We start from the raw sequence: 72089 nt of genomic DNA on the forward strand, positions 1-72089 counted from the left end.
CCAAAGTCAGTCTTTTATTCCTCTATTGTCTCAAGTCATTCTGCCTCTAACCTGCCCTCATCAGGCTATTCCTACTTCATATAAGATAAATTTGAAGTTTTACCCACCAAACCATGTGATTTATCAAGCAACACATAGTAGTCTCCCTCAGAGAAGGTCTAGTAAAACCTACTTTTCTCTCTCTCTTGCTTTAAGAAAAAAAAAAGGCATCGTTAAAGGAATCTGATGCCTGTACAACACAGGGACACCCAGTCCCAAGGGCCCCCCCAAGTGAAGGGCTGTGGCACACCTATTTGTGAGTCATTGCTGGAGTGTAGGCTGATGCAGATGTGGACAAGCCTACCCACAGAGGTAGGCTTCAAGTGACCAAAGATAAGCAGATATAATTTCCCAAAAGCCAGATTAAATTCTTCAAGAAAGAAGAAATGCAGCAAACCTAGTATCATTATAGTCATCTGCTCCTAATCATCGGGGAGAAACAGGCACTCTCTTGACAGCCTGTTGGGACAGTTGGGCTCATGGAATATAGTGCAGCTCCCCCTGAAGGAATTCTCTCTGCTGTTCATAAAAATGGCTAATTTAACACAGCATCAAATTAATAATGGAACGTAACTTTGCCACAGCACTGAATGCCTCACATTCGTCTGCTGCACTGTTGGGACGTGCCCTCCCTATGCCCTTCCCTCATCTCATTACACAAGCGCCTCTTTCTGGAACTCACGGAGAATCATTCCCTGTGGAACTCTAATACTTGGGTGCCTGAAAAATGTTGCAGCAATTCAGTCTGGAGAGGCAACACAGTATAACAGGGAGAGTCTGGGGATAATGTGTATGAATGCGCTTTGCTAATGGTTAAGGTAACACGTAAATGTAAATTTTTCTATTATGAGTCAGGAGCCAAGGGTACTAGTATCCATTCTACTAATGACCTTCAGCAAGTCCGTCTCCCTCTTGAGAATTATTTCCTTATTTGCAAAACTGTAGTATTTAACCAGAGGCTCTCTAAGAGCCATTCTGGACCAATAGTGACCGTTGTCCTATGATGACTTGATATTTACTGCATGCCCAGGATGCTCTTCTATTTCTTTGACATGTGCTGTCTCATTTGGTCATCAAAACAATCCTATCGAAACAAGAGCATCATCATCATGCCCATTTTTCACATTAAAAAAACTGAGGCACAATGACATGAAGTAGCTGGTCCGAAGTCATGCAGTGAAAAGAGGAGAGCTATGATTTTAGCCTGGACAATGTGTCTCTAGCACCTACGCTCAGCCACTATGTGGTACTGCTACCGTGAGTCTATTTTAATGATATGTTCTATAAAAACAAGCAAACAAAAAACAGACCCCCCCCCCAAAAAAAACCCTTTGAAATTGCCAACACAACATCAGCAGGCACAGCAAGTAATAAACTGGATTTTTTTTTAAATGGTGGTGGCAGATTTATCATAATCCATTTATGTTCTTGTCCAGGCTTCTTATGACTAACATGGAACAGTTGGCCCAGGGTTAACAGCACAAACCCATGTAGTGAAACAGGCAAAGCTAACTGGCCTACCCGGGACTGAACCCTTGACACTTGATCATTTGCAAATGTTTCACTTCCCAAATTTTGGACAGATATTTACTCATGCTATGCCTAGAGAAGCAGGCTTTAAGATCACCAGCACTGTCCGCTTGGATTGCCTGTGCACGGGCAGATGGCACCTCGCCATACCTTCACCTTGGGAGAGACTTCCGAAGGGGTAGAACAAAATTCAAAAGAGGGGGATGGCTAAGAGCACCAGATGAAGGTTAGCTCTGATTGCTACTACCACTGAGCACATTTTCCATACCCTGAATGGCCTTCTTCATCTGCCTGCTCACCCCAACCCTGCTCAACCCTCCAGACCAGCCATCCACATTGGTTTAGCCTTCCTTGACCTCATGTGTTATTGTTAGCTCTGCAGCAGGGTGCAGGGCCTGAGGATGAGCGCGAGCCTGCTGCTTTGCCTCTGTTTCATGCGTAGGCAAGTCTCATTTGCAGCAACAGGTAGGTACCTCCAAAAAAATGAGGCTTACTTCTTTACTTCTTCCATAGTAGTCAGGTCAGCGATATACGAGCACATGGTTCTCTTACCACTAGCAAAACATTTGCTGAATTGGACTGAAAGGAGCAATTGCACACAGGGTCCATCTTCTGAAAAAAAAAATCCTTAGAATCCAGGAGTCATTGTAGAAATGAGAAGGGGAAGGGAGGGAAGAATGAAACAAGAGGACACCAGAGAGGGAGAAAAGTCATAAGAGACTCTTAATCTCAGGAAACAAACTGAGGGTTACTGGAGTGGTGGAGGGGTGGGAGGGATGGGGTGGCTAGGTGATGGACACTGGGGAGGGTATGTGCTATGGTGAGTGCTGTGAAGTGTGTAAGACTGATGAATCACAGACCTGTACCCCTGAAACAAATAATACATATGTTAATAAATAAATAGATAAACAAATAAAATAAAAAATAAAAATAAAAAAGAGAGGGGCGGAGCAAGATGGCGGAGGAGTAGGAGACCTGGATTTCATCTGGTCTCAGGAATTCAGCTGGATAGGGATCAAACCATTCTGAACACCTACAAACTCAACAGGAGATCGAAGACAAGAATAGCAACAACTCTCTGAACAGAAAAGTGACCACTTTCTGGAAGGTAGGACGTGAGAAGTGCATCCAAGGCGAGATTTGGGAGGATAGACGGCGGGGGAGGGGCCTCCATCGGCCGCTTCTGGCAAGTGATAGAGCCACGGAGCACAAAATCAGAACTTTAGAAGTCAGCTCCGCTGAGGGACGTCGCTCCAGTGGCTAAGCGGGGGGTGGAACCCTCGTGGGACAGTGTGGTCTCAGGACCCTCGGGGTCACAGAAAGACCGGGGGTGCCTGAGTGTGGCAGAGCTCCCAGGTATTGGAGTGGGGAAGCCAGCTGCAGAGACGGAGCCGAGGCTCAGGCTCTCAGCTCGGGGTTGCCATAAACCGTGATCCGCAGCACAGTCAGGCCACTGCTCCTCCAGCAGGGACCCAACAAGCGGCAGATCCGGGGAGACTCCCCTTCCTTCCCCGGGAGGAGCGGCACAGGAGCGCACCGCAGGGATCTGCTGGGTTTGGAGACTCCACACCGAGTCGGGTGCCAGAGATAGAAACGCTCAGTCACGGGCCGGGTGAGCACAGAGTGCAGCCAGAGACCAGGGAGACGGGAGTGACTGACTGCTTTTCTCTGGGGGCGCACTGAGGAGTGGGGCCCCGAGTTCTCAGCTCCTCCGGGGCAGAGATTGGGAGGCCGCCATTTTCACTCTCGGCCTCCAAAGCTGCACGGAAAGCTTGCAGGGAACAAAAGCTCCCGAAAGCAAACCCGAGCTGATTACTTAGCCCGGACTGGCAAGGGCGGGGCAATTCCAACTCCAGCAAAGACATTTGGGAACCACGGCAACAGGCCCCTCCCCCAGAAGATCAGCGAGAACAGCCAGCCAAGACCAAGTTTACTGATCAATGAGAACGGCAGAACTCCAGCACTAGGGGAATAATGCACATAGAATCCATGGCTTTTTTCCCATGATTCTTTAGTCTTTCAAAGTTAATTTTTTTAACTGTCTTTTTTTTTTTTGATTTTTTCTTTTTCCCTTTTTCAACCAACATCTTATCAATCCCTTTTTTAAAAAACATTTTTATTTTTCATTTTTAGAGTCATATTCTATCCCTTCATAGTAGTTACCCGTATTTTTGGCATATATATATAAGTGGTTCTCTCTTTAAAATTTTGAGATAGTTTCTTCTAACAGATCAAAATATACCCTAAATCTCTAGTGTATGGTTTTGTTCTACTCTCCTGCCTGATCACATTCTCTCCCTTTTTTTTTTTAATCCTCTTTTCTTTTTTCAAACAACTTCTTATCAATTCCTTTTATAAAATTTTTTATAATTTTCATCTTTATAGTCATATTCCATCCCTTCATCATATCAACCCTTATTTTTGTACATATATAAGTTTTTCTTTCTTTAAAATTTTGGGAGGCACTTTCTTCTAACAGACCAAAATACACCCAAAATACTAGTGTGTGGCACTGATCTATGCACCAGCCTTATCATATTTGATCATATTCTGTTTTTTTTTTTGTTTTGTTCTGTTTTTGTTTTTTTATCTTTATCTTTTTCTCTTTTTTTTCTTTTTCTTTTTTCTTTCTTTCCCTTTCTTTTCCCCCAGCTTCAGGTCTTTTCTGATTTGTTTAGAGTATATTTTCTGGGGATGTTGTTACCCTGTTAGCATTTTGTTCTCTCATCAATCTATTCTCCTCTGCACAAAATGACAAGACGGAAAAAATCACCTCAACAAAAAGAACAAGACGTAGTACCGACTGCCAGGGACCTACTCAATACGAACATTAGTACGATGTCGGATCTAGAGTTCAGAATCATCACTTTAAAGATACTAGCTGGGCTTGAAAAAAGCATGGAAGTTATTAGAGAAACCCTTTCTGGGGAAATAAAAGAACTAAAATCTAACCAAGTCCAAATCAAAAAGGCTATTAATGAGGTGCAATCAAAAATGGGGGTGCTAACTGCTAGGATAAATGAGGCAGAAGAGAGAATCAGTGAGATAGAAGACCAAATGATGGAAAATAAAGAAGCTGAGAAAAAGACACATAAACAAATACTGGATCATGAGGGCAGAATTCGAGAGATAAACGATACCATAAGATGAAACAACATTAGAATAATTGGGATCCCAGAAGAAGAAGAAAGAGAGAGAGGGGCAGAAGGTATATTGGAGCAAATTATAGCAGAGAACTTCCCTAATTTGGGGAAGGAAACAGGCCTCAAAATCCAGGAAGCACAGAGAACCCCTCTCAAAATCAATAAAAATAGGTCAACACCCCGACATCTAATAGTAAAACTTACGAGTCTCAGAGACAAAGAGAAAATCCTGAAAGCAGCTCGGGAGAAGAGATATGTAACCTACAATGGTAGAAACATTAGATTGGCAACAGACCTATCCACAGAGACCTGGCAGGCCAGAAAGGACTGGCATGATATATTCAGAGCACTAAATGAGAAAAATATGCAGCCAAGAATACTATATCCAGCTAGGCTGTCATTGAAAATTGAAGGAGAGATCAAAAGCTTCCAGGACAAACAAAAACTAAAGGAATTTGCAAACACGAAACCAGCCCCACCAGAAATATTGAAAGGGGTCCTCTAAGGAAAGAGAGAGCCTAAAAGCAACATAGACCAGAAAGGAACACAAACAATATACAGTAACAGTCACCTTACAGGCAATACAATGGCACTAAATTCCTATCTTTCAATAGTTACCCTAAATGTAAATGGGCTAAATGCCCCAATCAAAAGACACAGGCTATCAGATTGGATTAAAAAACAAGACCCATCAATATGCTGTCTGCAAGAGACTCATTTTAGACCCAAAGACACCCCCACATTGAAAGTGAGGGGGTGGAAAACCATTTACCATGCTAATGGACACCAAAAGAAAGCTGGTGTGGCAATCCTTATATCAGACAAATTCGATTTTAAACCAAAGACTGTAATAAGAGATGAGGAAGGACACTATATCCTACTTAAAGGGTCTATCCAACAAGAAGATCTAACAATTGTAAATATCTATGCCCCTAACATGGGAGCAGCCAATTATATAAGGCAATTAATAACAAAAGCAAAGAAACGTATTGACAACAATACAGTAATAGTGGGGGACTTTAACACCCCCTCTCACTGAAATGGACAGATCATCTAAGCAAAAGATCAACAAGGAAATAAAGACTTTAAATGACACACTGGACCAAATGGACTCCACAGACATATTCAGAACATTCCATCCCAAAGCATGTGCCCATGGAACATTCTCCAGAGTAGATCACATCCTAGGTCATAAATCAGGTCACAACCGGTACCAAAAGATTGGGATCATTCCCTGCCTATTTTCAGACCACAATGCTTTGAAACTAGAACTCAATGACAAGAGGAAAGTAGGAAAGAACTCAAATACATGGAGGCTAAAGAGCATCCTACTAAAGAATGAATGGGTCAACCAGGAAATTAAAGAAGAATTAAAAAAATTCATGGAAACCAATGAAAATGAAAACACAACTGTTCAAAATCTTTGGGATGCAGCAAAGGCAGTCCTAAGAGGAAAGTATATAGCAATACAAGACTTTCTCAAGAAACAAGAAAGGTCTCAAGTACACAACCTAACCCTACACCTAAAGGAGCTGGAGAAAGAACAGCAAATAAAGCCTAAACCCAGCAGGAGAAGAGAAATAATAAAGATCAGAGCAGAAATCAATGAAATAGAAACCAAAAGAACAGTAGAACAGATCAACGAAACTAGGAGCTGGTTCTTTGAAAGAATTAACAAGATTGATAAACCCCTGGCCAGACTTATCAAAAAGAAAAGAGAAAGGACCCAAATCAACAAAATCATGAATGAAAGAGGAGAGATCACAACCAACACCAAAGAAATACAAACAATTCTAAGAACATATTATGAGCAACTCTATGCCAGCAAATTAGATAACCTGGAAGAAATGGATGCATTCCTAGAGATGTATCAACTACCAAAACTGAACCAGGAAGAAATAGAAAACCTGAACAGACCTATAACCACTAAGGAAATTGAAGCAGTCATCAAAAATCTCCCAACAAACAAAAGCCCAGGGCCAGATGGCTTCCCAGGGGAATTCTACCAAATATTTATAGAAGAATTAATACCTATTCTTCTGAAACTGTTCCAAAAAATAGAAATGGAAGGAAAACTTCCAAACTCGTTTTATGAGGCCAGCATTACCTTGATCCCAAAACCAAAGACCCCATCTAAAAGGAGAATTACAGACCAATATCCTTGATGAACATGGATGCAAAAATTCTCACCAAAATACTAGCCAATAGGATCCAACAGTACATTAAAAGGATTCTTCACCATGACCAAGTGGGATTTATCCCTGGGCTGCAACGTTGGTTCAACATCCACAAATCAATCAATGTGATACAATACATTAACAAAAGAAAGAACAAGAATCACATGATCCTCTCAATAGATACAGAAAAAGCATTTGACAAAGTACAGCATCTTTTCTTGATCAAAACTCTTCAGAGTATAGGCATAGAGGGTACATACCTCAATATCATAAAAGCCATCTATGAAAAACCTACAGCGAATATCATTGTCAATGGGGAAAAACTGAGAGCTTTCCCCCTAAGGTCAGGAACGTGGCAGGGATGTCCACTATCACCACTGCTATTCAACATAGTATTAGAAGTCCTAGCCACAGCAATCAGACAACAAAAAGAAATCAAAGGCATCCAAATCAGCAAAGAAGAAGGCAAACTCTCACTCTTTGCAGATGATATGATACTTTATGTGGAAAACACAAAAGACTCCACCCCAAAACTGCTAGAACTCATACAGGAATTCAGTAAAGTGGCAGGATATAAAATCAATGCACAGAAATCAGTGGCATTCCTATACAACAACAGCAAGACAGAAGAAAGAGAAATTAAGGAGTCGATCCCATTTACAATTGCACCCAAAACCATAAGATACCTAGGAATAAATCTAACCAAAGAGGCAAAGGATCTGTACTCAGAAAACTATAAAATACTCATGAAAGAAATTGAGGAAGACACAAAGAAATGGAAAAATGTTCCATGCTTATGGATTGGAAGAACAAATTTGTGAAGATGTCAATGCTACCTAGAGCAATCTAAACAGTCAATGCAATCCCCATCAAAATACCATCCACTTTTTTCAAAGAAATGGAACAAATAATCCTAAAATTTGTATGGAACCAGAAAAGACCCCGCATAGCCAGAGGAATGTTGAAAAATAAAAGCAAAGCTGGCAGCATCACAATTCCGGACTTCCAGCTCTACTACAAAGCTGTCATCATCAAGACAGTATGGTACTGGCACAAAAACAGACATATAGATCAATGGAACAGAATAGAGAGCCCAGAAATGGACCCTCAACTCTATGGTCAACTAATCTTTGACAAAGCAGGAAAGAATGTCCAATGGAAAAAAGACAGTCTCTTCAACAAATGGTGTTAGGAAAATTGGACAGCCACATGCAGAAGAATGAAACTGGACCATTTCCTTACACCACACACAAAAATAGACTCCAAATGGTTGAAAGACCTCAATGTGAGACAGGAGTCCATCAAAATCCTAAAGGAGAACACAGGCAGCAACCTCTTTGACCTCAGCCGCAGCAACTTCTTCCTAGAAACATCGCCAAAGGCAAGGGAAGCCAGGGCAAAAATGAACTATTGGGACTTCATCAAGATAAAAAGCTTTTGCACAGCAAAAGAAACAGTCCACAAAACCAAAAGACAACCGACAGAATGGGAGAAGATATTTGCAAATGACATATCAGATAAAGGGCTAGTATCCAAAATCTATAAAGAACTTATCAAACTCAACACCCAAAGAACAAATGATCCAATCAAGAAATGGGCAGAAGACATGAACAGACATTTTTCCAAAGAAAACATCCAAATGGCCAACAGACACATGAAAAAGTGCTCAACATCGCTCAGCCTCAGGGAAATCCAAATCAAAACCTCAATGAGATACCACCTCACACCAGTCAGAATGGCTAAAATTAACAAGTCAGGAAATGACAGATGTTGGCAGGGATGCGGACAAAGGGGAACCCTCCTACACCGTTGGTGGGAATGCAAGCTGGTGGAACCACTCTGGAAAACAGTATGGAGGTTCCTCAAAAAGTTGAAAATAGAGCTACCATACGATCCAGCAATTGCACTACTGGGTATTTACCCCAAAGATACAAATGTAGGGATCCAAAGGGGTACGTGCACCCTGATGTTTATAGCAGCAATGTCCACAATAGCCAAACTCTGGAAAGAGCCAAGATGTCCATCGACAGATGAATGGATAAAGAAGATGTGGTATATACAGATATATATACAATGGAATATTATGCAGCCATCAAAAGGAATGAGATCTTACCATTTGCAACGACGTGGGTGGAACTGGAGGGTATTATGCTGAGCGAAATAAGTCAATCAGAGAAAGACCTGTATCATATGACCTCACTGATATGAGGAATTCTTAATCTCAGGAAACAAACTGAGGGTTGCTGGAGTGGGGGGTGGGGTGGGAGGGATGGGGTGACTGGGTGATGGACACTGGGGAGGGTATGTGCTCTGGTAAGTGCTGTGAATTGTGCAAGACTGTTGAATCTCAGATCTGTACCTCTGAAACAAATAATGCAATATATGTTAAGAAAGAAAAAAAGAAGAAGAAGAATGTAGCAGGAGGGGAAGAATGAAGGGGGGGAAATCGGAGGGGGAGAAGAACCATGAGAGACGAGGGACTCTGAAAAACAAACTGAGGGTTCTAGAGGGGAGGGGGGTGGGAGGATGCGTTAGCCTGGTGATGGGTATTGAGGAGGGCACGTTCTGCATGGAGCACTGGGTGTTACGCACAAACAATGAATCATGGAACACTATATCTAAAACTAATGATGTAATGTATGGGGATTAACATAACAATAAAAAATTAAAAAAAAAAGATATGAGGAATTCTTAATCTCAGGAAACAAACTGAGGGTTGCTGGAGGGGGGGGTGGGGTGGGAGGGATGGGGTGGCTGGGTGATAGACACTGGGGAGGGTATGTGCTATGGTGAGCACTGTGAATTGTGCAAGACTGTTGAATCACAGATCTGTACCTCTGTAACAAATAATGCAATATATGTTAAGAAAAAAAAAAAGAAGAAGTTAGCAGGAGGGGAAGAATGAAGGGGGGGATATCGGAGGGGGAGACTAACCATGAGAGACGATGGACTCTGAAAAACAAATTGAGGGTTCTAGAGGAGAGGGGGGTGGGGGGATGGTTTAGCCTGGTAATGGGTATTAAAGAGGGCACGTTCCGCATGGAGCACTGGGTGTTATGCACAAACAATGAATCATGGAACACTACATCAAAAACTAATGATGTAATGTATGGTGATTAACATAACAATAAAAAATAAATAAAAAATAAAAAGAAAAAGAAATGAGAACCGCTGACCACAGTGTGCATGGGAGCTCCTATCAGCCTAACCCCATACTCAGTGTGACCACCAATCACATTTCTTCAGATTGTGAACATCAACAAAAGCTTTTAGAGAATAAATGCCATCGCTCAGTCCATTCTAATTAGGCTGTTATAAAACCAAGAGGAAAGCCAGATCCCCATGGCAATCTCTCCAGGAATGCACAAAGATCAGGCCTAAGGCAGGACAGTCAGCTCCCAGACAACAACAAAGAAGGTGAGGAAGACAGGAAGAAGGAACACCAAAAAAAAGGAAGTGAGGAAGCCAATGGAAAATATTGTTATCCGGCCAACGTTTGGGAATGCCTCTTGAGTACGTTTCTGTGAGGACATGTGCATGTGTAGATTCAAGACACTGCATTTCTGTAAGCAGGAGACAGCACAAAATAATACAAATACCACATCAGTTCACAATCTAAAGGAGTCAAAGACTCTCTTTGTGTTGTCCTGATCTGATCTGGCATTCTAGGTCCTAAAGGAGTAGTGATGTCTTATTTTGAAGAAACCACTTTGTAATTATCCATCACCTTCTGTAGTGAAATTATAACCATGGTTCTCCAAGAGCATTTACTGGGTTGAAGGGACATTTGAACATCTTCCCTTCATGAAGTTTCCTACGGTGGGTGGTACAACATCTGATCTGCTCGGCTGGGTGTGTGTGTGTGCAGAGTCTTCTAAGTGCGTGTGTGATCAGGTCAGGGTAGGGCAAGAGAGCATTTGAGTATTTCTGTCAGAGTATGTGTGAGGTTGACTGGGAAACAAATGTGGGCAGTTCTGAGCCAAACGGCCATCGCTGTCCAAGGCATCTGCGAACCACATTTGCTTTTTGGCTGTGATGGAAAGGGGTTGGCTATCTCTTTCTTCCTTCACTGCCCTGATCCCCTGAGCCAGAGGAAGGTGTTGCCAGTGATGTCTTTCCCAGGCATGGTTTGTTGTTTTTCTTTGTAGATTTTGTGCATCGGCAGCCAAAAGCCTTGAGTAAGGAAATGATCCTTTAGGAACAAAAAAGCTCCTTTGTATGTGACATTTAGGACATCAGGCAGAATGGTCTTTCCAGATAAAGTTGGCTGGCGATGGGAAGAGTGGCATCTACGGGTCATAAAGCACCATGTTTGTACATGTTTCCTGCTGACAGGCGCTTCCTCTGCATGCCAATCCCATGTGTTAATGTCAGTACTTCCTTCCTTGGGATGGCCAGGCCTTTTTGCTGAATAATTCTGCCAGTGGAAGGTCATTTGGTAGAGCTAGGAAGGAAGAGTGCCCTGACCACAACACCTTTTCAAATGGTTTTAGTTTTTAGTTGGCTATTTCTAAATGCTTAAATTTTTCTAAGAAGCAAAACAAAAACGTAGAAAAAAAGAAATAAGCAGTAGCTACCTATTCTTCTTCTTCTTTTTTTTACTGGATTCAGAATTTAGAATTTGACTGGGTATTGAATCTAGCCCTACTGCAAACTCTTTAGAATACAACAGTGTAGCCAAGAGAATCCCAAGCCCCCCACGGTACCAGAAGTGTCACAGAATATGTGAGCACAAATATTAGCCACGTGCTAGAAGCAGAGCATCTTGTCAAAGTGACTTGACCGTGTATGGAGACCTCTGCTCTTTTCTGTTAACCTTGTCATAGCTCCCAAACTGGTTTTTCTCCCGCTAGGGCATTTCTATGATCTTTTATGTCATGAGAAAATATACACATGAATTGTATTTTTAAGCCCAAACTGGAATTACCCCCCAGTGATTTGGGAAAAAAATAATTTCGGATTTTTTGTTGTGGGGAGGAGGGGCAAGGATCAGAGGAAGAGGGTGTTTTTCCTACTGTTTACTGATACTGCCTCCTACAAGGAAAAAAAAAGCTACAGAAAGGTGGGAAAAATGTGAGTTTGTCTGACCAACCTTTCCCCAAGGTAATGGAAAGCTATAAATCTTAACTGAGCAATGGATAAGAGAAGTTCGATCACTTTCATTGATTTGCATATAGTGTGTCATTACAATCAATGATTTTAAAAATTATTGTTTCAATTTTTATAAGCTTTATAACTTTAGGTTTGGGTTTTTTTTTATACAGATAAAATGTAGAGCAACAAGAGGAAATTGAAAACGTATATTTTCATTCTTAAGTGAAATCAGTTGGATTCTTAAATAATATTTATTCAAAATATGTCACATTGGAAAAAGCCTATCTTTGCAGCTTCTCTGTGATGCTGTCCTCAGGGTCCATAACTCAGAACTGCCTCAGTCTAAAAATATTTCATAATTCTGATGCTAAAAGGACAGAGCATTCAGTCTGAGGTAGAGGATTCTGAAGAAAGACATATGAGTTGCTTTCAATTATAGGGACCATTATTGCATGAGGGATGGCCGTCAAATGTTCTCTATTCCTAATGATGAGAAAAGGGGAAAACTGAATAAAGAAGAGCTATAGTTAGATCCGAGGAAGAACTAGCTAATGGTGAAGCTTATTAAAAATGGGAGAGAACGTGGGGTAGTTTCTTGTCTCCCTTCTAGAACAGTTTTTTAGATGAGAAGATATCAATAGACTAGAAGTTTTACCTCAGTGCAGGGGAGGGACTAGGTCTTCTGACTCACAAAGTCTAAGTAACCAAAAAATTTGGTACAAGTTTTAACAAACTTTAGTGTCAGGAAAAATCATCAGGGAGTTTAAGATATGGATCCCATGGCCCATTTCCAGAAATGGTCATACAGTGGATCTGGGGTGGTATCTGAAAATCTGTATTGATTTTGAAGCCTATCAAGGCTTGAGATGCACAGATGTAGTATTAAGTGTAGGCCTCTGACTTAGGTGCCAGGAGCCTGCGGTTCCCCACCTCCGCGCCCCCCCCCCCCCCCCCCCCCCCCCACCCCGCCCAGCAAGCCCGTTGCTAATTCATCAAGTGATCCTGTTGAGCGGTAGCTTCCTCGCCTGAAAAATCCATACTTCCCTTGGTCCTTCTGTCCTGAAAGAGGGGCTGCAGAAGGTTTGGTAAAGTAGAAAAGCCCTTTACAAATCTGACGGCATATTCTTTTTCTCAAATTTTACATTCCTCATTAATCACTCTCCCAAATTAATCAGAGAAGGCCTTCTCTTCTCCCAGCTAATTTTGCACATGGACTCTCCACTCCACAGATATTAATTAGGAGGCTGCCCTGGGTGCGGACCTATAGCAACCAGTGCTTACTTCCCACCTCTGGGATCTTGGGCAAATTATTCAAATGACCTGAGTTTCTATAGTCTCGTATGTGAAATGGGGATGCTCTCACCTGCCTCCCTGGTCGTCATCAAGATAAATTCTGCCAAGTCCCTGCTTCCTTACAAGAGCCTGGTTCTGCTTAACCACAGGCCTTCCCTTTCTCCTTCTCCTACAATGGGACATGGCTGTCTTCTGACAGACGCTGACGGGTCCATTGTATTTGGCAAAAATCAGATTAGTAGAAGATTACCCAGGATGAACAGAAAAAAGCTTTTTATTTTCTCTGAAAGCTGATCAGAGTTCTCACTTAAAAAAAAAAATACATATATATCCAGAAATGAGACAGCAGTGCCTATACGTGTGTCTGTGGCAAGGGATACAAAATTACCTGGGGCTTCTGCAAACCCAGCTTTATTGAGAACTCAAGGCCCTTCAGCAAACAACACATGGAATGTCCAGGAGCTCTTGTAATGTAAAGAAGCAACCAAAGGCATATTCATGGGATCTTTTCTGGCCTTGGCTCTGGAATGTTTTTGGCCCTCATTCTGCTAAGAAGAGATCTGGGAGAGAAATGGCTCGTAGAAGCTGCAGTGTGACACGGGAGGACAACTGACCCATGATTTGGGAGGGACTTTAAGGAAAAAGGCTATGGGACATTTTGTCCATAAAAATCCCTGACATCAAGAGAGAGCAGGTGCCTTTGGGTTTTCTTTTTTTGGAGGGGAGACCTTGTTTAAAATACGTTGGTGGATCTGTAGCCTGTTGTGGGCATAACTGCAGTTCTCAAAGAGAATCTAACACCAACTAGAAATTTCCTACTATTTTTTTTCATTGCAGACAAGCTCAACACAATGGGGGAGACGTCCTTGCAACTTCAACCTGACGGTGTGTTTGTAGGAGGTGGTGGCATCGAGAATCAACTGAGGACCTGGGCAGGTGTTCTGAAGCCACCGTCACATCCTGAATGCTTAGTGGCAGAAGACATCCTGAGGCTCAGGCTGGCTAGTCACTTCCCTGAGTCGGGATGTGGTGAGTAATCCCACTGAAGCTCACACACCCCAGCGTGATACCCGAGGCCCCTCCGTCTTACCTTTTCTTCCTGCCCCCTCCTCCACAGCTCGCTGTGCAAATCCACTCCCCTCCCCCATCAAATGCAGTTCTGTGTGCTAACATAAGGCACCTACCACCCTCCTGCACCCACCTACTTGGCCAATCCTTTCTTTCCTTTTACATCTAACGTTCCACCTCCCTTTCTCCCCGAAACTCTCCCTGACCACCCCACTTCGCACCCCTCAAAGTGCAAGGGCACCTCTCCTGGATCCCCCACCATCACGCTTCACTCACAGTTGTGTTTGTTTATACGCATGCCTTTTCCCCATTAAACTGGGAGCTCCTTTAAAAAGTAGTATATGCATACTCATCTCTGTTCCCAGAACGAACACTTGTTCAAAAGGACTCAGTCAATGTTAACTGACTGGCTGATTAATTGAACAAACGAATGAATGAATCCTTCCAGCAGCTTCTTCTAAGTGAAAATCTCACCCTCCCCTCTCTCTATCTCTCACAACTCCACATTTTTGGGAGATGGAGCTCTTGTACTTTACATTTTCCTAGACCTAAGAGATATGTGGGGTGCGGAACATTGCCGACAGATGATCCTCTGAGTTTATCTGAGCTAAATACTCTAATATCATCATCCCCCCCCCCAGATACAGCGTGCTATCGACTGAATGTTTGTGCCCCCCTCATTCTATGTTGAAACCCTAGTCCCCAGTGTGAGAGTATTGAAGGTAGGATATATTAGGGTCAGATTAGGTCCTAACAGTGGAGCCCTCATGATGGGAATAGTACCCTTACAAAAGAGGAAGAGACACAAGGTCTTGCTCTACCATGTGACGATACAGAGAGAAGGCAACCACCGCCAGCGAGTCCTCAGTGAAGAGCATCAGCTATAGCACTTTGACCTCAGACTTCCCAGCCTCAGAATTGTGAGATGTAAGTGTCTGTTGTTTAAGCCACTTGGGTTGTGGTCTCCTATTACAGCAGCCTGAGCAGATTAAGACAGGAATTGGTACTGATTATGGGGTGCTGTAACAGACACCAACAAACGTGGAAGCGGCTTTGGAACCAGGTAATGCGCAGAGACGGCCGAGTTTTGAGGTGCTCACTAGAAAGAGCCGATACTGCCGGGGAAGAACTGGGAGAGGTCATTCTGGGGAGTGCTCACACAGTGTGGGAGCAACTGGCTTGGCCACCTGCCTTTGAAGGCTCTGAGGTCTACTCACCACTGTGCTTCTATGACCTGGAGGCCTTTCATCTGTAGCGTGCGCTGAAGGGCGAGGGCGGAAGGACTGGACCCTCCCGGTGCTGGTAGTAAAGCCTGGCTTCTAGGGTTCTTCTCTGGAAGGAGGAGGGGGTTCTGGAAAGCCAACTTGGCATCTGTTTGCAGTTTGGAAAATAGAAAATTTTAAATGGAGAGAGAAATCTGGGGGAAAGAATCCCATAAGAGGTCAAAGTGGGGAGAATTGAGAGAGAGGACAAGTAAAGGAGCTTGAAGTCTAAAGGGGAGGCATTTTGTTGTGTGGTGTTTTTAGGAGAGAATGGCTCAGGCCCACTGCCAGTAGGTGAAGGACTAGGAACTCCTTTGCTGGTCTTTCCTGTCCCCAAACCCCACCCTCCAATGTGCAGTAATCCAACAAGTAGTTGATGTCTCTTTATGGTGCATTCAGCATGGTGCTAAGCCTGCAGGTCAGACAGAAAATGCAGGAGACTCAGTTGCGTACTCAAGCTGTTCACAGCTTCATGGAGGAAACAAGGTTCACTGTGTGCAAACAAGCATGAAGACAACAGAATACAATACTAAGCAGTACAGTTTACAGTGCTCCAGACAGTGGTTCTTTACTGTGTTTTAGAATCACTTGGAGAACTTTTACAACATTGAGCCTCAGCCCTACCCCATTTAAATGAAATCAGAATCTCTGGGAGTGGGACCCAGACATCAGTATATTTTAGTTTCCCAGGTGATCCCAACACACGACCAAGTTTAAAAAGCACGCTGAAGGGCATTAGCTCTAACGGAAAAAAAAATCTGAGCTGTCCATTCATTAGCTCTGTAACCGGGTACTAGCCAATGAGTATCTAGCTAGGCGCCTGGCTGATCCAGAGATTTGTGTAAGTCCCATGAAAGACACTTTACACCCCCAATGACTGCCATAATGACTGACACACAGAAGGTACCCCAAAGAGATGTATTTATTTGAATGAATAATATATGGGGAGTTATTTAAAAAGCTTGCAAACGCGTTTTTTAATAATAGTACTATTTGTGAAGGATCGTTTAGTGATAATATCAGTAATAACGGCTGTGGTATCAGGTTCCAAGGTATAGAGTAGAGAGGACCCCAGTGTTCAACATGGCGGCTGTACTTAATGGTGCTCTGCACATGTCTGTTCAGTTCAGAGGTGCCTTGGGTGGATTGGAAGAATCAAGAGCAAAGCTTTTTAGTTCACCTTGGGAAATTGCCTACTTCATTGCTCTGGTCCCTGTCCATCTGTCCAAGTACCAGTGATATGTCAAGCCAATAAGCCATATGGCAGAGGTTCAGAGAAGTATAGAAGATGAGAGAGCGAGAGAAAAAGGGAGAAGGGGGCAGGAGGTGAGGAGTCCTGGGAAACACAGCAGAGGAGTGTGACAACAACAGTGGCGAGGGATGTGGGAGAGGCTGAGAGGTGGAGAGTGGCCAAAGAGACACTGGATGGGCACAATGGTTCAAGGGGATGAGGTGACAAGAAAGATTTTGTTTTATGATGATTTGTAGGTCACAGGAGATAAGGGCAGAGGAGACCGGGGGTTGGGGAGTGAGAGTGGGGGTGGGGGAGGGGGTTGGACTTGTAAAAGGTTGCTGATTAACCATAAGAATTCAGAGAACAGGGACATAAAACCCACCAAGAGCATGTCAGGTTTTACTTTCCTGACTCTTTGAAAGTCTGAAGGTTGTTAAATTACCTCCTGTTCCTGAAAAAGCCCGGGCAGTCAGTCCGCTCTGGGACTCGCATTAACCCTTGTGCTCCGCTGCCAGAAACACAAGCTCATTCCGCTCGGCCGTCTGTAGCCCTAGCAAGCACTATCAAACTTTATGAGGCCTATTACAAGCAGATTACATGGGAAGCTGCAAAGGATTGGAGGGAGGGGGACAGCAGCGGGGGGCCAAGGACACTGCCGGGAAAGGGGAGCAGGGGTAGGGATGCAGGGCACAGCCCGGGCTTGGACGGCACTGGAGCCCATCACTGAGCAGCTGACGGCTCCTGCTTCCGGGGCCCAATTCTCCAAGTGATGACTTGGGTGTTCACACCTGCACTGGCTGGGACCGGGGCTCTCCCTCCGCAGAGTTAATGGAGCAAGCAGAACCCAGGAATGCTTTCAGCCACGTTTCTCTCCTCCTCGGACCCCACCTTCTCTACTGGCAGAGCAGGTTTCTCTCGGGCTCTATGTCAGCTTCTCCTTCCAGACCTCTCCGCTGCTGAGGTGTGCAGATGTCCCAGGCAAGGCAGCATCAGAGAGGCCTGCTCCAAGGCACAAAGAACCCCAGCACTTTTTCCCCTTAGGGGAGCAGCTGGGTATCACCTCCTTCCCTATTAGCTTCCTCCTCCCCTTCCCAACATACAGACTCTAAACTACGTAAGACGTGACTTTTTCTTTCTACATCACACGAGCTTGGACAATTCTTACTTTTTTTGGCTTCCCCTGGTGCATTCTGCTGGAAAGAGCCTGAGTATGGAATAACTAAGAATACCCCAGGAGCTGGGATTCCTGTGGCTCAGTGTAGCTCCTACAGAGAGAAGCACAAAACTCCTGCAGAGAATTTTGCTTAAACTCTTTCCCATAGCAATGGCTGCTTGGAGGGTTTCCATAACCAGGAATCCTTTTTCTTCGGTGCTTACACCCTTGTGCATGCACCCATGCACGCACACACACGTGCGCACACACACACACGTGTCCAGGTAAACACATGCTCACTCAGAATCTTGCTGAAACAGACCAAATCAGAGTGTGCAAACAGGCCCTATGGTTTTTGGACAGTTTAGGAGGTGGATGCCAGGTACATTCAACCCGGGCAGGGATCTGGACAGATGCTTTAGACCGACCAGAATGCAAGAAGCCAAGAAAGCATAGGAAAGATGCTATGTGCATGTTGTTATATAAACTTCTCTCCCAGCACTCCCCGAGGTGGTTAGATGCTGTTTCCATCCAATGGGAGCTCCTTAAGCTCTCCCACTAATGCTGGAAAAACATTCACTTAACAGGCTTGTCCAAACAATTCTTTTTTTAATTCAGACATGATGAACTGCAGGGGGGAAGCAGAGCCCCAGGGCTGTCCGCCTCAATACCATCACTCCTGACAGGGCACAGAGCCACACGTTCACCTCAGCGGTCCATTAAAAAGCCTGATGGGGAAACTGTGTTTATGGTCAGGTTACAGAAACAGGCGGGAAGCAATTAATGCTTTGTCCATTGCCCCGTCCTTCTATTTTCTCTCCTTCCCAACACCCACACAACACATGTGCACAAGCCCAACTCTTGCCTTCACTGAAATGCTCTTTCAAAGGCTCTTTCTCTGACCCCCACCCCCCGTCTTGCACACGCTCCCTTGTGCAACGGCTCTTTCGGACCACAACGTGCAGGAGAGACATATATTCACACACGGACCACACACTCACGCTCACTCTCAGATCACATCTGTACCCACAGCCTCTTTCTGCTTTCTTTCCCAACACATTCACTTGCCATTTTGTCCCTCTGAACTTGAACCTGTTCCCATCTTCCTTTCTCACAGTCTTTCAGAAAAACATCTCTGCTGCTCCCCCTTCCTCCGACCCAACCCTCCCCGATTGCTCTCCTCTTTGTCCACCTCCCAGCAGCCACGTCGACCCTGGCCCGGCACTCACAGGGGCCCCCACACGAGGCAGTTTTATAACTGTGTTTTTGCTCCAGCTCTCTGTCAATATATTCCTGTCCTTCCAACTGAACTAGATTCCCCTGAGTTAAAAACCTAACTTTGGATTATGTAACAAGTTCCTTAGGGAATACATGAAGCTTCAGCCAGTCACTTACAAGTAAAGTAAACTGCAAAAAAAAAAAAAAAAAAAAAAAAAACACCTATTTAAAAAATGGCTAGTTTACCCAGGAACCTAATTAAAGAAAGATCTAGTTGGTGGAAAGTAGTGAGAATACAGGCAACTCCAGGCTGGGTAATGTTAGTTTCTTGTCCAGTAGCCATTCTGCAAGCATTAACTGGATACAAAATGCCACTGAGGCAAGGATGCCTCTGTGAATACCTAATGTGTGCTCCACGAGGTACAGCAACTGTGTCAAATACAGCAGTGCTCCCTGCAGCGAGGCAAAATATATGCAGCAAGTGTGACCAAAGGCAATCTATACCGTATGATACGAAGCATTCACTACTGCGATGAAGTTCAATGACATCCCTTGTCTCGCTGTGATTAATACGCAGTTGATTATTCAAACATGGCCGTGCTGTGCTTATAGGTTCTTTGTACAAAATGGAAATCATTGTAACACGTTCCACACATAGTTCCATATATAACTTTTTTTTTCTGTGGTATTTCAGAAAGTTGGATGTAGTCCCCATGTGATTGCTCAAATGAAAATCTCGTGTACATTGAGTTTCACTGGCAGGCTGGCTTCCAAAAAGAGCAGCCTGAGCCGCGCACGGAGCTGTGCAGGCGGCTGAAGGGCAGAGCTGCGCCGGAGAGAACATGGGGAACGCTGTTCTCTACCTGCCTTTGCGGCGGCGGGCCCCCGATTGACCGGCAAAGACACACAATAACAAATAATTGCTAAGCGCTTCTTGTTGGGGGAAATTTAGACTACTAAATTGAATTGACAGGCCAGCGCTTAAGACACTCTCTAGTGCAGGGGTCAGCAGATAGCAAATCTGCTGGTAAAAGAGCAGATAGTAAATTTTGTTGGCTTTGGGGGCCATATGGCCTCTGTCGCACCTGCTCAGCCCTGCCGTTGAAGCGCGAAAGCAGCGGCCCGCAATAACCAACCGGCAGAGCTGTGTTCCAATAAAACTTTATTTATGGACGCTGACATTTGAAATGCATATAATTTTCACATGGCACAAAATATTATTCTGCTTTTGATTTTTTTTTTCCCCCAGGCGTTTAAATATGCAGAAACCATTTGTAGCTTGTGGACTGTACAAAAGCAGGCAACAGACCGGATCTGGCTCACAGGCGGTAGCTCATAGACCACGCTGAAGAGTGTTTTATGGCAGATATTCCCCGACTCTGCGGGTCCCTCCCTGCCCTGCCTTCTCCACTGCCCCTACCCACCTCTCCCTCTCCTCTCTACACCTCCCACCATCTGCCCGCCCCACCTCCCACCGTTAGCAAGGGCCTACTGACAGGCCAGATATTCTCTGTGGCTACGGAATGTGTGTTTTGTTTATGGCGGTCATTCAGAGGGAAGCTTTCTATTATTTCCTCTGGAAAACGCCAGTGAGGACAAGCCTTTCTGAACACCCTCATCAACGAAGCTGCTTCTTCTCACCAACAGATGACAAGAGCTCTTTGGTCCTGGTCAGGAGTGGGGAGCGTGTGCAACCGGAGCCTTAGCATGGGTGATGTTCCCACATGTTCCTACAATACAACCAGAGTCGACCCTTTGGGGAATGTGTGCAGGGGAAGGGGACGTAGGCAGTCACTTCAGCCCCTGGCCAGGGTCTCACAAAGCATAGATACTAATGCCCCCCATACTGATTTCCTGCTGGGGGACCCAGAGTCCACTTTGATGTTCCCTCTGCACTTTCGAGCTGTAGGCCAAAGGGAGACATTCAGAGGTTGCCTGCATCTCTGTCTGTGAGTCTCGCACCCAACGAGCACAACACTGGAACTGCAAGTGGGCCTCTGAGGTGCTGCATGTGAATGTTATCTGGGGTACGATTTTGCCTCAGGCCGACCCTGACTTGTACAGGCTGTGAGCATTCACCAGAGCCAGACGATATGTGAGGGGCCGAGCAAAGTGTTATATTACTTCCAATTTACCGAGCGGGACACCGAGGTTCAAAGTCAGGACGTAATATGTCCACAACTGGAACATGAGATCCAGTTGTAGCTGAACATCAAAAAGACTTCTGTTACTGGCCTTTTGTCTCTATTACAAAAGTCCTGTATGAGGATGTGTTATCTTATTTGTCCTCAGTGGGCATTCTGGGGTTTCTATGGCCCGAGGTTTGCCAAAACACAACTGCACCAGCAACATTAACGTCATATTCTAGGCATCCCCCACTTCCAGCCCCATGTTCTGGGAGGTGAGGAGGGAGAAATTAGACTAGATCTAAAACAAGCAAAACTACAGAACTACAGACAAGTACACATTATAAATAAAAATGTAAAGCCTTCGTCCCTGCTCTGGCTTTGTCCTTCCCCCTGTGACCTTTGCTCCCTGATGCATGAGCCACCCCTACAAAAAAACCAATCAACAAGGGGAGGTTTCTGAGAGCTGGTGAACCTCTGAACATGTCCACAGCATTTTAAATCTCTCTACATATTCTGATACCACTGCAAGCCCACATTGTCCCTTCAACTAGTTATTTTTAACCACAACACAACAGCAGCATAGCTGTAGGGATGGGCAGCCGTGAAGGGCTGTACCGATCACCAAACATCCCTTCTCCCTGCAAGCAGACAAGCAAAACATTCTTTTGCACAGAGAACTCATCCCTCCAGGGGCCTAGAGTCCATATCAGTATTAAACAATTGGTTGAGTCTCCTAGAACTGTTGGGGAAACAATAATGCCTTGCCACTCTGCACCACGATTACAAAGAGGTCAGGACGGATTTAATAAAAGCTGTAATATGTGGGCAAAAGGCAGGAATCAATATAAAAAATAAAATTGATATGTGTAAAGGGATAATGATCAGCCCAGTGTCTAGTTACTCTGAATCAAAAACCATGATCACGGAAGAGCATCGGGAACTGCCAAGACATATCTGAGACCAGGAGGTGTTTCTGAGAACATTCCTCTAAAGTATGAGTTAGATGTTAAGCAAAGGTTCTCAAATGTTTCATGAACCTGGCTAGCAAAAACCAACTGTTGACCTTGTGGGCTTTCCTTTAGAAAGAGCCAGAACATACGATCAGTCCAGCCGCCCAGGGTCTAGGATATTGGGGAGGAGAGATGAATATACCCAAATCACAACACGAAAGGGAGGCCTTGAAAGGCCACCTGAACAGAATTATGCCTAAGTGACTCTTCAACTAAGTGATTCTGACATTTAAGACCCAAAGGAAAATACTTCGGAAGCTCCTCATGGTAACTATTTTAATTGATTCCAACTCTTCAGAGCCAGTAATGAAAAAAATGTTGGCATGAGCTACCAAGCAGGCAGAGTCATCCAGCACCCTGACCCAGGAGGAACATATTACTACTTACTGCGGATACACTCACTTTCATAAATTCACATATTCCTTCATTCAGCAAACATTCATTTAAAGACCTACTTTGTGCCAGGCTTCATAGTAGGGGCTGGGGAGATTAAAAAAAAAAAAAAAAAAAAGGCATGGTCCCTACCATCAATGAACTTCCAACATAATAAGGAAACAGACATGAAAATAAATACAACACAATTAGATAATACCTACAAAAAAAGATACATATCAGAAATAGTTATGACTTGTGTCAAGCTTACTGGGTGACTTAGGGTCAGATTATTTATATCATTTACATGAACTAAGAAAGGAGTGAGAGCCCAGAACAAGTGTCTTCATCTTCCTGGGAAAGTCAGGGGAGCCTTCTCAAAGGAGATGATAATTCAGTTCTCCCAAAAAGCATGCAGGCCCACAAGCCTCCCAGACAGAAGAGGCAGCAAACACACGGAGACAGGGGGAAGTATGGGGCCTGCAAGCAGCTGCTAGGAAATCTGAGGCTTCTTGAGGAACTTGGCAAAGTGAGAATCTCCCCTAACTAGCACCTCCCACTAAGGAGGTGAGAAGTTACCACTTTTCTCCAGTGGGAAGCATGGATATGCCAGCCAACCTCTTGCGGGTCCATGTGTCACCTTTCCACATCCCCATTCTGTATGTGTTCTGCATCCTCACCACACCAATGACCCATCCTGACAGGAGTGACAGATTGCACTCTGCTTTTCCAGTCAGTCGCCAGAGATAGGCCAAACAGTGCCGCTGCAGGATTGGCCTCCACTTGTAACCTGGACCACGGCCAAGGGCGTACACGCTCCAAGGTCCTAGGGTGGAAGCATATTTCACTGCTGCTCTGTCCAACCCTTGCTCCTAAATCTCTGTTATTTCTGCTGACTAGAAAAGCAGCCATTGAGACCCAGTCTGATGCAATGGGAAGAGCACTGGATTAGATGCCAGGAGGTCAGGGGATCTCTGGGGATCTACTATTAATTCACCACAGTTCTGCTGTGTCTCTGAACCATTCTGAACCTCAGTTTCCGCATCTTTAGAATGGATGGATTGGAGTAGGGGACTCCCAAGTTCCTTCCTAGCTCTAAGATTTTCTGAGTTACTGCTACTCAGGGGCCACAGTGGGTGGAAGCTGTCACCACACTCACAGTTCAGCCAGGCTCAGTGTGATGGAAAGTTATTCTAGAACAGAGGTTGGCCAACTACAGCCCCTAGCCCATATGTGGCCTACAGCCCATTTTTGTACATCCTACAAGCTAAAAGTGATTTTTACATTTTAAAATAATTAGAAACAGAAAAAAAGAAGAATATGTAACAGACCATATGTGGCTTACAAAGCCTAATATCTACTATCTGGCCCTTTACAAAAATAGTTTACTGACTTCTGTCCTAGAACACCCAGAAACTGTCTGTATTGGAGGCCTTAGCCATTTACTATTCTGTAAAACAGTGTTTCTTAACTCTGCTTAAGGTATGGGGCAGATTAAATGTGGCCACGCTTTTTTTTTTTTTTTTTTAATATTCTTCCCATTGACAGGTGGGTCTGTGTCCTGACCCCTTGGCTCTGGGTGGGCTCTGTGCCTGCTCTGTCCAACAGAACACTGGGGTGGTGTGCTAAGCCAATGTTGGGGCCCAGACCTTGAGAGATTGGTCTCTTGGGACACTTCCTGTCTCTTGAGACACTCTGGGAGCCTTGAGTTGTGTCTCCAGAAAGGTGACAGACATGTGAAGCAAAGCCATCATGGGCTCTTCAGACCAGCTCATCTGCTAACTGAATATCACTAAGTGACCTCAATCAGTTCTGCATAGAAAATAATTTTCCAGTCAAGCCCTGCCTAAGTTCCTGACTCACAAAATCTGCACATATAATAAAATGATTGTTATTTTGAGCCTATAAGTTTTGGAGTAGTTTGTTACATAGCAATAGATAACTGGAATAGGATCAGAGTGTGGGGTGCCTATAGAATAGAGACCAGGTACCTCCTTTGTCCTTGGTGGGGCCCTGGATCTGTATTGTCATAAAGCCCTCCAGGAGATTCATAATGCCAAACAATTCTGAGAATTAACATACTGGCTCTGTTCTTATAGCATGATTTTCCAGGATGCACTTGGAATTATATTTAAAAAAAAAAAAAAAGGACATGGATTCTTCTGTAGTACCACCTGGGGGACTCTAGGTATGGCCTGGATCCACTCAGAGACCACTCCCTAATGCTAGTCACCTCCAAGATATGAGTTTCTTCTTTGGACAGAATTCTACCCAAAACACTATGGGGACTGGGTTGATTGTAAGACACTTGAAGGCCAGAGCTTGGTATTATTTGTCATCGTATCTCTCGTATCCCCCCCCCCCCCCTTAACCTAGCATAGCACCTAGCAGGGAATAAAGTAGCTGTTTTATATATGTTTATGGACTGAAAGCAAATAATAGCAATTGCCATAAATTTATTGATCATTTACATCATGGCGGCATGGCATTAAATGTTTTATATGGATTGTTTCATTTAATCCTCACAACCCCAAGAGACAGATGTCATTAGCCTCATCTGACAAATAGCAAAACGGAAGTTCAGGGGATGAGTTTGGCCCAGGTAGCTGGTGGAACAGCTATTCAGACAGGGTCTCTTTGACTTCAGTGCTCTTACCCACTGCACGATACTTCCTCTCCTAGGAGAGGCACGTGTAGTCCCTGCCTTGGAGGGGCTTCGGACCTAGGAGAGCCAGAGCACACCCACACGCTGGCAAATGCCGTGCAGAGTACATTGTGAAAGTGGTCCAGCTCCGTCAGCAGAGTGCTGCAGGGATCCCTGAGAGCTGTACTAGTTTACTAGTGCTGCAGAGCAAATACGCACAACCTTCATGGCTTAAAAGAAACCCATTTCGTTAGCTCACAGTGCTGTAGGTCAGAGGTCCTTGCACACCGTGGCTGGGTTCTCTGCTCAGTCACCCAATGCTAAAATCAAGGTGTTGGCCAGGCCACCTTCTCACCTGGAGCTCAGGGTCTTCTTCTAAGCTCACATAATGGTTGTGGTAGAATTCAGCTTCTTGTGGTTCTAGGACTAAGGCCCGTATTGTCTAGGACTAAGGTTATCAGGCAATGGCTGCCCTAGGCTCCTAGATATCACCCATATTCCTCACTCCTTGGCCCCTCCACCTTCAAAGTCAGCAATGGACAGTCTCCCTGCTGTTAAATCTCTCTCACCCTTCAAACTCTTTAGGAGGAGCCCAGTCCCTTTTAAGGGTTCCACTGATTAGGTCAGACTTATTCAAGACACTCTCCTTTTCTTAGAGTCAACAGATTTGGGATCTTAATTACACCTGCAAGATCCCTTCACAGCAGCCTACATTAGTGTTTGCTTGAACACAGAGGAAAAGGTGTGTGCACACCTGAGAATGGGGATCTTAGGGAACATCTTTCATTCCTCCTAGCACAAGTGCACAGAACAGGAGCAGACTGAGAAACAGGCTACCTCACAGGTGTGTCCTCTTGCAAAGGCTTTATCTTTCTCTGTACTCAGAGGCCCCAGAGGTGAGGGATCCACTCTGGAACCTTAAGGCAGATAATTATATGGTGGTTTCTTAATCTGAGAGTGGAAGGAGGGAGAAGTGAGAAGAGGAGGGAGTGCTGGCCCATGAAACAATGACTCTGCATGTTAATGTGCTATACAAAGGTATGGACGCTGTGAAGAGTGGTACCCCATGCTGGTTCCCTGTCTTTCTGTTCTTAATAAGGTCTCTGTGGAGAACATTCACCCCAGAGGTGCAAGCTAGGCGGGGGCTGGGTTTGCCTTTCCTCACAGCCCTATGTTCGTGGCAAACTCTGCTGCTTTTGCAGGAGGAATTGATTACTGAATAATGAATTATCATTCTTTTTTCATTTTCCAACCCTCTTCTGAAACGTGCTCCTACTTTTCTACTTATTGAGGCTCAAAAATGGGAAGAAAAAAAGAGATTCTTCTTTATCCAGAGGAGAAAAAACTACAATTTTACCTAAGAACCCTATGTCATTCTTGGGGATGGTAGTAATAGTTGTTTTAATAAATTCAATTTCTGACTTCAGAGTAATTTCATTTCTTCCTTGACTGGACAATAATGTTTCCAATGAAGTGAAGCTTCACTGGAGAATACCAGGTGGGGCCCCTTGGTCAGATCAAAGAAGTTCTTACCCTCTTGGGGGGGCATGAAGAGAGATCCTGGAAATAAGTGTACCACTCAAAGAGAAGAGAACTGTTCCTGTGTCAGAGAACAAAGGCACGCTTGGAGGTCCTCATGTCACATGGTGGAGAGCTGCCCTACACATCACAGGCTGTGGAAGTTCCATATGATATAAATCTATTCTCCCGGGAAAAAGGGTGTATACAGGGGAACCACCATGAGAGAAGAGATCAGTGGATTAGGTCAGGCAGCCATAGGTGAGGAAGGGGTAATATCACCCACAGACATCTGACTGAGGAAGGCTACAGTTCTCACAGGACAGAGCTAGCAGAAAGACCCTGAAGGTAGCTTCATGAAAACTGACTTGTGACCTGAGTTCATTCCTACTACAAGATGAATACTTGAGAGAAGGAAAAGGTTTCAAAGGGCCGATTCTGTGAAATGATTGCTTCAGAGGACCTTCCTCAAGGGCTAATTTCAAGTTGCAAAGCATCAGCGAAGCTCTAGTGCAGGGATTTCAGTGTGTGAGAGAGTGTATGTGAAGGTGTGCATGAGTGTGAGAGGGTGGATGTGAGTGTGTGAGAGTGCGTGAGGATGTGAGGGTGTGTAAGAGTATATGTGTGGGTTGGTGAGAGTGTGTGTGAGAGTATGCAAGTATGTGAGTGTAAGTGCAAGTGTGTGTGGGTGTGAATACGCGAGGGCACACTTGAGGGTGAGTGTAAGAGAGATTATGTGTGAGTGTGTGAATGTGTGTTTTAGAGTGTATGTGTGGGTTGTTTGCGAGGGTATGAATATGTGTGCAAGGAAATGAATATGTGTGAATGAATATATGTGCGAGGGTAAGGGCGTGTGTGTGAGGGTGTGAGGGTATATGAGAGTATGTGTGAGTGTATGTGGGAGGGTGTATGAGTGTGTGAGGGTGAGTGTGTGTATGAGAGAGACTGTGTGTGAAGGTGTGTGTGTGAGAGTGTGGGGCTGGGAGGGACAGGTTGCCAGAGTGACTTTACCGTGTCTACCACTGATTATTGGTGGGAAGGGAAGGAGGAGGATAAGCAGCCTTGTGATGAGGAGATTCCAGAGGTTTGTGTGAAAGGAACAGAACCCAAAAAAGCCTGTCGTCCCAGAGATGGAAAGCAAAGCACAGACTTTAGATGTTAATATTCAGATAGAAGCTACAAGAATGTGACATTGAAGTCAGTTTGCAAAATCATTTCTTTTGTACAGATAAACATCTTTTCAGACCCTCATGCTCACAGACCATAGGTTCTTCTTAATTCTTGGAGGAGATTAACCCAGTGGATGGTCAAAACCTATTTTTTAAAAACATTACATATTTATTCATCTCAGGTGTATCCCACCTTTCCCTTGTCCTGGAATTCTGTAAAATCCCCAACCAAGGAGAAAGAATGCCTCATTCATTCAACAGACATTTCTTTCAGTCTCTTCCTTTGGGTGGGCTCCAGTTTTCTCCTTGGCACCTCCCACCATGTAACATTTTTACTTTTCATCTTACTCACCCTCTGGCTCCTCAGCCACAACATAAGCTTCATGAGGGTAGAGTTTTGTCCACAGATTTTTGCTGCTACATCTCCATTGTCATTACTAGTGCCTGAGGCATAATAGATGATTTGAAGTATTTGTTCAGTGTATGAGTAAATTTGATGAATGCCTAATAATGCTCTGGACCCACTGCTAAAGGCTAGAGAGCAGAAAAGAAATTACACCTCTAGCCTTTCTTCAATTCCCAGGTTGGTGGTAGAATCAGAGTTGTATGCAATTGATTGGAGCCCAGGTAATTAAGGGCCAGCAGAAGTCCATGCCTCTGATGTGGGAGCTCGTTGTATAGGGAGGTGAGAAGGAAGCTAGGGCAGGGGTGCCCTGTATTGAGCCAAGTAGTAAGCAATTTACGGGAGGCATCACAGAGAGGGGGATGTTTGAGTGGGTCTTTAGGAATGAGTTGAGTTTGCCAGGCATAAACAGGGCTAGCAGGTGCAGGAGCAAAGGAAGGGGTGCTCCAGGATAGGGCATGCGCAGTATGAAGGTGCTGACGAATAAATAGTGTGGCATGCTCAAGAAGCTGCATAATCTAGCGTGCCCCACACTGTGATTATAGATCAAAGGACAGAAGAGATAAGGCCAGAATATTCGAACTCTGTGCCAGCTCAGGATTGGGGATTTTGTTCTGGAGGAGCCTGGGGGTTTTATTGTTTTCACTTTGTTTTGTTTTTTTAAGATATCAGGCAGATTACCAATGGGCTCAAACTGGCAGTTGTGGCAAAATGAAGGGAAGCTGAGAAGGGAAAAGACTAGAGGCAGAGGTGAATTAGAAAGGTCCTGGATAGTTCTGGCAGGGCAGTGGAGGAGAGACATGGGCGGATTCAACACTTAGAAAACAGAAACGATTGAGCTGGGGACTGGGGCAGGTGAGGGAGTGACAAGGGAGTGGGAGTCAGGAGGAATCTGAGCTTCCGGCTTGAACAGCTGGGTGAAGAGTGGCACCATTAACCCAGAGAAGGAGAAAAATGGGAGCAAGGTTGAGAGGACCTCATTTGAAATGAGGACACACTGTTGAGGGAACCACACAGGTCTTCAAGAAATTGTTCCTGTCCTCAGAGTCTGCAAACGCTTTAGGTCTGCCATCACTGGCAAACTGAACCACCCAGAACGTGATTTCATGCCTCAATCATCATTTCCTGCCTCAACATCAAGCTGCTTTCCTCTGTGTCACCAAATTTTCCCTACTGTCCTGCTCTCCAAGCTTTGCTTTTCTCCCTGTGCATCTTGTGTACCCTTTCTACAAAGTCAGACTTCATGCCGCGTTTTGTTGCCTCCAAACTGAACACAAGCGCAGCCGAGGCACCAAGGGGAGACCGTCCCCCCCCAGCTGTTCACGGACTTGAGCAACATAGAACTTAAAGATCCCAAAGACAGAAAATTTGTCAGTAGTTTCTATGGTGTCTAAAACTTTCTTAGCTTGATACCTGTAAGGAAATTTGGAAACACCAAAAAATAAATAGAAATGAAAATGAAGCAGGAGTTTCTTCTGCTCATGAGAGAGCTTGCCCCTTCTCCATGCTTAGTTTATTCATCTGACGACTGTCATTGGAACCAGCCTTCCAGGCAGGTCAGGCGATAGCCCCTGGGAGTTTAAAAAGCTTTGTTAGGGATGGGGGGGATGAAATAGCATCACTCTCCAGCTTCAGTCAGGGACCTCCGGAAAGGGCAAGGAACAGTGAACTTTGAGACCAGGGGAACGGGGTGGGGGGGTGGGGGCAGCGGCCCTGAAAGGTGGCCAGGTGGGCTCAGCTGTGGCAGCAGGGTACATGGCCCATTCCTAAGTCACAGGAGGCTCCAACCGAGAGAGAGAGACTGTCTTTTCAGATGGTCCATTACTGGAGGATTACAATTTAAAAAATTAACTAGCCCCCTTATGAGAGGGACCAGATTGAAGACAATATGCTGCTTTGTTTTCCTAGTTCTCTCTCATTGCAAACAAGGCTCTAAAAATCCTTTGCAGAACTAAACCATGAATCATGCAGGAGAGCGCAGTGAAGTCCTGATGAAGGAGAGGCCGCTGTAGCAAGTTCCCAAAAAGCCACAGTGAGGGTGCTCATTGGCTGGAGCTGAAGGGTACAAGTCTTGCCGCAGGAGTTGTGGAAGCGTGCAGAAAGCCGAGGAAAAGAAATCTGAGGACTAAGAAAACTGGGGTGGGGGGGATCTAGCTATCAGGAGCCCTTCGAGGGGCTGAACTGTGAAGTATTCCTGTCACAGGTCCCAGCACGTGGTGGATTGGTGCCTGGAAGGGCATGGAGAGCTTGCTTGCAGTCACAGGTCAAGTCACTCTCTGGCACCCCCAGCCGTTCCTTCTGGTGCCCAGATCATCAGCATCAGAGAGATGAGCAGTGATCTCAATCTTCTGACTCAGCCATCACAAAAGCAAATTCTAGGGGGCGCAGGCGGGAACATAAGGGAGCGCACCCAGCCAGGTGTAGGAAAAACCATCTGGATCTCACCATAGGTGGAAACACGGATACAGACAGATATTTCTCTACCATCAGGAAATCTGCAGGGTGAGAGGATGATAAAGGGCCACTTACACTGAGTCTCAGGGTCAGAAGCCACTAGGGTGTGGTGGGAGAGGTGGCAAGCCGGATGGTTCCTTCTGATGGTGGGGCTACACTTCCTACAACCCGCTGGTGCTGAAGACAACTGAACGCCCTATGGCTGCCTCGGCTGATTTTCCAAAGAAGCTATACTAATTTTGATGTGATGTCTGCCAATATTTTAAATATTCAGATTTTTAAAAGACACGACTGTATTCAACCTGTGTGCAGTCCATTTAGATGAGGAAATGGAGGCCCACGGAGAAGTGGCCCGCCCTCTGCTCCACTGTGAGCTGGGGACAAGAGTCCACCTGGAGCTAGCTCTATGCACGTCTGGGCCTGCTCCATCTCGAACTGTTCTAGGATGCTTCTCTGGGGGCCTCATCCTCCCCTCTGAGAAGCTGCTTCAGCCTGGCTGTCAGCAGCATCACCACAACACTCCACTCGGAGCATTCTGTGCCCCACACATAACTCACCTGCCAAAAGAAAATAAGCCAAATACCTTACCCACTCCTTCAGGACCTCTAGTGCGTGGAATGGTGGTCCCCCGGATATGTTCATGTCCTAATCCCCGGAACTTGTGAATGCTACAAATGCTATCTTATTCGGAAAAAAAGATCTTTAAAGATATATTTAAGTTAAAGAAGTTGAGACGGGATCATTCTGGGTTATCCGGGTGAGCCCTAAACCTAATGAGGAGTGTCCTTCCAAGGGGGAGGCAGAAGATTACACAGACAAAGGAGGAGGAGAAAATGTGACCCAAAAGGCAGGGATTGGAGTGATGTGGCCATAAATCAAAAAATGCCAGCAGCCACCCGAAGCTGGATGAGCCAAGAATGAATTTCCCCTAAGGTGCCCAGAGGTAGCATGGCCCTGCCAACACCTTGGTTTCAGACTCTGGCCTCCACAACGGTGAGAGGATAAATTGTGTTGTTTTAAACCAGCTAGTCTATGGTAATTTGTTATAGCAGCCCCAGGAAACCGAATCAAGACCCTTCCTTCTGCTGGGGTGTCAGCATGTCCTGTGAGACATAACAGTAATGACCACCATGTGTTGGATGCTTCAGCTATATGGGGTCCACAGAGTTTCCCAATCCTCCTACCGCTCTTTAACATGGAGTTATCTCCTCTCCTGCCCTCTTTCCCACTCATTACAGAAACAGGGAAACTGAGGCACCGAGAAGTCACACAGCTCTGAAGCAGTAGAACCAAGATTCGGAGCCCATGCTCATTACTCTCACCACCTTACCCCTGTGGGACTCCCTCCAGTAAGCCCTTGTAACAAAACAGTGACCTTCCATAGCTCTAGGTGGGACCCAATGGTGGGAGTTTCCACTGTTGGAACAGATCAGTGCAGACTTTTTTTCTGGAGGGGGGGGCAGGGAGACAATGGCCAATTTTCTTAGATTTAATATTTTAGACAAAATTATGACAATATTGGGTGCCTTGGTGGCTCAGTTGGTTAAGCATCTGCTTTTGGCTCAGGATGTGATCCCAGGATCCTGGGACCCAGCCCCACACTTTGGGCTCCCTGCTCAGCGGGGAATCTGCTTCTCCCTCTCTCTCTGCCCCTCCCCCCTGCTTGTGCTCTCTCTTGTGTACACTCTCCCTCTCTCAAATAAATTTTTTTTTAAATTTTGCCAATATTAAAGAAAGAGCTGTGTCTGGTGCATAGATGTGTGGGCAAATGCACATCACTTTCAGATGTAGGCTTTGCATACTATAGGATGAACCATCATGAGGAACATCCCTGACTATTCATGCATGGATAACTTCAATTTTTCAGACCTTTGGGAACAACCACCACACAAATGCAAAAAGTCAGAAAAAAATGACTTCACACTAATAGAGCAGAGGCAAATCTTAGGTTGACCAAAAATGGAACAGGCTTTACTAGAGAAAAAGGGAGGAACGTGGAACTGTATGATGTTTAAGTAGCTAGAAATATTTTGAGTAGATTATGATTCAGAGAATAAGACCTAACTGTGCATTTTAAATAGTAATCTTGACTACTTAGATAATTAAAGTTAATCTCTTGGAGCTTCAATTTAAAAATCTGTAAAATGTAAGGGATAGAAATAATATGTACATATATGGACCAGTATGTGGCTTATATTTGGTTCTTGATAAACAATAGTTATTAAATTATCATTATGGTTGTTGCTAATTGTCCTTGACTCATCCTGTTCTATTACACAAAATTTTAACCCAAATATTCTATAAGAGGATATCACAAAATATCCAATCACCAGTTTAATCTTTTTATCATCATATAAAAAAATTAAAATTCCATACCAAAAATAAGCACCCTTTCAAATTATCCCTTAAAATAACTTGTTGTAAGTATACATAAATTCGTTCCACGTATAATATTCTTTCAATTGACTTAGAGATGTGAAGGCAGACTTGTTAAAGGGAAAAAAAATCTATAAAGGCTGTACTCATTCATCCACCAGATATTTATGGAGGACGGTCTCCAGAATCAATGCAAAGTACAATAATTGCCCTAATAGCTATGGGTAAAATGTTGTAGGATTATAAACAGAAAAACACAGTGAAATTTGTTAATTAAAAAATTAAGTGTAAATTCAAAAGAGGGAGAACTCCCTTCTAATACAATGTAGGCTTGGGGGACAGGGGAAATAAATAATAGGAAGGACAGCATATATAGCATAAGGAGAAGCTCTATGAAGGAGGTAGCTTTCTGGTTGAGTCTTAAAAGAAAAATCAGATTTTGACACTGGGGGGTGCAAAGGTTTTCTAAACAAAAAAATGGAGATTGAAAATTTCTATGTGCCTGTGGGAAGCAGCAAATGAGTCTGTTTTGATGCAGCAAAGGATATATAAAAATGAATGTTTGATTTAATATTGGAAAGGTAGATAATAGAGACTTCAAATATGACCTGAGCATTTCAAATCTTATTTGTTAGATAGTGGATGTCCTTAACATCCTTAGTAGAGGGAGATGTGATCAGAAATGGGCATTTTGCAACTTAGGTATGTAGCCTGTGCTAGTGGGAATAGATTCAGAGATAGATTCAGTTAGGAGGCTAGGTGATAATCTAGGTGAAAGGGGAATCAATAATTAATTAGTGGGGAGGGAGTAGGATGGAGAGGGAGTAAAAGACAAAGAGGAGTTACCTGAAGGACAATTAACTGATTGGATGTGGTGGGCCAAGGTGGAGGGGTGGGGGTGGGGAGTCAAAGATGACTCAGAATTTTAGATCTAAATGCCTAATAAGATCTCATAGTAACCCGAATAAAGGAACACAGAACAAAGGGCAGACTTTCTGGAAAAAATGATAAGCTTAATTTAGGATGCATGGAAATACCCATCATGCAAATGAAAAACAAAAACAAAGAACAAAACACCTTTATTTAGAAGAAAGTTTCGCTCTGGAGATTAAGAAGGAGAGGGTCCCACATCGGGTAATGGTTGATAGTCTGGAGAAAACTTCAGATTACGAAAGAGGGCATAAAGGGAAAGAAAAGAGACAAGGATAGTCCCTTGAAGGCAGCATCTAATTTCATGGGGTTTGGAGTAAAATGGCATCTGGAGAAGAACAGTCTGAGAGGTAGGAAGAAAATAAAATTGATCCCATGTCTCTAGAATGTTTGAAAATCAAGAAGGTACAGATACTTTATAGAGTAAGATCTTAGAGAAAGCTGTGTTTTTTGCCAATGCAGTTGTCTGGAATGCCTAGCCCCCTCCATCTAGCCAATTCCAATTCATCCATAAGGCTCAATGTAAATGTCACCTCCTCTGTGGAGTCACTCTAAGCCATTTGCTAAGAAAAGAATCCTGTTCTCTCTCTGCTATCGGAATTCTCACTTTACATTATCATTGCTTCCAGTCATTTGGTCACTTGGTGGACATTCTTTAAATGCCTGTTGATGGGTGCCAGGCCTAGTATTGGAGGCATAAGAGAAGGGGCTAGTTTTGCTTAATGTGGGATGTGGGTGCATGAAATACATGCATAATATACAAACAGGTTTAATATGGTTTGAGATGATGCATCCAATAGTATGCGTGCCCCGAACCTGGGAAGACCTTAAACCATCCGGAGAAAAGACCACCAGAGCAACTTTGAAATAGAGAGGAAGCAAGAAACAGGGCATACTTATTGGTCCTCTGTGCTGGCCACTTTATTTCACATACATCACTGAAATAAAGGCATGAGGTTATGGTAAAGACAGAGAAACTAATCCTATAAAAATGTTCTCTTCCTTGAACATCCTTGTTTCACCTGTAGCAGTGACTGACATGGAGACAGGTCTACCTTGACCTTCAGGAACAGAGACCATCCATCTACTGTCCTAGCAGTCTAGTGATTTCAGTCCAAACCCCACAAACAAGTATCTAATTGTTATAAAAAGTTCAACTTATTAATAAACAGATACAGGCAAAGCAAGCTCTCCACATCCCACAAAGAGTAATTATGATGGTTTTAGAAACAAGCTATGACTTACCAGAAGACTTGTTGGCAACTTCCAGCCCTTGGCAAATCTATATACTTAGTTTTGTTGCCTTTATAAAATATATTAACAAAATAATAGCAATAAGGCTCTGAAAAGATGCAATGCCTTGATGAAGCCCTAAGGGGGGCGGGTTATGGAGTGAAGCAATCAGAGGAAGTTAAGCAGTGCCTTTTAGCTTAAAAAATTTTCAGTGGAGTTTTTTTATTAATTTCAGATTTAAAAATTATTAAAAATGGGACTACACGCACAAAATATAATCTCATTGATAAAAATGACAGCCTAAAATCCTATTTCAAACCCAATTTTCAATACATGGAAGTTGTTCCCGAGTATCTGAGTCATATTAGGATATTCTTGTTAAAATTACCACAGTCTGTGGAGAAAATTAACTTTCTGAAGTATCCCATAGGTGCAGAAGTTATGGGCTTTTTAAAAATTAACTTTCAATTTTCTAAAATATATTGCTGGGTTTTCCTAGGATTGTATCTTTAAATAAAATAGGCATCATCTCTATTAAATGTATACAAATTTAAATTATATACAGTTTTTAATATAACTGTGGTATGATAATCTTATACTACGTATCTGACATTATATCAATTCCTCTACATATGCATCTTTCTCTCTGGTTATTTAAAATGAAACAACTCACAGGTGTTTTATTAATGTGTCTCTGAGAAAAGAAAGGCAGAGGCAACTGCCTTCCCTGGCAATCAACCACTGCCACGTTATTTTCAAATTTTCATCATGAAATTGCACTTATGAAAAGTTACCCTGGGGGAGGGTAGGGGTGAATATTACAAGAAACCAAAATGAAGAGGCAAAGAGAAAGTCAGAACCCAATGATCATTTCCAGGGCAAATATCAGGCCAGACTTAATTTTTTGAATAATCGAGCATTATCTTAATGTCTTATGTGTTGTTCTGGATATAAAGATGTGGCTTAGAATATCTCCCTTTCCTGAAACCACACCAGAGAATCAAGAACGGATGCCAGCTTCCTCTAATTTCGTGGAGTTGGCAAAGGGGCAAGAGTCCTGTGGAGTAACAGGGAGAGTCAGGCTGGCAGTCCTTAATTGCTCTGTTTGCACTTTAATGGTTCTCTCTGCTGTCTTCTGTTTTGCAGAACTTCTATTCATGATCAACAGGCTGGCAGTGACTGTTGTGGTAGTGACTGTGCTTTTACAACTTTTTAAACTACTTAGAGCCACTTGCACATTTGGGAAGAATTCCATTTGCAGAGACCAAGCTATTACATTAGTTGAGTGAATATGCATTTTAAGGATTGCATGTTAATGAGACCAAGTAGAATTCAGTCATTTGAAAACAACTGACCAGGCATGCAAATGCTGGGACACTGTGTACAAAAGGAAGTTCTTGACTGGGTCACTGATTTGCATAATTGAAGTAATTCCCTTTGTGCTTTGTTTTACTCTAACCATAAAACTCACCAGACCATGGAGGAGGGTCGTAGGTCAATCAGAATGATGACACATTTTAAGCCTTCCTCTGCTCCAGTTACATTTTCAGGTAATCTGGTTATCTGCTCTGTGGTAGGAAGGGTGTGCCCAGTATGTTAGATCAATTGAGAATTTTTCTCCTGTGTTCAGATCAGGGAAAGACAGACAGTCAGAGTCATCACTTTCTATAGTCTTGAATCCTGGAATATGTTCGCTTAAGCTCAGAGAAAGTGTATAGAAGGGAGCTCAAAAGAGTGGACGAGGTAGGAGTTAGAACACGTTTTTGATCTAGGCCTTGTGGCCACTTAGTTCTAGAACACTAATCAATCATGTCCCCATTCCAGCCCTCAAAAGACCCCAGGTAGAATGACCAGAGGAACTAGGCTGAGGGCCAAGGGAAAGAAATCTGGGTCAGATGGCAAAACTACTTCCTAAAGCTCAAAGGTGGCCAAGCTCATCAAGGTAGGTTTGGGAAACCATGCTCAAGTTGGATGGAAAATATGAAAAGACCATTTTTATATGACAAAATAAATGGCCGTTTTATATGGTTCAATTCAGCTATAAGGTGTCTGTTTTGCTGGAGTAGGTATCCTCCTCAGTAAAAGAGTCCAGTGGGGATGGGTGGTTAGTGAGGTCTTAGAGGTTTTGATGCTGATTCCTTTCAAAACATTCTATTTCCTCCTTAAATGTTGGTTTTAAAGAACAACTTTACAAGTAAACACAGGTATAGCATTCGATACTTATGAACTGCTTCAAAACATTTAATCTGATCGAGTCCTCATAGCTTATCAGCAAAAAACCCATTATCATTCCTTGGCTTCTAACACATGGCACCATCCTCTTTATTCCCCCATGAATGGGCCATTCTTTTTCTGACTTCCTAACTGGCTTTTCTGTGTTGGCTGCTTGTTTAAGGGCATTTTTCAGGTTCAAGTCTCCTTCCTCTTTTATACCCCAGAGACATCACTCATTTTTATACACATGACCTTGACATTTTTATCTCCTACCTGGACCTTTCCCCTAAACTCTACTTCTACCATTCAAACTGCCTGCTGGACACTTGGTACTTAATTTTCCAGCATTGCCTCAAATTCAACAACTTTATGGCTGAATTCATCATTTCTTTTCCGTCATCCCTTCATCCCTTGTGGCTCCTCCTTCTAACTTCCCACTTCAGTTAATGGCATCATCATTCTCCCAGTTATCTAGGTGCAATTTGTTTCCATCATCTTGGACTCCTCTTTCTCCCTTGTCTTCCACATTTCATCAGTCATCAAGGCCTTCTGATTATTCTTCCATAATTTCTCTCTACCAACGGTGTCAGAGAATGGAGGTAGGAATTGGATAATTTACCCATTATCAGAATACACTGTTACCTCACTAACCCAAGGAACACTCAGGTAATTTCCTTCATGTTCCATGTCATTTGTGTCCTAGGCCTTCCCTTTTGAGTGGTAAGAAATATTAAAGTCAAGACCATCAGATAAAGAACAAGCAAACAAAACTTCCCTGGGGGTGTCTGGCCTGTAGTTGCTAGGTTGGGAACTGAGGTAGAAAGGGGCTTTTGTACAGTTTACTTGAGGGATCCAGACTTTAAATTTGCAACACTAAATAAATGGAAAACCAAGGAATTCCAAGGAAGAGTAGAAAACTCTACAGAGGAAGATAGATTTGGCCCTGAGATCCCAATTTGCTGCAATTTCAAACATTATTTTAGCCCTCAGGACAAAGAAAGTGATACATTACAACTGTCAAAAAAAAAAAAAAAAAAAAAAAACTACTCCATTTTCTTTTCTATTTCTTCCTTCCGAGCAGAGGTATAGGTACAAATTGCTGCTCCAGACCAGGCTGATGGGGAAAATAATGTAAAATTTTAAATAAGTCATCTCAGTTAATTAGATGACTGGGGATAGAGTACAAATGTGACCATGGACCCAGTGGTGGAAAAGTGGGCACCATAGAGATGCTCGACACCCTTAGGTTTCAGTAATTTGTTGTAAAATTATTATAATAATCAAGTAGCATACAGTGCATGTAAGGATTATAAGGAGAGATTAAATCAGTAGACAAAAGGACTAAGTATATTGATGTGTACATTAGGGAGAGCAATGATGTGTAAGTTATCATAACCATGTATGCCCAAGCAATGATTATAGCCTTCATACCCTGACATGTTATTTACTAAGGGGCAATATAGCACAGGGGTTCAAAGATAAATGTATACTGGACAGACTTGGATTTGAGTTTTTTCTTCTGTCAATCACCATGTTACTTAATTTTTAGGCTTGAATTTCTATTTTCTATAAAATGGGAATTATGATGTCTACTTCATAGGTTGCGAGGATTTAATGAAATAATGCATGGAAAGCACTTAGCTTTAGTATAAACTTTAGTAAGAGCTTAATTACTCATAGTTTTTATTAGTGTTAACATTCTGTTTTCATGTAAATATGCACCAAGAAATCAAGTCAAGCTGTGGACAGTGCTATTGGTTTAGGCAAATCCTTATACTTCTTAACCTAGAGTCATGGATCCATAGGTGAAATATAGATAGATGTTGGTGAATGTTGCTTTGTGAATTGGTAATAGTCTTAGGCGATAAGTTCAGAGCTCTTCTGTGTTTAAGCATGATAATTTAGTATGCTTGAACAACCTATAACACATTTTGGCAAACTGTCATCCATTTTGGTGTATTACATTGCCAAATGCTTTAATGAAAGTATGATGTCTGTCAGCCTTCAGGCTTAGGGCAAGTCTCATTTGAGACAGAGAGCCATGGATGGTATCCAGTCACAGGCAGTTCTCCCCAACACCTTCTACATGAATGCCGATGGTTCCCAAGGAGAAGAGAGGAGAATGAATATCTCAACACAATCTACTTGAATTGCTACAAAAGCAGTTCAAAGGGCACCCCAGTGGGAAACAGATATTCTAGGAGAGAGAGAGAGAGGGCCTTCTCCTGTGTTTCCTTCTGGTGAGATGGAAAGAATAGAGGATTCTCCTTTCAGGGACAGTGTTCTGACATCAAATTATTAATCATCCAACCCTGTGAACAAGGTATTGGAGGGGAGACCATGAAACTTCAGTATTTCCCAAGGAGAAGGCTTTAAAAAGTTTAAAGAAATTTTTGCAAATTATAAATACACTTGTATTATTATTATTTATTTCAGAGATCAGCATTTATTAAAGTGAAATGAGCAGTTAATGGGCTACTTTGTGGCTTATCTTTTGCATCATCATTAAATTTGAGGGTAGGTACATGCATTCCCTTAAGTATGCTAGAAGGCAGAATGGTTTCAGTTTTTTTGTATTTATTGTTGTTACTGTTGTTTCATTAGTAGCCAATTAATTATTCCTAATGAATTATCAAAGGCACTAATGATATCTAGGTTCTTCTTTTTCACTAACTAGTTCAACTATAGAAAACAATATTTCCTGGAAAGTTTTTTTTTTTTTTTTTAGCCAATTTCTTCTCTCCTCTACTGACCTCAAATTGATCCCTCCCACTGGCCAATGGAGGCTAGAAGAAAGAGTGAGGAGAAGGTTGGAAAAGTGTAGTGGTGGTAACAGCTCTTCCATGCTCCAGCTCAATGCCAGAGGAAGGAGCTCCAGTAAAGTAAATCAAGTCAACACCACCCGGCCCATTCCTTTGTCCTTTTATATATAACTATTAAATCAGCTTTAAGTTCCCTGAGGGTAGGAATATAAGGTCTACTTTCAAACTGTGTTCAGGATCTAGCACCTTACTTAATGTTAAATAATAACAGTACATTTTAATTGGCCTACTTTCAAAGCACCAGATTAAATTATTCTCCTAATTAATTGGTTGATCTCATATTTCACTTATATTGTCAGGTTATTATTTTTCCCTTTAGGGCTCAAGACACCACTGACAGTTCAAATACTTCTTCATTAATTACCATGTCTTAGATTCCATATAATCTTATTATAATTATTTTGATATCATATTTATTGCAGACCAGCATGTATTAGGAGCGATTAAGAACAGAGAATTAGTTTCAACTCTTCCCACTAATATACACATCCAATGGAAGGTGTACTTGGCTTGTCAGAAAAGAGGCTTCAATTAGATTTAATTGGTCAGACATTAAACCAGTTTTGTGAAAGTGATCGATAAACATTTTATAGTGTTGGATCAAGTTTCTTTTTCACCAGCTTAACATTTCTTGTTAACTGGTTCATCTTCTCCTCCTTAGGTAACTGTGATAGACAACTAAACCAATCACTACACTTTAAGAGGGAACTAGGCAAGCTGGTAGTTCTTAAAGGAAAAGGAAGCAGGAGAGAGAAGGATCTGAAAATCAGCCCAGGTCCTATACATGGTTAAAGGAACTGGGAGTGTTTAGTCTGGAGAGCAGAAGATTTGGGGAGACCTATGTGACACGAACATTTAAATGAACTTACATGGATAGGAAATGGGTTAATTTCATGTAACAGAACAAAGGTCAAAGGGTGGATGCTGCAGAGAAACATTGCACAATATAAGAAAAACTAAACAAACTTTTAAAATCATATATACAATGGGGACCCTTATAGAGATATTCCCCTGTCACTCTTAAAAAGGTGTTAAAGAAGCTAGATTTTCAAATAATTATAATTGCCTACTACGTGAGACACATTTATAAATAGAAGTGAACAAATCCAAGTGCAGGTTGCCAAGGAGCTTAGTTTTTAGTGTGTGTTGTGGTGGGGGTGGAGGGAGGGTTGGGGACAGTTCCAGAACATGAGCAGTCAAACCACTGTGTCTCAGGTAGAGGTATGTGGTATGCCGGGAAGGCAGGGGACTGAGATCAGAGAGGCTGTTTGGACCAAAGCATTTAAGGGATTTATGAACAGAGTGGAGGAGAGTTGAGATTTGAAACTAAGTGCAAAGGGCCTTTGGAGGGTTTTAAGCAGAGATGACATGATTTGAATTCCGTTTTTGAAAGACCACTCTGTCTGTTGCATGGAGAATGAATTAAGGAGAAGGATGGAAGCAATGTTACCTGCCAGGAGACCACTGGTTGAGACAGGTAAGATGCAGTGGACAGACGTGGGAAAGTTCTGGCGGTAGAGGTGCTGCTAGATAAGAAGGGACAGATGAGAGAATGGCTGGAAGGTGGTGCCTCCCTCCAAGGGATGCATGAAACAGGAATTCCTGTAAATGGGAGGTTGGAGATAAAGGTCTCTGGAGGCCCTTTCAACCCTGAAGTTGTGGTCAGGGTAATTTTGTGGTCAACTTTGGGTGTGGCAACACCAGTTCCTCCATTTAACCTCTCTGCTAATGCAGAAGCACTTATGTGAGCACCAACATTGATTATGGGACTGCGAGAGAGCATGGCGTCTCTGAAGGCAGAGATGTTCTATTGTTTTCTTCACTACTATACTTCTAGTGCCTATTATAGTGCCTGGAAAATAATCAGAACGCAATAAATATTTGGCGCGTGAATACAAAGATGAAAAGTCTGTAAATCTTTTAAACCTAGTTGACGTTCAAACTAACTCATCCTTATTCAATCCACCTTGTCTTATTGTAATGTGAGAGTTGTACTTGGTGCCAACATGAAGAATAAATAGAGGCTTACATACGTAGGTTTTGAAGCTCAGCAGTTAAGATGTGTCAGAATATTACTCTCTCTCAAACTCACAAGTCTTGAACTTGTCTTTTCTTGTACAACTATGCCAAGTCTTCCAAATGAAGAAATACCATAAAAACAGAAATAAATAACAAGCTAACATTAAGTAAAACTAGTTGAATAGTGTGTTTGTGCTTTAAGGACATGTGTGCTATGTGGACACTAGGGAAGGTTTTTTGCCGAATCATGCAGCAGGCCCTCAGTAAATGTCAGTGGATTTCCCAAAGTCTAAGTTCATTGACGGTGAGAAAATATGCCAAGTGTGGTTCTTCAGTCTACCTGGAAGAAATATTCAGCTCTGCTTACGAAGTCCTCGGTTCTTACAATTCTCACCGGAATTAGACCATCGTGTCAAGGTGTCTATATAACTGCCTTTAAATCATTCTGGATAAACTGCTTCCTGGCTTTAAGTTTTTGTTCAATGTAAAACTACCTGGCAAGTTCCAAAGACCCAACAGTGGCCCCTCTAGAGGTTTTCTCTGCCTGCTCTTCCCTTTCCCCCCCTGTCTCTCATTGGACTGTTTCCTCCGTTCCCCATCATTCACAGAGTTTTATTGCGCAGAGGGGAAGACAACAATGAGGATCCAACATTAAACAGAACCTGCAACAAGCAGAAACTGTTGTCAAGGCAAAGGAATCAGAGTGTCCTGCATCCAATCATCACAGTGTGGGGGAAGTTTCGGATGAGATCACTTGAGGGGCAGGGGGACCCTTCAGGAAAAAAGCTGAGCTGATAAAGGAACCAAGCAGTTGCCATTCCAAGTGATATCTTTTTCTGTTTTCCTTTCTCAATAAAGAGAAGAGCTTGTGAAAGGCCTGAAAGATAAGCAGGTTGGGTAAACTCGATGGGATTTCAAAGGCTCCTGTTCAATTAATCTGACAGCAGCTAGATGAGAACAGTTGTGCTCCTGGGTACAAGCAGAGGGGAGATTTTAGGGCAAGGAGACAGGAGGAAAGGGGACAGGGCATTAAACACACTTCTGAAGCACCGTGTACACTATAATAGGAGGGATCACCTTTATTTATACAATGCCTTTTGTCTAGGATCCTGCAAGCACAGCATAGACATCACCTCCCTGGGCTTCCAAACACCACTGTGAGCTGAAGATCAAGGACAGGGATTATTTTCCAGATGGGAAAAGTGGCATTCCAGAACAGCATATGTGCCAAGACCCCTTCACAAGATAGTGGCCCAGCCAGAAACAGGATGCAGGTAAAAATAACAATAATTTTTTTTAATTGCTTCTTAACATCGTCCCTGCTGGATTGAGATCTATTTCACAAAACTGACTTTAAAGGGCCAAAGTCTCTCTTTCTCCCTGTCACAGTGAGGCTGCATGCTCTGAATGCAGTTGTTTAAGCCCCTGACGCATGGACTGAGGGGGGTCAAGGGTGGGCCTGCGGGATACAGTCATCACATTAAAATGCTCTTGGACAGCAATGCAGTTGCTCTGGACTTCATTCTCCTGGTTTAATGGCATACTGCCCTTTTAGGGGATTCATTTTGGCATCTTTCTGCCATGTGGATTCTCCAACTGGGAATCTTAATCAAACCAATGTTTATTGATTGCCTACCATGTTCAGACCTTGTGCTATGACTGAGTCACAAATGTTACCTACGGTACTCACCTGCAAAAACCACTGTGTCTACCACAGAGCCTTCTACAGAAGAAGGAATGAAAACATGCAGTGAACAAGCTATAAATGAACGGAAAATGAGCTATAAGGGTACCATAGGCCAAATGATGGTGGCAGGTGTGCAGGCTTCTGAGAAGAGCAGAGTGTGGTGAGCGGAAGTCAGAGGAGCCTTGACCAAGGAAGGCCTCTTGAGCCATTTGTTAGAGATTTGGTCTGTGAGTGGTATGAGACGGTGTCAGCCCCAGATGAAACAGACCTACATACACACCATCACACGCCCTCCACACGTGCTCCGGCAAGAAGGTATTGTAAATATTTATTTACAATAAATGGCAGTCAACTCCTTCCCTAGACTCGGTCCTCCTGGGTTGGGACTGTGCTCTATTCTTTGCTGTATCACTAGTGCCTAGTTCTGGGTCTGACATATGGTAGGTGATCAGTAAACATATGACAAATGAGTGGAGAGGTGAATAAAAAATGTCCTGAGATGACAACAACAACAACAATAATATCTAATGCTAGCTTTCGTGCAGCAAGAATTCATAGCCGATGCTGAATAAACAAACGGTAATTCCAAGTTCCCACCTAGGACAGTAGGCTATGATTTGGGGGGTTTGAGTCTCGGCTTTGCCAGGTACTACCCTTATGACCTTAGACAAGGCTCCAAATCTGTTTCCTCACTTGTCAAATCTGAATGAAATAATTATATTTACCTCAGTTGTTGTGGTAAGGTTGAAATAAGGCACGCAAAAATGCTTCATAAAGTGTAAATCCATGTACAAATCTCAGTCTTTATTGCCATCTGTAGTGTAATTTAGCATATCATTAATTTATGTCATCCATTACATACTTCTCCCACCAAAGTACTATTGTAAATCATAGGCCTTTTAAGGCTGAAATGGCCTAATCTTAAGATAAATAAGCCAAAGTTGACATAAAATAATTTCTCCCAAGGTCCAACAGGCAAGACTAGAGCCATGTTCCAGACTCCTGGGCTGTGCTCCTTCCACAGAGCAGCTCTTAGAAGGCCCCAGGAGCAGATTATTCTTGCAAAGATGGAAGATAATGTGGTTGCCTTTCTCCCTTCTCTGTTCTCATCATTCAGCATCACCACATCGGAGCAGAACTGGAAACATTTCTGCAGTCACTTCTCGTCTCTACCCTCACTCAAGGCCAGATGCTACTGCTCTGTCCGGAAGCTGTGGCAGTGTTTGGCTAGCCTCCCAGCTCGAGTCCGCCCCCCACCTCCAATCTGGACTCTCGTGCTAAATCATCTTTCTCAAGCATCATGCAAGCAGGTGATTGCCCGTCTCAGACACTTCAAAAAGCCTCTGATTGCTTCTTTTCCTAAAAGCCCCCTTCATGAAGTTTGAACTTCTTTATTCAGCCCTTCCCATGCTTATGGAGCCCCCTGGTCAGGGGTGGCAGGGTGGGACTATGTCCATTACCATTATCTACCAAGCCCCCCCTAGATCTTCAATATAAATTTATTAAGTTAGAAGAATCATATTGAACCCTACGAAATAACCACTTTTCCAACTTCCCTTCTCGGTTGTGACACACAAGCTCAAAAATTCCCAGCCAAGCCTTACATGCACGGATTCCACGGACTATATTCCATGACACTTGATATAAGCAGGGCCGCCAGCAGGGTGCTCATGCATTCATCATATTAACCTTCTTCTCCCTTCTGGTCCACCAGCAGCTCTCTTGTTTACCACCTCCACCTACTTCCCTTAGCTCGGTAGCAGGAGTTCCCTGACCTACCGGTCCCGCATACATACTCCCACTACCCTTCGTACTTTGCACAATATACTTGCCATTACTCCCCCCCCCCCCACCCTCAACCGCCCTCTGCAGTCTCCTTCAGCAAACCAGGCCCTCTTCCCATTTAGAACTGCCCAGAAGGCGGGGCCCCACCACACACCCTCACCATTTCTTCCTCCACGTGGTCCATTTCAAAATGGGATTCTCTTCAGCAGCGCCAATCGGTACTGAATGTCTGATAGACAGCTCTTAGTATTAGGTGCCAAGAAAGCGACATGGTGTGTGTTTTAGTCCCTGCCCTTGGGGACCTTATGATATAGCTGGTGATACAAGACATATGCATAAAATAGTTTCGTGGCTTGCAAGGTCCTTACATCTGCAGGCATTTCTCTCCCCGCAGCCCCCCTCCCGCCCCCGATGTGATTTATTTATTCGGCCTGAGCCAGCTGCTGACTCGTTGTTTTCATGTCTGTGTCCTTTTTGCACTGTGCTTGTTTGTGAACATTTCTCTGAGTGTGTCACTTCTGCTCTGAGGTATTTCTGTACATTTTTTTTTTTTTTTAATGTATGCCCAAGCTCTCCCACCAGAACATAAGCTGGGAGGTTGTGGTAATTAGGTCCTTTCTATCACACCACAGACTGCCGCATGCAGTGGCTTTCAGCAAGGGCTAGTGACAGAGGCTGGCTGAAAGAGGACATCTGGCCCAGTTGCCACTGTCACACACACACACACACACACACACACACACACACACAGAGATTTGGAAGTAGAGCTCAGTTAGACTCACAATGCCACCTTTTCCAGAGCGATGGTAGTCAACCCACATCAACGCCCTTGTGATCAGGAGACTTTATAACTTAACATGACACCAGATGAGGAGCTACTGTGTATGTAACCAGGTGCCTAGGGTCACAAAAATCGTCAGATCACTCATACTGCACTGGCAACACAATTTCACCATGGGACTCAGGGAATCATTTTCTCCATTCCCTTCTAAGTTCAAAATATGCTGTTTCTTCTATGCTTTGCACATGTAACATATGCTGCCTCTTACTGTTTGTTATTCATTGAAAAATACTTGTTGAGCATCTCTCTATGCTGCTAATACAACAGTGTGGCAATCAGTCTCTGCTCTTAAAGAGCTTGCTGTCTATAAAGAAGATGTGGTATATATACACAATGGAATATTATGCAGCCATCAAAAGGAATGAGAGCTTGCCATTTGCAACGACGTGGATGGAACTGGAGGGTATTATGCTGAGCAAAATAAGTCAAACAGAGAAAGACATGTATCATATGACCTCACTGATATGAGGAATTCTTAATCTCAGGAAACAAACTGAGGGTTGCTGGAGTGGGGGAGAAGAACCATGAGAGACGATGGACTCTGAAAAACAAACTGAGGGTTCTAGAGGGGAGGGGGGTGGGAGGATGGGTTAGCCTGGTGATGGGTATTAAAGAGGGCACATTCTGCATGGAGCACTGGGTGTTATGCACAAACAATGAATCATGGAACACTACATCTAAAACTAATGATGTAATGTATGGTGATTAACATAACTAAAAAAGTTTTTAAAAAAAGAGCCTGCTGTCTAGTGACGAAAGTAGGCAGAAATGTAGGAAAGCACAAAGTGCAAAGGTGAAGGTCAGAGAAGGCTTTGGTGAAAGCCAATAAGGGAGTTATTTAACTCAGAAAAGGCAGATTTCCTCAACCTTAAAGTTTGGCCTATGGATGAGCAGGTCTTAAGTAAGGTGCAGGCGGAAGGAGGGAAGCATCTACAGATGTGAACATCTTATACACCGTGTAATGATTTCATGCCTATTTCTTGTATCACCAACTATATCAAGAGGTCCCTATGGACTAAAACTTATACACCATGTTGCTTCCTTGGCACCTGATACTAAGACCTGTCTCTAGCAGTTACTGAATATCTACTGGCCGCTGCCTTAGGAAATCCCATTTTGATGTACTGCAGCCGTCCAGTTCCGAGAAAAAGCACTAGCCTTCAAATGGGATATCTTCCGGCCCACTTGGCTTAGTGGACAAAAAGGTGGTCGTAACATGCACTTGATGGGGAGTTCTGCCATTCTTTCTTCCTCAGATAGTCTAATAAAAGATAAGACTCTCCCATGCCCCAGTATTCCTTTTTTTTTAAATTTAAATTCAATTTAGTTAATATATAGCGTATAATTAATTTCAGGGGTAGAATTCACTGACTCATCAGTTGCATACAACACCCAGTGCTCATTACATCACATGCCCTCCTTAATGCCCATCACCCAGTTACCCCATCCCCCCACCCACCTCCCCTTGGGCAACTCTCAGTTTGTTTCCTATAGTTAAAAGTCTATTATGGTTTGCCTCCCTCTCTGTTTTTATCTTATTTTATTTTTCCTTCCCTTCCCCTATGTTCATCTGTTTTGTTTCTTAAATTCCACATATGAATGAAGTCATATGGTATTTGTCTTTCTCTGACTTACTTCACTTAGCATAATACCCTATAGTTCCATCCACATTGTTGCAAATGGCAAGATTTCATTCTTTTTGATGGCTGAGTAATACTCCATTGTATATATACACCACCTCTTCTTTATCCATTCATCAGTCTATGGACATTTGGGCTCTTTCCATAGTTTGGCTATTGTTGACAATGCAGCTATAAACATTGGGGTGCATGTGCCCCTTTGAAACACTATGTCTGTATTCTTTGGGTAAATACCTAGTAGTGCAGTTGCTGGGTCCTAGTGTAGTTCCATTTTTAACTTTCTGAGGAACCTCCATACTGTTTTCCAGAGTGGCAGCACCAGTTTGCATTCCCACCAATAGTGTAAGAGGGTTCCCTTTCTCCGCATCCTTGCCAGCAGGATGTTGTTTCCTGAGTTTTTAATCTTTGCCATTCTGACTGGCCCATACCCCAGTATTCTTCTATATGCTGGGGATCTCCTGAGATTGTGAGATGGTAGGGGCTGGGAAACCTAGCCACATCAGAAAGTGAGAGGAGCAATGGATGAAGCCTTTCTTGTGGGTCTCTGTTGTCCAGTTACTGGGCTAGCTGGTTTGAAAGAAGCACCTAGCAGGGGTATATCTGCCCCCACTTAGAAACCCTGTTCAGAATCACCCCTGCTATAGACTTCTTGTTCTCATGATGCAGGAAACAAGGTGGGAGGGGGTAGTCACATTCGGATAAGGCACCTCCTCTGTGATCACCCCCAGATGGGACAGAGAGAAACAGCCCAGTGAGGAGTAAAAAGATGTCAGTGAGGTACCAGAATCCCACCCTTATACTCCCCACTCAGCCCCACCTGGCTCTTTACCAAGTCAGGCCAGAAGCACTGCCTGGAAGGCAACGCTCAGCTCCACTCCCAGCCACCCAGGGCAAACCATTCAGATGATTTACTCACATGCCAATGATACAAACTTTGGAGAACATAGATTTTAAAACGCATGACTTTTCTGAAAATGCCTGGATGGTGTGAGCTGTAAATAACTAATACTCAGAAAGTAAAACATGCTATCTGAACAGTACGATTTTGGCTCTTAGGAGATTCTACCCATAAGTCTCCCAAGGCAAGATTCTTGGCAAAGTCATCTTCAGCTAAGCTAGGAAATCTATTGAGAGAAATGGAAAAGACATATATATGTAGGGGCAGCTGGCAAGAGATGGGAACAACAAAGCCTTCTTGTTTCCCTTTCAGGAATGTGGGCTCTCGATACCATGCATACCACTGGGCTAGTATATTGTTGAGTCATTACAGAACAGGGTAAACCGTAAGATGAAAATTAAAACAAAAAAAAAAAAAAGAGAGAGAAAAGAGAGCAAAGGGCATTTAGAAAATGGATAAAATATAGACTAGAAAATTAAAGACCAGAAACTTTATTTATTTTTTTAAAGATTTTATTTATTTATTTGACAGAGAGAGACACAGTGAGAGAGGGAACACAAGCAGGGGGAGTGGGAAAGGGAGAAGCAGGCTTCCCGCGGAGCAGGGAGCCCGATGCGGGGCCCGATCCCTGGGCCCTGGGATCAAGCCTGATGCGGGGCTCGATCCCAGGGCCCTGGGATCATGACCTGAGCCGAAGGCAGATGCCCAACAACTGAGCCACCCAGGCGCCCCAAGACCAGAAACTTTAAAGTGAGTTACAGACAACTGAAAGCAAAACACAAAGAGTTAAAGTTTAGGCTAAACATTTCACATGATTAAGAGTTGAAAAATAAGGCAGGGCAAAATGGTGAGAAAACAAAGAGAAGCTCAGAGCTATCAAGGTGAGAGATTAAAATGTGGAAGTTAAAAGATGCAAGGTTATGAAAAAACTAAAATCCAAAGATAAGTTTAGAGCTGGGGGAAGTGGGGCTAGGAATCAATAGAAAGAAAGAACAGGGTGTGTGTTGGGGGGAGGCGGGAGGACAGCCAGGGAGAGATGAAAGGCAGGCACAGGTGGGAAGAAGCTAAGAGGAGAGGGTCTGAGGGAGGGTCTTGAATGCTTGGCTTCTGCTGCACAGTGGAGACAGATGCATCCAGCATCTCTCCCTTGGCCCCTCAGGGTGCTTCTGGAGACTGCTCCCCCAACACCAGGCTTCCTGAGCACTCTGCCTTTGGGGAAGAGGACAGAGGCACAGGTCCTCCAGAGCTGGGCAGTAGAGAGAACTGACCCCCTCAGATCCCAAGAGCTTTGATAGGCTACCTTTTCCCAGAGAAGAAGCTCTGCTCTAGCCCCCTCTCCTCTTACAGCTGAGAGTCAGAAATCTGGTGGTCAGGACCCCATACTGACTGTTGCTATCAACCCCCTAGCCACTCTAGCTTTCACTATCAGCCTGAGGTAGAAAAGTTATCAGTAGCTAAATTGTACCCATCCCATCAAAAACCAAGCCAGGCCAAGGAGATGCTATGGGGTAGAACCATTGGGATCTCCCTAGGGCCTGTCTCCCAGAGTCCCAGCTCTTTGCCCCCTTTTGGTTCCCCTGTTCTTGCTCGTCTTACCTCCACAGACCGATTCAGTTTGTCTCAACATCCCCCAGTGCCCTCCCTCCATTTGACGCTGCTTTTTGGATCATTAAATGAACTCAATGTCTTTCTGGTTCTCCGGGGCAAATCTGGATGTCCCCGTGTGGACATTCTGCATAATGCTGGGCACAGCCGCTTCTGTTTCTTCTGATGATAACAAATTCGGATTCTAATTCCAACCAGCTGTCTTAGAGCACTGGCCACAAGGGAGATCAGGTGAGTGTGTGAGTCTGGTTCTACATAAACCCAACCTGACTGCTAGAAACCGAGCAAAACACACGCTGTATGGAGAATGAGTCAGTGGCACCCTGTTTCTATGTGAGGGGCAGCCCAGTGCATTTTCTAAAATCAAGACACTTTGGGGGGAAAGCAAATCTCATATTTCTCTTATTCTCTGCCCTCAACTAATTCTTTGAAATGTAAAGATAGCACCAAGGGAGGAATATATCCTGGTGTTACCAACATAAAGAAATCCTGGGAAGCGAGAGGTTTGTGTTAGCAACAAGATGATGTCCATTCAAAGCTGTCACGCCTGACATTGCTTCCTGTCTCTTCACCTTAATAATGAGTTTCCAGGTATCAAGTGAAGGCTCCCGAGTAGTGCCACGGGAGAAGCATACATCTGCGGTGCCGCAAGTGACAACAGGGACCGATTTTCATGTTGCTTAAAGCACATGATATGCCATTCTTGTAGCACAGCAGCTCACAAAACCTCCACACGGTGATGATTCTAGAGGAGCACATCAACTCGGAAGTATCAGATCTGCCTCTTGATCAGCTAAACTTGTGGACAGAGCAACTAATTAGGTCCCATGTGCTGGATCCTGAGGGACCTTCAGACATTTTTTTTTGGAGTGACTTGAGGGTGGAGAACACAGTACGATTTAACGTAGACAACTGAGAAATGTTGTCTTCGGGCAAGGAATCCATGGAGTGAGCCCAGCGTGCGTGTTAAAGGGAACCAACAGCTCCAGAGTGGGTCAGGCACGCCCTGCGAATGCTCTGCTTGGCTAGCTAGGACGCCACAGCGGCCTCTAGATAAACGCTGACCTCCTCTGAAGATCTAGGTCAAGGTAGGGGAAGGGAATATCTTTTGTTAGTTTATCCCAGTGCTATTCATTTTGCCTGGGGCTGGATTAGTGTCCTTTCAAAGAAAGCCAAAAAACAGTAATCAGTGTGTCAGGTTATCAAGTGAGGGCTCATAGCTTACAATTCAACAACAACAACAACAAAAAAGGAGAGAGACAGGTAGGGATGTAGTCTCTTCTAAAATCCCGACTTTTCATTTATCCACAAGCACCCCCTCCCAACTTTCAAGACAGCATGCACACACTCAGACATTCAGAAGGCACACAACATTGCCCTTTGTGGACCTTATTTGAGGTACAACTCTATAAAAGTCTATAATGGTAACTAATGGGTCTTACTCTTCATTTGGGGTTGGCACACATGAAGCTGACACCCCTCCGTTTCTCCTTCAAGATTTTTCTCCAGGTAGAATCTAGAGCAACGTCTCAGCCTTCTTAGTGACTGAGGACTGCAACTCTCTTCTGTTTTATAGAACCAGGGCTTAGTAGAGCTCAGAATGATTCATCTTCCTTCCTCTCAAAACTCAGCTTAGTTACATCCCTAAATTCTGTTGACAAAACTTCCCTGAAACTCCTCTTTTGTAGATACAAGAATAGTCAATGACTCTTCAGCATTTGTGTTTTCAAGATTTTGTGAACATACTCTCAACCTTCTGCATCTTCTGTTATGAATTACTTCATGCATTTTGACTCAGTCTTTCTGAAACAGCACCTGACTTCATTCTCTTTATGAATCTTCTTTCTGTTGGAAACACTAAAGGAGGTTTTACACTTCTCCTCATAGGCCCAAGTACATGTTCCTTCCATAGAAGGAATTTTCCACCAGCAGAAATAAATCTTCTAGTATCATCTTAGCACAGATATTTTAATAATCCAGCTTATTTTTTTTTTCAGCTTCTTTTTTTATACCTACTGACCCACGGGTAGGGAGATGAAGAGTGAGAATTCTTAATCCACTAAGGTAATTAGGATTTGGGGAGAATCACTAAAGACAATAAAATGGTAAAAAAAAAAAAAAAAATCTATGAATAAGGAGTAAAATGTTCAGACTGTGTGAGCATTACCTCCAACTCTCCTTTTTAATTCTCGGTATTCTTGCTAAGTTACACTGACACAGGGTAATAGGAAGAAAAAGAGTTAGGTTGAATTAAGGATAGCAAGAAGTTCAAGATCCCACAGTGAGTGACAAGCTGAACAAGAGATTATCATTTTAGGACACCACCCATTGCAATACAACAATGATATATGTTATTTTTTAAAAAATAAAAGATAAAGTCAAGCAACTCAATTTCCTTTTACTGGTAGGAATCCAGCTAGGGTAGCTGTGCAGGATGGGGACATTTATTTTATTTTCAGATGCACGTATTATGGAAAGAGTCCACATGAGAGCCATGAATGTTACCATAACTCTTAAAGGAGCCATCAGAGAGAATGGGCTCTGGAGCTAGATAACAGATATGTATGTCCCTCTAGCGGCACCACTTACGAACAACGTGATGAGGATTGAAGTTGTGCATGCAGATTGCCTATGCAACTGTTTGTATATTGAATGTCTCTGTGCTCCGATATTGCCTGCCTGCCTTAAATTACCATTTCCCAGGTGCCTACCCAAAAGGATCATGTGCTCCTGCCCAAAAACTAACAGGCAATCAAGTAAATGTAACACATTTAGATCACTAGAACTGTGGAGCTGGAGATAACCTTAGTGATAGACTTGTAACACAGTTCTTACTCAATAATAGTCTTTTCCCTCACATTATAAAATTGGCATGTGCTCATTTTTTTAAATTTTATTTCATTATGTTATGTTAATCACCATACATTACATCATTAGTTTTTGATGTAGTGTTCCATGATTCATTGTTTGTGTATAACACCCAGTGCTCCATTCAATACGTGCCCTCTTTAATATCCATCCCTGGCATGTGCTCATTTTAAGGAGTATGCAAAACAGTATGAACATGAAATAATCTATAATTCAATTATCAGGTTTCTAAATTTCTTCTCAGTTTTTTTGGGGGGAGGGAAGGATAGTATATATGTATATAAATATATATATGGGTGAATATATATGTGAGTTTATGTATATACATACATATATACATATGCATACATGGATGCATACATTTTTAAACTTACAAAATTCAGATTATAAGTCCAGTTTTTAACAATATGTACATAGGGTTCCTGGGTGGCTCAGTCGGTTAAGTGTCTACCTTTGGCTCAGATTGTGATCCCAGAGTCCTGGGATCGAGCCCTACATCAGGCTCCCTCCTCAGCAGACAGCCTGCTTCTCCCTCTCCCTCTGCTCCTCCCCCTGCTCATGCTCTCTCACTCACTCACTCACTTAATAAAAAAAATCTTTAAAACAACATGTACATAATGTGAATTTTCCCATGTTAGTAAATATCCTTCAAAAACCACAACCAAAAAAATAATTTATTGAGGTGAAATTCATATAGCATAAAATTAATCATTTAAAAATGAACAATAACATTTAGGACATTCATAATTGTATCCACCAATTCTGTTGTGTGACCACCAATTCTATCTAGCCCCAAAATATTTCTGTCACTCCTAGAAAAAGACCCAACCCATTAAGTAGTTTTTCTCCTTTCTTCCCTCCCCCCAGTGCTTGGAAACTACCAATCTACCTTCTGTCTTTATGAATTTACCTCTCCTGGATATTTCACATTCATGGAATCATACAATATGTGACCTTTTGTGTCTGGCTTCCTTCACTTAGCATACTGTTTTCAAGGTTCATCCATGTTGTAGCATGTGCCAGTCCTTCATTCTTTATGCATGAAAATACTTCACTGTATGTATATGCCACAATTTGTTTGGCCATGCATCCATGAATGGGCACTTGGGCTGTTTCCACCTTCCGGTTATTATGAATAGTGCCACTGTGAACGTGTGTGTACATGTACTTCTTTGACTACCAGTTTTCAGTTCTTTTTTTTTTTTTTTAAGATTTATTCGAGAGAGAAAGAGAGCCAGAATGGGAGGAGAGGCAGAGGGAGAGAGAGAGAATCCTCAAGAAGTTTCCCTGCCAAGTGTAGAGCCTGATGGAGGGCTCGATCCCAGGACCCCAAGATCATGACCTGAGCCATAATCAAGAGTTGGATGCTCAGCTGACTGAGCCACCTGGGTGCCCCCTGTTTTCAGGGGAATTTTGGGAATACACCATGGAGAGAAATGACAGGGTCATATGGTAATTCTATGTTTACCTTTTTAAGGAAGCACCAAATTGTTTTCTATAGCTTCTGGGTCATTTTACTCCTTGACCAGCATCAATGCATGAGGGTTCCGATTTCTCCATATCCTCACCAGCACTCTTTTTCTGTGATAGCCATCCATTATGGCGAGTGTGAAGTGATACCTCCTTATGGTAAAACCACAAGTTTTAAATGACACCTGGTTTTCCATAATAGATTAACCAGTCCCGCCCTGTTGGCATTCAGGCTGTTTTGAAACTGTCCCTATTATAAATAGCTATGTGATGACATCCTTATTTAAATCTTTAATTAAATCTCATTATTTTCTTATGAAAGTTCCTGGGGCAGTCATCTGACTTTGCAGGTCAAGAAGCTGAGTTAAGGAGCTGAGACCAGAACCTGTGTCGCCTATACCTCAGCCAATGCTTTCCTTTGATTTTCAGAAGAGGTTGGGTCAGGACTTCATATGGCAGATGTACTGCACGTTAGGGGGAACTCAGCTAAAAGCAGTGAATTCTTCAGCGTTGGGTCTGATGCTCTGTGGAAATGACTCCAAAGTCACTGCTAGTACTATTTTCACTCATTCTATTTTGCCTTAAATGGAAAAAGGGCTGTAAACACAGCAGAATTCTATGTGTTCATACACATTGTTATATACTGTGTACTATCAACAATTTTACACACGTCACCTTCAACAAAGACTCCCATAACTCCATCAATGCTGCACATGCTACAGACTCTCAGTGGAGTGGGTTCAACTCAATCCCATGGGGTCAGCTGCCTTTCTGTGACATTGCTTCCCACCCCCCTATGGCATTCCATGGATGGGTGGAAGAATGATGTGTAGATTTGTGCTGTCATTGATAGACCTCTATTTAAATGGCATCTTCAATGAGGTTTGAGCTGGTAAGAGAGTGAGATCCAATGATACATTTTGAAGTTTTTAGTGAGATCCCAGAAAGAAATATATCCAGCCACATGCAGTGCATAAAACTACAGTCTGTTTCCCCTCTAATTGGTAATAAATGTAAATGTTTAGTTATGCCTGACTAGGGAGCTATGAACAACACATCTGTCTGACTGCTTTTTCAGTCTTCACAAGGACTACAGCATTTATACCATCTGTAGCTTGTGGAGGGTGAGAGAGGCAGAGAGAAGTAAGCCTGAAATTTAGAGAATGGATATTACTGGAAGTGCACAGGGAATTGACTCATTCAACAAACATTTATTGAGCATCTATATGGCCTAGGCACCAGGCAAGGAAAAGAGGATGCTGTTGACTTGAAGGAGATAATAAATATCTTTCCTTCCTAAATTCTAAATCAATTGATGGGGTATTGTCAGGAAAATGGAGATATAAATGTCAAATTTGTTACTGAGAACAAATTCCCCAGTATCCAGTCTTAGGTTGGGGTGAGAGTGGGTTTCCTAACAGTGGATTCCAGAATTAAATCAGGCTACCTGCGTGGACACCTCAACACTAGAGGACTGCAGGCCTTGCCCACAAGGGCAGAGCACTGACTGTTTATCTCAAGGCCTGGCCAGAAGCAGGGCCCAGAGACGAAGAGACCAAGCTTCCTCTTCCACTCAGTAAGATGAGTGAAGAGGCAACAGAGAGAGACCAGGACATAAACACAAATACTCTGGCTCTCAGCCCTGCCTATAGGTTAGGGTCACTTGGAGCTTTAGCAACACCGAGACTCAGTCCCCAAACCCAGAAATTCTGATTCCATTGGATTCAGATTGGGCACACCCATGGATATTTTAAAAAACTCCCCATGTAATTGTAAATGTGCATCCAGGGGCAAAGAATCACCTAATAGAAAGTGAGGGGAAAGGAAACCCCTGTTCCACACAACCCAGCAGATATGATGAAGGGTATAGACAAGGGGTAGCTCCTATCCTCTGACTTTCTCATTCTCCTGAGAGAGAACTCATGAAAGTAAGCACAGTGCTATTTGCCTAGTACCCTGGGTCTGCAGAGGGTGGAAAGACCAAAAGCCCAGGGTTCCAGAGACCCCGGGACCGTAGGTGGGACCACAGGTGGCCCCGGTTCTGAAGATCACTGTGGCACTGTGGAAGAGGCAACCAAAAGAGAGAAGCAGGCGACCACAAGGCCCCCACATGAAGTTACAATAGAGCAAGAGGGAGAATAAAGGAAAAAGGAAGCACCTTAGCTAGGGACACAGATTGCTCATTAATTAGCATCCTTCAGGGTTCAGACTTGGGATAACAAGCCTTCCTTCTTAGAGCATGCTGTCTGTGGTCTGCCTTAGCCATATGTGCAGACTCCACTGGGGGCTGTGGTGCTGAGGAGCTCAATATTCTTGGGTTACACTGAGGATTAGAGGAGAGGATGCATATCAAGTGCACAGCCTGCTGCCCAGCACAGAGCATGCCCTGATTAGATGTTCGGTGCTACTGTGTTGTTTGCTTTGAGAAGCCATAGAACCTGTGGCAGCACAGGGCTGCCCTTGGCTTGTTTGCTTGAGCTCTGAGTCACCTGTGTGGAAGTGGAGATTTTTAAATGGCTTTTCATGGACTAACAGTTTTATGGAAATCCCAGATATTTCAGTCCATTTTTTTTGTTCAAATATCATTAATTGGCCAAAAAAGAAAGAAAGAAAGAAAAGAAAGAAAGAAAGAAAGAAAGAAAGAAAGAAAGAAAGAAAGAAAGAAAGAAAGAAAGAAAAGAAAAAAATACCATGGATTTCTGAACATTATATCTTAATGAGTCTTACTGATAACTAGATCAAACAAGGATTCAATACCAAGCAAGTATTTTTCATTCATTTCATTCTCATAGCAACCCGGTAAGGTATATTTTATAATCCTGTTTTACAGACAAGAAACTGAGGTTAGGAGAAGTTAAATAATATTTCCAATGTCAGCTTTTAAGTAACAAAAGAAGGATGAAAATCAGGGCTTTTGGTTCCATATCTGTCTCTGTCTCAATTATATTACAGCAACATAACAGTGCTTATTACCACCAGAGACAAGGAAGATAAGAAAGATATGATTCTTAAGTCTTCTAGAAGCACTGTCTAACAAGTTGCCTTTGTGGAATATAGAGAAAGGGTTTTACCAGTTTGAGAATTCCTGCTTTGCTCTATTATCCAGAATCATCACTCTTTGTCTTCTACCCATTGCAAAAATTCATTATGTGAAGGCAAGAACAAATTAATACTCACACTTTCTACAAATTTATTTTCCAAGGGCTCTATAGGACACCCTGCACACTGGGGAAAAATCAGAACTTTCCAAACCGAGAGTCACTTTCTTCCCCAATTTAATTGCATGCCATGCCCCTTAGACTAGTATCTTCACTTTGTGTTTTATGTGCCTGCCGATAATCCATGGGAAATACCCTGAAGGGTATTGGCTGTAAATTCCTTAAATTTTCACTTGTGACTAGTGTTTGATGGATGACTTTTGACCAAGTGAATGAATGAATGTTGGGGAAGACTGAGATTGTTGAATTCAAAAGGTAGCAGAGGTGCTTAGCAAATACTCGTAGAGGATCACAGCCTTTAAGGGCTGAGCATTTGCAGGTCCAACTAGCTGGAGTCTGACAGGATAAGGGGAGGCTGAGAAGGGAAAAGAGGTATCCTCATCTCTCCATAGCCCTTTGCTATGACTATAAGTGCTTGATGTTGCTACTTATCTTAATTTCAAATTGATGCTTTCCTTGAATCAGTTAGACATTGCATGTTAGCAGCACTGCACAATACCACTTGTCTCCAGGCCTTCCCGGAGATCATATCTTGGCAGCATTTCCAGCTGACTTGCAATTAGCTTCACCTGCCTTTTAAAGAGGAATTTGACAAGGAAACTCATTGTAAGAAGGAAGAAGTGGTCACTACATATTTTCCCATGACTATTGCAAACAAAAGTGGTGCCTCAAAGTAGCTTCGTTCCACTTAGCAGCCTCAATTCAGTTCCATACACATTTATGGAGGTCATTCTCTTTGTGGGACACTGTGATAGAGACTCTCAGAGTTTCAAGGATAAATGAGTCCTAAGCCTTGTCTTCCAGGTATAAATGTTGTAGTGGGGAATAAGATATGTACATAAATAACAACAGCATCCTGGACTCTCTATTGTTTAATAACTGTCTACTGTTAGATCACATGAAGTTTCATTGCATTGGCCTTAGACACATATCTTACCAACCATCTTACTGAATATGGGTTTAGCCACAGATAAAAAGGTAAAAGATCACACACATCATTATAGCACTAACCACTCTAAGTCCCCTGAATCCTGCTGCTGTGGCATGAGATACCATATTAGAAGTATTTTTAAATACGAGGTTTGAAATGTCAGGAGCTATGAATGATAGAGAACTACAAACACTCATTTTGTAACATAAGCATATTCCAATGGCACTTTAAGGTCTAAGAGTGCTATATTGAGAACTCTTAAAGTTTCAGCCTCTCAAAGGGGCTTTCAGATCAGCAAACATTTGTGGAATGCCTACTCTGTGCTGGCCACTTAACTGGGTCCTAAGGAATATGTACCAAAATCATTAAGAAACATTTCCTGTCTGTAAGGAGCAATCAGCCTACGAGGGGTACAAAAATAGATGATTTCAGTAACTAATGTTGGGTGCTTAGGCAAAGAATCACATGGCACACTATGTTAGCAGAGAGTCCAGGATATGGATAGCCCAGCAGAAGGTTTGAAAGGCTCCCCAAAGAGGGAGCTGCTCTTCTAGGCCTTGAAGGTTAGTATTAGTCAGGTGAAGAAAGGTGTGAAGGGAAGTTCAGGTGGAGGGAAAAGAAAAGGCATGGGGAATAGAAATGGGTGGTGTTTAGAGGGAATTCTTAGTTTAGTTTTTTAGAGTTAAGTGCAATTCAGAAAATGGTGGATGTGGCTGGACAGGCAGACAGATCAGGACTAAGGAGGCCGTGGGTGCCATGTTAGGAGGTTTAGGCCCCATCATAAAACAACTGCACTGAAAGTCACCATGAATTTCAGCTATGCGGGGAGTGGGGTTAAATGGAGCAAGACAGAGGTGAGAAAATGGGAAGCCATGTTCAGGAGGCCACAACCAAGAGGTTGTGAAGGCCTGAGGTAGGGCTATGAAAATAAAGGGGACAGGAAGGGTAAAATTGCAGAGTTGGAAATTGATTGGATGTGAATATTTAAGAAGAAGAAAGAATCTAAAATGACTGAAGTTTGGGGCTTGGATGCCCATATGGATGGTGGTATCACTTAAAGGCACTGGAAATAAAAGAGAAAAGGGTAGGGGCAGGGGAAGAAAAGTCCAGTTTGCTATATGTGTTGAACTTGAGATGTCTATGGGACAACTGGGGGAGATGCTGAATGGGATATTGAATGCACAAGTCTGAAGTTCAAAGGAGAGGCTAGGGCTGGAAATACAATCAGAAATTCTGTCTTTGGGTTCTTCTCTCTTAGATCAGAGTTTGGGAAGTAGTAAGCAAGGAAGTAAATAATACATGTTTAAGGCTGAGTGCTTGGGGGCCCTGGGGGAGAGCTATTTGCTATAGAAAAGAAGAATAAAGAAAATCTTTTAAGATTGTCTATGCCTTAAATTCTGCATTACAGAGAAATACTTTAGACCAAGACAGGAGTTGACTGTTAATCCCAGCCTGAAAGATTTTTTTTTTTTTGCTACCTATTTTTGGTGTCATTCAGTTTATTTTTAGTCACCATTAGAATTAACTTTGGAGAATCTTCTCTTGGTGTTTATCCAGGAGGTGACATGGATAGTGAAGTATCTGGAAATCCTTTCATATGAAGATTGATTTAAATATACAGGAGACACACATACACCACACACACACACATATACACACAGATAGTTGCATGATAATAAAGACTTCCTCCAAATATTTAAAGGGCCATCAAATAGAAAAACAGCAGACTTATTAAACATATCTCCAGCAGATCAATGAGTGGAAGCTATATGTAGGTAGAGTTCACATTTACTCAGTAAATAATTATTAAGGACCCACTTTAGTAGGCAGTGTTCTAGGTATGATATAGGGATCTAATGAGGGACAAAATAAAGTCCCTGTTCTCTGGAAGTTCATACTCTAGTAATGGAGAGACAGATAATCAACAAGATAAATGACTTCAGATACTGATAAGTACTCTGTGGAAAGAAGTAAAGTGCAAAAAGATAGTGCATGATCAAGAGGAAGGGCACAAGGGTGGGGGAGGAGCTCACTAGATTGGATGCCGGGGAAGACCTTCCCTTGGAGGAGGTGATATTTTGAGATCAGAATGACAAGGAGCTAGTCTTAGGAAGAGCTTTTTGGGAAGGGTGGAAATCAAGTAAAAAAAGCCATTAACTCAGGATTGGGCTATTGAGGACAAGAAAGCAGGCCAGTGTGGCTGAAGGAAAGTGAATGGAGTATCAGATGAAGCCAGATGGGTTGACAGAGGAAGCTCATACAAAGTCTCTTTGATTTTTATTCCAAGTGCAATGGGGGACTCTTGTGTAAGTTTTGGATAGGACTTGTTCAGGCAGTAAAATTATATAAATTATTCTTTAAAAGATCCCTCTGGTCATTGGGCATAGAAGGGGTATACGGGAGTTAATGCTATAGCAGAAGTTCAGGGGCCAAAGAATGGCAGCTTGGAGCTGGGTGGTAATGCTGTAGGTATAGAGAAATGGGTGAAACATTTTATAAATAGAAACATTTTATAAATAGAAATGGCAGGAGTTGCTGATGAAGTGGATGTTGAGTGGGGAAGCAGAGAGGAAAAGGGAAAATTAAGGATGACTCTTGGGTTTTTGACTTAATGCTTCAGTTGGCTGGGTGCTGCCATTTATCAAGATGGGGAAAGACTGGGAGGAGCAGATTGTGGACAATAGAGGCGAGTTATGTTTTGGATATAATTATTGAAATACCAATTTGACTCACAAGTAGATAAATCATGTAGGAATAGCTACATGAGCCTAAAGTTCAGGAAAGAGGTCACGGCTGGAGAAACAAAGATCTGGAGCCACATAGGTGGGATGTGAGCCATGGAACTAGGGAAAAGAAGAAGGAAAAGAGACCTCAAAACTGAGCCTTGGGAGATTTTGATAATCAGAGGTCAATTAAAAGAGGCAGAGTCATTAAAAATGAGGGCTAAAAGACAGAATAAAAACCAGGAGAAGGTGGAATAATAAAAATCAAAAGAATAGGGGCGCCTGAGTGGCTCAGTCGGTTAAGCGTCTGCCTTCGGCTCAGGTCATGATCCCGGGGTCCTGGGATCGAGCCCCGCATCGGGCTCCCTGCTCTGCGGGAAGCCTGCTTCTCCCTCTCCCACTCCCCCTGCTTGTGTTCCCTCTCTCGCTGTGTCTGTCTCTGTCAAGTAAATAAATAAAATCTTTAAAAAAAAATCAAAAGAATAAAATATTTAAAGAGGAAGTCACTGCATTTAAGGAAAATTTAAGGATGGCAACAACTAAACCCCACCAGCAGTCAGATGACCCAGGCAAAGAGGATGCTGAAGAAGGGACAGAGAGATGTTTAGTGGTTGCTCAAGGCTTGGCTTCTGGAAGTCTTGTTAAAGATATTACTGTGCTCTAGAAGACTTCTTTCCCTAATGCTGGGTGTCCTGTTCTCAGGTCTTCAGGAATGTTTTTCTTGCTTACTGCAGGACTCTCACCTCCAGTTAAATTCTGACTCTTGCTGTCAGTCTTCAGGACCAGCAATGTGTTGGTCTTCTACTGATGACCTCACCTTTCGTATACTTTCACCCATCATTATAACCGTGGTACTTCCTGGTCAGAGACCAACTCAGACTCACATTCATGTGTCTTGTACTACCAGAACCTTAAACTTTGCCCAGCACCACAGATCTTTCTAGGTTCCAACACTTACTTGCATCTAGTCTGGGACAACTCACAGCACCAGAACCTGATTATGACAGTCATGAGTGGCCACACGTAGGTGGAATGAACCATCTAGAAACGGACCTTCTCTAAGGAGGACACCTGCCCCACATGGAACCATGGTATGAATGGCCTTTGAGGACCCTCCCAACACCCAAGATTCTGTGGTATTTTCAGACATAATGTAAAGTAACAAATCCTGGGTTCCTTTTCAGGGAATCACTTTGAAAGCAAACATTTAATGAAGTACAATTACATTTATTTTTCTCTAGCATATGACTATTCTCATTCTGAAATTCTGTTTTTATATTTCTCTCATATGTTTTGTTTTGGGTTGAGGAAGCTCTTATTTTGCTGACAGGATATTTTGCTTGAGGCTAGCATATTGCTACTCAGGCATAATTCCAAATGACAAGATTATACATCAGAGAGTTCACATCCTTCTGGTCAAAGCTGACCTGCTATTATTTTCTTGCACATAGTAGGCACTCAGTAAATATTTAATGAATTCAATGGAAGCCTTTTAAAAAGTTGTTTCCTTGCTAAAGCAAATGGCTCATGTTGGTGTTCATTACCGGGATCTGGCACAGGATGGGGAAAGGAGTTTTGTGAAGCACATTTTCTGTTTCTTTCCTCATCTATCCTCCTGTTAATGTTAAGATGACAGGTTGATGATTTCCTATTTGTACCAAGAATTTTGACAAGAAATCATAAATTATAGACTTGGGAAATCTCAAAATATTTCTATACTTATCTAGTAAATGGCATTAGCTTTGGATGTATGAATGTGAGGTAGGGGCATGTCACATGGCCTTGTCCCCTATCCCCGTCCCATGCACTCTGCAGTGTAGGCTTGTGATGTCCAGGGTAGGAGAAGAATGGTATTTAATACCTAACACAAAAGTCTCCATTTCTATGTTGTTTGACCAACAGAGGGTTTCTAAAACATTAAGAAGCCATGCATTCCCTAGTCCCCATTCCTCTCTACTGTATTACTCCTGACCTGTGTCATTCATTTTTGCTACCTGCTAGGTTTTTAGATGCTTTCCAATACACAAACCTGGTCTCAAACATGAGAGAACAGGAAATATGGCAGTGCTTATAAACTGTCATACACAGGTTTTATTTGGACTACAAAAGTACAAACATCACAAAGTTTTAAGATAGAAACAAATGTAAACTAGACGCAGTTCACTGAACAAGCTGGGATGAGAAAAAGGCAGGCAGAAAGCAACTTTCTTCTTTCTCACCACTGGCCCTTTACACTCCCTCTGTGGAACTGTTCTTCCTCACTGTTGGACGTTTTTGGGGCATAGCCTCATTTTCCCCATCACTCTCAGGCAGGAATGACATATCTGGCTTGTAAAATATGTAGGAAGTCCAGTCCAGTCCTATATCAAGGCTTCAATTTCTCATCCAGCTTAAGTGCCCCCACTGCTCCCCCCACCCCCGACCCATGTCAGCTGGAGACTCATTCAGGCCCAGATGCCTGAAATGAAGGAGGGTGAGATGGTTTCTTCACTCTTTGTCCACTCCTACTTTTATTTTCCTTCTTTACCTCTTTCCCACTCTCTATATCCCGTTTCTGACCCTCTTGAGCTGGGCTCAGGAGATGAGCAATCGGAGACAACACTGGTGCATTCACATCACAGCATTTGGGCCTTTTGTGTGTCAGAAGCCCAAGTGTAATGAGTCACTTTTGTGGGTCCTTCACATATCTCCCCATCTGCATTTCCCTGATGTGGGAAATGTCCCCTCTTGTGGGACTTTTATGATTTCCCTGTTGTCCCCTGGGACATCAACACAGACATTCTCTCTTGGGGTGCCTCCTCTTCCAGACTCCCCTATTGAGAAAGTTCCTTTTAAGGAGCTCTCAGATTACCTATTTTTGGGGGAGGTCCACATATGGCCTACAGGAAAAAACCATTTTTAACCTGGTGACTTTGGAAATGCAGGCCATTACTACTGAAGCCCTCTTGGTTCTGCTGCTCCCACCACTCCACACAGCCCTTCATCTGTAGACTTTTTCAAGAGTAGTCGGGTAGGTGCCTGCGTGTCCCAAGCTCCCAGGGATATATATCACGCTTCCCAAGTGGTTACTTGAAGCCTTTCCCGCACTGGTTTGAAGTGGAGGGGAAAGCACTCCATGCCCTCACATGTCTCGGGGAACATACCAAGAGAGAGTCACTACCAGCTTCTCCTATGTTACCTGGAGTTGGGTGGGGCAAAAACAGGTTTTGGCTCACCTCTTTCTGAATCCTGCATAAATGATGCTGTGCCTCATGTGAGAAGGCAGGAACACTCCCCATCTATTATTCTCAGGTTTTGGGTCTGAGCAATAACACAGGACAAGTCAGTGTTATTTACACCCTGAGCTCCATAAAATAAAAACTCCCCTCCTGGGGTGCCTGGGTGGCTCAGATGGTTAAGCATCTGCCCTTGGCTCAGGTCATGGTCTCCAGGTCCTGGGATTGAGCCCTGCATCGGGCTCCCAGCTCAGCGGTGAGTCTGCTTCTCCCTCTCCCTCTGCCTCTCCCCCTGCTTGTGCTCTCTCTGTCTCTCTCTCTCCCTCTCTCAAATGAATAAATAAAAATTTAAAAAATATATTAAGAAAAAACTCCCCTCTTACCAAAAGCTAATTAATCTCTGAATCTACTTTGGATTCCATTCCCTTTTAACTTTTAAAGGCAAACTGCTTTTCTTTTTTGTTTTCCTCTCTTTTTTTTTTAAAGATTTTATTTCTTTATTTGACACAGAGAGAGAGACAATGAGAGAGGGAACACAAGCAGGGGGAATGGGAGAGGGAGAAGCAGGCTTCCCGATGAGCAGGGAGCCTGATGCGGGGCTCGATCGCAGGACCCTGGGATCATGACCTGAGCCGAAGGCAGACGCTTAATGATTGAGCCCCAGGCGCCCCAGGCAACCTGCTTTTCTTTTCTGCACAATCTCCCCCCTCCCTCTTGACTGGAACAGTCCCATCAGTATCAAACACGTCCTATAATCTCCCATCTTTTAAAAAATACCAGTAAGTTCTCCTTCGACCCCACCTACTTCTCTAGTTACTGCAACATTTTTCTGCTCTTCTTCATGGTCAAACCTAAAAGGGTTTTCTACACAAGCTGTCTCCATTCTCTGCGCCTCCAATTTACCCTTCACCTAATGTCTGACTACCACCTCCATTACTCAACTGAAAGTGCTCTTGTCAAAGTTAACAACCTCCATGTTACCAAATGTAATCGACACTGTTCTCTCCTCATCATTCTGAGTGTTTCACCAGCATGCAACCTAACTGACAAACTTCCTACTAGAAACATTTTCCTCTTTTGTCTCCAGGATACCACACTATCCTGGATTTCCTTTTATTTGCCTCTGTCAAATTTTCTCCTAAGTCTCTCATCTTCTAACTGACTGAGATTGTCACACTTCGTGGGACTTTCTGGGATATATCCTCTTCATAAGTCTCTCCTGGTTGACATTCTCCATTCCAATTGCTCTATACACCATCTATATTCCCATGGATACAAAATCGCTATCTCCAGTCTAGTCCTATCTACTCTGGTCTTGCATATTCAACTGATGTGCTGCAGCCGTCTTGCACTTAACATGCTCAAATCAGAAGTTTCCTTCTCAAAGCTGTGTCCCTCAGTTTTCCCCCATTTTCTCATAAAGCAACAATGCCCTTCCCCCCCCATTACAAATGCCATAAAATCTGAGAAATATTCTTATTTCTCCTTCCCCCCGTGGTACAATATAATCACATATTTATTGGAGATCTGCCATGTATATAACCCTGGCTACCCACATTTCATCCTTCTCCAGTTCCTACTGATTCTACCTCCAATATATATTTCTAATGTGGCTACATCTTTCCCCTTTCCCTGCCACCATGTTAGCTCAGGCTTCCATCAAGTCTGGCTCAACCATCATGACTGTCTTCTAACTGATGTTCTTGCTTCCATGCTGACTCCAAACTCATACCCAATCCATTTTCCCCTGGTAGCTCAGTCTCTGCCTTTCTTTTCAATTTCAAATGTGGCTCCTACCCCTCACATACAGCTCTGAGCCATGTACATCTCTCAGTCCTATGAACTGGCTGACCTCTTTCTTGCCTCAGGATCTTTGTACCTGCCATCTTTACAAGTCTGTTCATTCTCATCCTTCAGGCCTCAACATAGGGTCATCTCTTCAGAGATGCTGCCTCTAACCAGCTTCTATAATGTTCTCTCTATCTTGGTACTCTAGTGTTTTTTTTCCTTTATATCTCTCATAATAATTTGTAATCATTTGTTTGCTGTTTAATGTTTATGACTCCAACTGGATGGTAAATTCCATGAGAGCAGAAAATCTGTTGGCTTATTCACAGTTGCATTCTCACCAACTACAGGGTTTGATGGATAGAAGGCATACAAGAAAGATGAGTTACGTGAATGAATGGATAGGTATAAGCACATCTCACAAAGAGATATCTCACTCCCCAACTGCCTTTCCAACTGCAATGAATTTGACATCACAACATGGGAGAAACAGAAATATGTAAGAATATTGGAACCATTAATTCATTCCACAAATATTTAAGGAATATTTATTTACTATGTGCCTAGCACTGTTGTCCTCACTGGGGATACGTTAGCTAGCAAGATTCAAGTCTCTACCCTCATGGAGCTTTTGTACTCTTAGGGGAAATAGATCACAATATATTTAACAAATAAAGATATATTATGATGTTATTCCACAAGATCAGAAAAGTAGAGCAGGCAGTAGGATAGAGAATGGCAGGAATGGGACCATTTTAGAGCAGGTGGTTGGTAAGGAAGTCCTCTCTGAAGAGGTGACATGTGACCTGCGGTGCAGGGAGAGTATTTCTGATGAGGGGGCAACAAGTGTAAATGTCCTGAGACAGGAACGGGTTTGAGAGGTTGAACAGAAGGAAGACTGAAAACTGTAAGAGTGGGATGAGACAAGAATGGAAAGAAGAGGTTGGAGAGGTGATCAGGGGCCGGATCACAGCGGGTCTTAGAGGACATGGCAACAGGTTGAAATGTTATTCTAAGTGTAATAGGAAACTTTGTAGGGATTAAAGCAGGAAGGCAATATGATCTCATTGACATTGTAGACAGACTCTCTGGCAGCTCTGTGGGAACCGACCAGAGGTAACAGTGGACATAGGAAGACCTATTATGAGGCCACTCTAGTAGTAGAGATGAGAGATAAACTATGGACATAGAGAAAAGTGCACAAATTTATATCCTTTGAAGATAGGATCAAGACAACTTGTTGGTGGATAGGCTGGGGGTGTGAGGCAAAGTTCGGGCAAGGTGCTAAGTTCAGGCCTGAGCCTGAGGGTGAACATAGGTGCCGTTTGCTAGGAAGGCAAAGCCTGGGCAGAGCACATTTTGGGGGATGGTGAATAAAGAGTTCTATTTTGGCCACGTTATGTTTGAACTGTACTGAAAATTGACATTAGCCAGTTTGACAATGCACAACTCTTAGGTTCACTGTGGTATACAACTATAGCCACAGAAAAAGTCAAAATGGGTGAATCAGTTACTGCCCCCACAACCTCATTACCAAGTTACAATGAAAGTAAGTCTCAGATCAGATTTTACCACATATGCAGACATAATGTCATTAACAAGTAGGCACAAAGCAATTTATACACCTGCTCTGTAAGCCTGATGTAGTCCCAACACACTGGCCTTCCAGTGCTCCAATCACCGCACTGCATGAGAAGTCTATTCAGCAGAAGATCATATTCCAAGGCAGGGTCAGAAAATCCTTTGTTCTAATGGCTAAAAACAGAACTGTTTAAGAATCAAGTTTCAGGTACTATCCCTAAATGTTACTAGATTAGCCTTACTAGATTCTTATACCCTGTTTTTATGGGGGTAGGGAATGTCCCTAAAATATTTTAGCCAATTCCCATATCTTGATTACCTCTAATTTGACCTATGAAAGCCCATTTCTAACATCCATTATGCTGATTAACAAGCCACTAATTTCACAAATGAAAACTCATTTTTGACTTCAGCATGCTAATTAGCAAAATGTCTGGTGTTGATCAGAGTTAAAGATAGCTGAAGTGCTTGTAGTAGCTGCCTCTGGAGAATGGCCTTCCTGCAATGAAGCCAGCTGTAGTGCAAATTCCTGATTAGAGCAACTATCTGTAGCTTGAAGTAACTAATACACACTTTTGGAGCACATTCTCTTTATTATAATATTACAAAGTCAATGAAAGCCAATATCACCAGTTGTCCAGTAGACAGCCACATGGAGGTATCTTGCAGGTAGCTGAATAAACAAGTACAATGCCCAGAACTGAAGGAGGGTATTTTTGAGTCCTTGGCATATGAATGGTTTTAAAGCCATGAAACTAGATGAGTTCATTCAGGGAGTGAGTAGATATGAGAAAGAAAGAGGTCCAAGGACTGAGACCTGGGATACTCCAACTTCTAGGGACCACTTAAAGGAAGAGGATTTCACCAAGGATATCAAGAAATGACCAGTGATGTAGGCAGATGACCAGAAATGTTTACTGACCAGCAAGTTAAATGAAAAGAGTTTCAAAAAGGAGGAATGACCACATGTGTCAAATGTTTCAAGGGGCTAAGTCATGAGGATTGAGAACTGACCATTGATCATGGCTATCTTGATAAGAGTAGTGCCCATACTGTGGTGAAGATGGAAATCTGAGCAGGGTGGGTTAAAGAGAGAATTCGAGGCAAAGAATTAGAAAAAGAGTTTGAACAGCTTTTTGGAGTTGCTTTCCTAGAGAGGGAAAAGGAGAAATGGAGCAGTAGTTGCAGAGTACAAGAGGTCTACTAGATCTTTGTTGGGATGGTTGGTGTTTTTACTACATCAGATACTATAGCATGTTTGTATCCTGGCAGGAATGAGCCATTACAGAAGAGAAACTCATGAAGGAGCACTCCCCCTCCTGATGCTATGCCATGGGTGGGATGCTGTTCCCACCCACGACTTTTCCCCCCCATTAGTAAATTCTCTGCCACCAAGCTAAATTTCCATCCTAGAGAAGAACTGTAGGAGTTGATTAGTGGTTTACTGAGGTGGAAAAAAATTTTTTCCAGACGATTTAGAATTCTAAAATAATAGACCACCAAGGAAGACATTCTCCAGCTTTTACAGCTCTAGACCATAGGCCAGGAGTGGACAAGAGACCACATCTGTTATCTATTGTCAGTGGTTTTGGCTGAGAAATGTTCTAATTGACTCGATCCCCAAGTCCCAGACCCCTCCTGACCACCTGTTATATAAGCCTCAGCAACTGCAGAGACAGCCCCTGGTAACAAATTCAGGAATCTTCCAGTGCCAGAGTGATCGTGAAAAGAAACATCCAAGCATGAACCAGAGAGATGAACACCATGCTCCACTGAGTGGGTGCTGAGGCTCTCTTCTTGAGATTACAAGTCTCAGATTATTAATTTAGAAGCCTCTGTGCAAAGGATAAACACATGGCAGACCCAGACAAGCCCTGGAGTAGGGAAGCTGAATGCAGCTGGGATCTCTGGCCCTCTGGCCGGGGGTTGGATGTGCACTGCTAGCCTCACGGTGATTTATTCCTATGTAGCAATGACCCTGACTAGGAACTTCAGGAGCAAACATGACCTCCCAAAGGCCCCTCTACCTCCCTAGCTCTGCAACTGTGTCCAGTTTGATTTAGCCAGGAACTCGATATCTCTCACCTGAAACTTTGTAGCTGTGTTCTTCCTGCTAGCCTCTCCAATCCCTACACTTTGGTTTATGGAGTTAATCATCCCAAGAGAAATTTGATCCCGCATTCCCTGCTGTATAATAAAAACTGCCATTTGTTCTCCATTGTTTGCAGATGGAGAACAAATGCCTTACAAAGGATGCAAGACCTTTCCTAGTTTGCCCCACCTTTTTAAAACCCTCTGTGCCTCTTTCCACTTTTCTGCTATGAAACTACCAGTCTAGGCATCAAACATATCAGGTCCTTGGCACAAGGTCAAAGACACAAGCTGACTCCTTTGCTAGAAATGCACTTTGACTTTCTCTGGTAAGCTCTTATTCATCCATCAACACCAGCTTACATGTCATTTCCCCTCTGAATCCTACTGCTGTGGACCTTGTTGGCCACCCATTCAAGCTTCCAGTCTCTTCCTCCTTTATATACCACTTCCCATAACGCACATATTTCTCAAGAGAAGCTCATGTCAGGGAAAGGGTCTTTTTGCTGAAGCCCATAGTAAGAAACTCCTTCCTTTACAATTTCTCAGATGGATGTTATTGTCCGAGGAATACAACCTGAAGTGACTGAAGGGAAGACATTTTCTTCCAGAGTTTGACCAGAGGTTTCTCTCTCTCTCCTCTTAGACACACAGCTGCTGGCCATCACCTTGCAGCCATTAGGGAAGCTGAAGTCAAATTCAGCCCACAAAAGAGGGCAGAGTGGAGAGGAGCAGAACAATGCAGCTGGTGCCCTGGACAGACTGTAACTTTTACCACTACGACTTGGACACTGTGTTTTGTGAGATAATAAATTTTGATTTGGGTTTGCTGGTACTTGCAGCTGAACACCTCCTACTTCATGCATCCACTCTGACCTGCCTAGAGATTTTGCATTCCTTGATGCCCCCTTCCCATAGGACTTTGTCAGAGCACATTCATATTTCTCTCTCAATAGACTGTGACTTCATTGATATCTGTATATCTGTAGTGTCTTGAACAGGTCCCAGCATACCAAAGGTTGCTAGATGTAGAAGGTATGAACAAATGAATGAATGAATCCCTTGGCAATCCCAAAAGCCAATCCACTGAGTCACAAGTTAAGAGGAAGGTAACAAATAAGAAACAAAGAGGAAAGAGCCTTTTTCAGGGAGAACAGGGTAATAACTAAAGAGATGTCAGTGTTTTGGATTAATTAGTGCTTTTAAATTCAGTTTCCTATCTCCCAAAAAACAAAAGCCCAGGG

This window comes from Phoca vitulina, unplaced genomic scaffold, assembly GCF_004348235.1.
Source record: "Phoca vitulina isolate PV1807 unplaced genomic scaffold, GSC_HSeal_1.0 scaffold73, whole genome shotgun sequence".
NCBI classification, from domain to species: domain Eukaryota; kingdom Metazoa; phylum Chordata; class Mammalia; order Carnivora; family Phocidae; genus Phoca; species Phoca vitulina.